Here is a 72089-nt window from a genome sequence, read left to right on the forward strand (position 1 = left end):
AGTATATTGAAAGCAGATTCAGTCAAACAAATCAAATCAAATCAAATATTATTTGTCACATGCGCCAAATACAACAGGTGTTTCACCTTACAGTGAAATGCTTACTTAACCAACAATGCAGTTTATAGAAAGATAAGTGTTAAGTGAAAATAGATAAGTAAAAAATAAAATAGAAATAAAAATAACAAGTAATTAAAGAGCAGCAGTAAAATAACAGTTTCAAGACTATATACAGGGGGTACTGGTACAGAGTCAATATGCACATGTAGGTAGAGGTAAAGTGACTATGCATTTATAATAAACAGAGTAGCAACAGCGTAAAAGAGGGGTGGGGGGTAGCCATTTGATTAGCTGTTCGGGAGTCTTATGGCTTGGGGGTAGAAGCTGTTAAGAAGCCCTTTGGACCTAGACTTGGCGCTCCAGTACCACTTGCCTTGCGGTAGCAGAGAGAACAATCTATGACTAGGGTGGCTGGAGACTTTGACAATTTTTAGGGCCTTCCTCTGACACTGCCTGGTATAGAGGTCCTGGATGGCAGGAAGTGTGGCCCTAGTGATGTACTGGGCCATACGCACTACCCTCTGTAGTGCCTTGCGGTCGGAGGCCGAGCAGTTGCCATACCAGGCAGTGATGCAATCAGTCAGGATGCTCTCAATGGTGCAGCTGTAGAACTTTTTGAGGATCTGAGGACCCATGTCAAATCTTTTCAGTCTCCAGGGGGGGAATAGGCTTTGTCGTGCCCTCTTCTCGACTGTCTTGGTGTGTTTGGACCATGATAGTTTGTTGGTGATGTGGACACCAAGGAACTTGAAGCTCTCAACCTGCTCCACTACAGCCCCGTCAATGAGAATGGGGGCGTGCTCGGTTCTCCTTTTCCTGTAGTCCACAGTCATCTCTTTTGTCTTGATCACATTGAGGGAGAGGTTGTTATCCTGGCACCACATACCCAGGTCTCTGACCTCCTCCCTATAGGCTGTAGGCTCAGGAACAACACAGGTGGGATTCCTGAATCAATTAAGCATTAACATACCAAGTGTGATTAAAATGCTGGGCAGGCCATTATTTTGGCTACCATGGCTATTCCCATGTGTTACAATCCCCATATGATGACAATGCCCCCATCCATAGGGCACGAGTGGCCACTGCATGGTTTAATGAGCATGAAAACTATGTAAACCATATGCCATGGGTGTCTCAGTCACCAGATCTCAACCCAAATTGAACACTTACGGGAAATTCTGGAGCGGTGTCTTATACAGCATTTTCCACCACCGTCAACAAAACACCAAATTATGGAATTTCTCGTGGAAGAATGTTGTCGCATCCATCCAATAGAGTTCCAGACACTTGTAGAATCTATGACAAGGTGCATTGAAGCTGTTCTGAAAGTTTATGTTGGTGTTTCCTTTATTTTGGCAGTTACCTGTAGACGTACTATAATTTGTCCATGGTTGACTGGATCTTTTGAAGTTTAGAAAAAGTTTCCAATAGCCCTATAAATAGGATGCCAAATTTTTGATGTGAACAATAAACTTTTACCTTTGGATATTGTGTTTTATATATGTAATTCATAATATACAGTATATATACTATCCAAGCAGAAGATACATCTCCTTCAAATGTTGATATTTGGTTGTGTTCACAATTCAATATCCAGTATGTCTACAAATTAATGATTAATATGTTGGTATGTTCACATCTCCATCTCAACCAAAAGTGTATGTTAAAGAATAGCACTAAATCAAATCAAACTTTAAATGCACTTCGAATAAAGTTAGATTTGATTTAGTCCAATTTTTCAACTTTGATTTTTACTTTAGATGGAGACTTGAGTCCAACATATTACTAACTTGTAGATTAAATTGGAAATCAAACAAACATCCTTCATATACAAAACAATATCCAAAGGTAGACATGTGTTATTAATATCATGAATTTGGCATCCTATTTGTAGGGCTAATGATAACTACTTCTAAACTTCCGAAGATCCAATCAACCATGAATGAATGATAATATCCTAGCTACATGATGAAATGACGGTGTCCTTTGTTGGGCAAATTAGATGTCAGTGTTGCCTACATAAACCCAAACTCACTCCGAATTTACTTTAACAGACAGTTGTATTAGAAAAGTTAAAGGAATTACTTTCAACTATTCAATGCTATTTAGGTTGTCTACCTGCCAAATATTTTTTACGTTACTATGTGGAATTTTCAATGCAATTTCAATGTATACATAGTTCTGATGATTATCTTGAAATTAGATTGTTAGTCAGGTTAAGTCAATTTATTTAAGTTGAAGTTTTGCCCTGGTTGAAATAAGATTAAAACAGTACTGGTTGATGACTTTTTTTATATCCAAAGTATTTTCTACTTTGATTCCAAAAACAACATTGAATCAACCAGTATGTGCCCAACTGTCACAACTTCCGCCGAAGTTGGTTCCTCTCCTTGTTCAGGCGGCGTTCAGCGGTCGGCGTCGTCGGTCTTCTAGCCATCATCGATCCACTTTTCATTTTCAATTTGTTTTGTCTTGTCTTCCCACACACCTGGTTTCAATTCCATCAGTACATGTTGTGTACTTAACCCTCTGTTACCCCCATGTCCTTGTCCAGAATTGTTTATTGTAAGTGTATGTGCACGTTTATTCTGGTGTTGTCACGACTTCCGCCCAAGTTGGTGCCTCTCCTTGTTCGTTCGGCGGTCATTGTCACCGGCTTTCTAGCTGCCACCGATCCATGTTTCTTTGTCCATTTGTTATGTCTTGATTGTTCACACCTGGTTCCCATTTCGTTATGATTACTTCCCTATTTAAACCCTCTGATATTCATGATGTTTTGTGCGTTATTGTTTTACTGTTGGTCGTGTTCGTTGTATGTATCGTTATTGTTTTATCCCTGCGTGGATTTTGTATGATGAACTTTTCCTAGAGTAAAGACGTATGTTTTACTCAGTTCGGTGTCCTGCGATTGACTCTATTTCTCATCTCATATACACGGACACTGACAGGTGTGCTACGGGTTTTGTACCCATTGATTGTTTGTTCTGATTCCGGTGGTTTTTTATTATTAAACTGCTCCGTTGTAACACAGTTTTTGCTCTCCTGTGCCTCACTTCTCTGCCACCAGCACGCACGCACCCCTTACACCAGCGGGAGCATACTGTATTAAAGATCTCAAACCATAATTTCTCCATTATCTACTCCCCTGTGGATCAGAAGTTTGTTGAGACTAATGTGATGGTGATGAAGGTCTGGTGCAGGAAATAGGTTTGAATGTTCCTCCTTCAAAACCTGCATGTTCTAGCTGACTCAGCTGGCTTCTGTCAACCAATATTTAAGAGTGTCTATTTTGCACTTTCATCAAACCCTTCCACTGAAGGATACAATTAAGTACCGTTGTTCCTTGTTAGGGCAGGATACTGTAACATTTTGATCTAAAGAGAGACTCTGTTGTATTTAGAGGTCAACGTGGCTATTTCAATTTATGGCCAAGCACAAACATCATCACGCACAATTTATCTTTAGGAGAAAGACTCTGTCAGGTTCTGTTCCATTGCTGCTGGGTCCAGAGCTCAGGGGAGTAGAGGGGGAGGAAATGAGAGGAGGAGGAAAGGAGGAGAGGAGAGGTGTGGTGTGGAGCCTAAAAACTGGCAATAGAGAGCTTAACTCAGCAGGAGGAGAGGAGAAAAGAGGAGAGGAGGCATATGGGAGGATGCATAGGGAGTCATTAAGGGCCTGACATTTTAATGCAGTGAATATGAGAGAGAGAGAGAGAGAGAGACAGAGAGAGAGAGGGAGAGAGAGAGAAAGAGAGAAAGAGAGAGAGAAAGCGAGAAAGCGAGGGAGAGAGAGCCTTCCGCTTCCCCAGCCTCCCTGTGGTGACTAGAAAAACACGTTGGTGGATATTACACACTGTTATTCTTTCTCTCTGTTGTCTCTCTCTCTCTCTCTTCTCTCTCTGTCTGTTTCTCTCTCTCTCTCACTCTTTCTCTCTCTCTCTGTGCACCATTAAAACAGAGCCAGGTTCACTGAATGGTACATCGGAAGCAAAGTACCCTCACTGTGACCCCTCCCTCCACCCCTTCCTCCCAAGGAAATAAATGTCTTTATTATTTAGATCAAAAAGCCATGTTCTGTTTTACCCTGCTGCTAAAGCAGGGTTGGGTGAAGAGTTGTAGACACCTCCTACTGTAGTGGGGTTCTGTTAACAGCAGTAGTTAGATAATTATGGCATTTGTTTTCAGTCTTACATGTAGATATTGGCTTTGTCCCAAATGGCACCCTATTCCCTATGTGGTGTACCCTGAATCCAGGAAGCTTTACAATAACATCTAATAGATTTATTGTCCCCTGAGAAGGAAATCATTTTAAGCACAAAGGAACCACTTATCACTGAGACGTGTGGACAGCACTGTGTCTTCTGTGTGTGTGTGTCACCCAGGCAGCACCGGGGGGGCTGTGGGAGCAGGCAGGGAGATGGCACATTAATGAATAGAGCTTTTCGAAAGGGGATCCACTGTAACGGCTGTCGGGAGAGAGAGTAGACCAAGGCGCAGCGGAGTTAGTGTTCATCATGATTTTAATTTACTAAAGAACACTACACAAAACGAGAAAACTGACAGCCAAACAGTCCTGTCAGGTGCAAAACACTCAACAGAAACAATTACCCACAAAACCCCAACGGAAAAACAGGCACTTATGTGTGACTCCCAATCAGCAACAACACTCTACAGCTGTGCCTGATTGGAAGCCACACGGCCAAAATCAATGAAACAAACCAACATAGAAAAATGCCCATAGAACGCCCACCCAATGTAACACCCTGGCCTAACCAAAATAAAGAACAAAAACCCCTCTCTATGGCCAGGGCGTTACATCCACTCAACAGAGGTGATTTAAATCTACATTCTGCGATTCGAAAAACAGCATTCGCAACTTGTGAGGGATGGCACTGACAGTTCATAATAAAAATTATAGTTTTAACTATGTTTTGAAGCTGTAGAGTGTTTGTTTACAAACAATAAAATAAATAAAACAAGCTAGTATTCCTTGAGAATCAATGGCTATACGTCATGAATATATATTGTCCAAAATTGGATTTATCAACCCCGGACTGTGGTTATAACAAGACCTCCTGACATTGATGTATCACCCTGAGCCTCTGTGGGGAGAGCACAATGTTTTCATTGTGAAGCTAGCTACACTACCGTTCAAAAGTTTGGGGTCACTTAGAAATGTCCTTGTTTTTGAAGGAAAAGCACATTTTTTGTCCATTAAAATAACATCAAATTGATCAGAAATACAGTGTAGACATTGTTAATGTTGTAAATGACTTTTGTAGCTGGATTTTTTATGGAATATCTACATAGGCTTACAGAGGCCCATTATCAGCAACCATCACTTCTGTGTTCCAATGGCACATTGTGTTAGCTAATCCAAGTTTATAATTTTAAAAGGCTAATTGATCCTTAGAAAACCCTTTTGCAATTATGTTAGCACAGCTGTAAATTGGAGTCACCTCTTCACTGTTGACGTTGAGACTGATGTTTTGCGGAGGACTTGTGAGGCGTCTGTTTCTCAAACTAGACACTCTAATGTACTTGTCCTCTTGCTCAGTTGTGCACCAGGGCCTCCCACTCCTCGTTCTATTCTGGTTAGAGACAGTGTGCGCTGTTCTGTGAAGGGAGTAGTACACAGCGTTGTACGAGATCTTCAGTTTCTTGGCAATTTCTCACATGGAATAGCCTTCCTTTCTCAGAACAAGAATAGACTGACGAGTTTCAGAAGAAAGTGCTTTGTTTCTTGCCATTTTGAGCCTGTAATCGAACCCACAAATGCTGATGCGCCAGATACTCAACTAGGCTAAATAAGGCCAGTTTTATTTCTTCTTTATTCAGAACAACAGTTTCAGCTGTGCTAACATAATTGCAAAAGGGTTTTCTAAGGATCAATTAGCCTTTTAAAATGATAAACTTGGATTAGCTAACACAACGTGCCATTGGAACACAGGAGTGATGGTTGCTGATAATGGGCCTCGGTACGCATATGTAGATATTCCATAAAGAATCTGCCGTTCCCAGCTACAATAGTCATTTACAACATTAACAGTGTCTACACTGTATTTCTGATCAATTTGATGTTATTTTAATGGACAAAAAATGTGCTTTTCCTTCAAAAACAAGGACATTTCTAAGTGACCCCCAACTTTTGAATGGTAGTGTATGTCTACTGCAGCCAGCCAGGTTTTAGTGAGAAGAGGTAAGACTGGCTAACTACAGAGCAATCACGGTCTTTTCTCTTTACAGTACAGCCTAGCCTACTGCACTTATAGCTGATGACAGCATTTATGAGAATTCACTGTAGCTGCACCAAGACACAACCTATTAGTGCAACATTTGTGCAGGGCCTGTTTGAAAACTGCAAACCAAGGGTGTGTCCCAAATGGCATCCTATTCCCATATAGCTGTGGTCAGAAGTAGTGCACTATACAGGGAAACGGGAGTGATTTAGAACACATCCCAAGTCCTCAGTAAGACAGTGTGGTTGTCCAAGCCAGGAAATACATCTAGACAGTTAAACTGAAGCAGCCACCAACGCCCATGCTTCTAATACACAATCCATTGTGCACAGACGTCAATTCAACATCTACTCCACGTTGGTTCCACGTCATTTTGAAATGACGTGGAAACAATGTTGATTCAACCGGTGTGTGCCCAGTGAGAACCCTGTTTCCCTTCGTGATGAGATTAAGAATGGCAGAGGGAGAGAGGGAGAGAGGGAGGGAGGGAGAGAGAGAGAGAGAGAGAGAGAGAGAGAGAGAGAGAGAGAGAGAGAGAGAGAGAGAGAGAGAGAGAGAGAGAGAGAGAGAGAGAGAGAGAGAGAGAGAGAGAGAGAGAGAGAGAGAGAGAGAGAGAGAGAGAGAGAGAGAGAGAGAGAGAGATTTATAGTAGGTCAGCCCTTAGGTGACCCTGGCCCCAGCAGCCCTCCTGGACGAGAGCTGTGATGAAGAGGTCAATGGGCCCTGGTTAAAAGTAGTGCACTAAATAAGGAATAGAGTGCTGTTTGTGCCGCAGACCATTTCCTCTGCTGACTTGTGTTCTGGAACAGGAGGCAGAACGCAGGTGTGACAGAAAGCTGAGTGGGGAGCGATTGTTAATGAAATAAAGATGGGTGGGGGTGTAGCACCACACTAAAACATACAGTGCTAAGAGGCTGTAAGGGTTCACTATTCTCTGGACCAGAGCTGCTGTCTGTCTTCTACTGTATCAAATCAAATCAAAGTTTATTTCAAAACAGTATGCCCTCATGGACCATACTGCTGCAGTCTGTCTGTCTGTCCACATTATCAGTTTTATACAAACCATGCTCTCTCCTCTCTGACTACCTCCCTCTGGAACTGCGCTTCTCTGTTGCACTCACAGCAAGCCCATCACCCCTACTTTAACACTGAGCACAGAGCCAGACAATGACATTACATTTACTTACTTTATTCATCCTTTATTTTATTTTTCTATCTCAAGATGGAAGGAGTTGGTGTTGGTTAGTGTGATGGAATAAGGAGTCGGGGTTGGTTGAGGCCTGTGTGATGGAAGGAGTTGGGGTTGGTTGAGGCCTGTGTGATGAAGGGAGTTGTGGTTGGTTGAGACCTGTGTGATGGAATAAGGAGTTGGGGCTGGTTGGGGGCTGTAGTGTGCTGTGTGTTTTTACAACTTGTGTTTTACAGCTGCTGTTAAACAGCATTTGGTCCACGGTTCCTGCAGTCGGAGTTATTAGATAAGAAACCTAATATAAATCAGAGTGGAGGGGTCTGGCAGGCTGGGGGAAGCAGGGGAGATGGAGAGCCATGGCGCTGGGCGACAATACTAATTATTTCAGTGTGTCGGGGTTGCCGGGACGTTGCTGGGGGGTTGCCGGGAGGATAAGGTGATATCTGGAGTCCAGCCTCTGGTTCTGTCGCCTAACCTCGAGTTTCCTATGTTTCCCCTCTCTCCTCTTCTTGCACGTTCACTATGTTGCTCTGTCTTCTATCCTCCTCCACATTCCCTGTTCATCTTTTCCCTTTTCTTTTCCTTCTCTGTTTCTCCCTCTCCTCTCTTCTCCACCTCTAACTTCAGTCTGTTTCTTCCTTCTCCTCTTTCACTCAAACTTCCCCCTCTCACAGACATCCCAGAAAGAGGAACAATCCTTGCTGGACAAACCATACACTAACACTATGCATGTGCACTCACAATACTGTATATTGCAACCACCAAGCTGAGTGAGGTCACGATGTCCTGTCAGTGGTGTTTATTATAGACAACACTGACATCTGCTGGCCATTAGCTTGAATTTTAACTGATCAGGATTAAAAGTGGACTGTAACTAAAAAAACAGCTGACTTTATCCACATCTGTACTTTCTGTTTTTCAAATCAGCACACTTCAGAATGCAAATAGAGAAATGGTAGGTTGAATGTCCATTTCGTTGGCAAGCCTGGTGTCTGCAGTAGTAGCAACTTGCTTGAAAGAATAACTGAGCCAAGCAAACTCGTCTTAGACTGCTGTTTTTTAGACTGCTGCTTTAAATATAACGTCAAACCACAGATATGTTCAATTGACCTCAGCAGCAAAACATAATGCTTCAAAAGACAAAGGATGTTTCCCAAATGGCACCGTTTTACTAATATAGTGCACTACTTTAGGGTGTCATTGTAGTGCACTTTATGGGGAATAAGGTGCCATTTGCAACACACATAGGAGCTTCCAAAATATCTTGTGTGTGGTTTTGTGGCTTTGTATCCTGTCTCTAGAAATAAGGACTTCTGGTACTAATCTGTATTTTAGTCACTAAAGGAAAAATATGGGCCACGGTTATGAACAAATATGGTTCTGTGGTGAGTCAGCTATCTATCTCAGAAATGTGAAAGTGGGTGATATATGCAGTACAGGCAGTATACTGTACCCTTGCAATACAAAACAATACACATAAATAAATAAATAACAATTTAGAAATTAAAGAAATATCAGAACGAGCAATGTCAGTGTCCGGGATATAAATATACAGTATGTATATAATGGTGTGTATAGACAGTATGTACAGGATCTTTTTGTTGTTGTTGATTTTTATTTTTTTATTTAACCTTTTTTAACTAGGCAAGTCAGTTAAGAACAAATTATTATTTACAATGACGGCCTACGCCAGCCAAACCCGTACGATGCTGGGCCAGTTGTGTGCCGCCCTATGGGACTCCCAATCACCGCCGGATGTGATGCAGCCTAGACAGTATATGAATGTGAAAGGTTTGTACAGCAGTAGTTGTATGTACAGCAGTAGTTGTATGAGGTCCTTGGTGATCTTCTTGGCCTTCCTGTGACATTGGGTGCTGTAGATGTCCTGGAGGGCAGGCAGTATGCCCCCGGTGATGCATTGGGCTGGTGTGTTAGATACCACCTACATACGTTTGTTGACACCCCCTTATTATCGATTGGAGGAAAAAATACATTAATAATATAAATTAATAAAATGAATGAAAGTGGGAATAATGATTTATCTATACGTATGCATTCATTCACACAATTATATGTTAATTTATTTATTTATAATTATGGCAGGTTTGGTCCTCCGTGAAAAAAACCTGGGTTTAGCATGATCATTTATATGGTAATAATAACCCTTTTGTAATGTACACAACTATCCATTGGTTGTGCATATTTTGCTAGCACATGGGAGACCCCAGCAAATGCTCTGTGGTGATTGGCTACTGTCACGTGTCATTTTGCGTGACGCAAAAATTTTATCCCATCTGATTGGTTTGTGGGACTTCTCTTCCACGGCGGGAACTTCTAGCTCGTTAGTCAGGTATGTTTCCAGTCAGCTAACGAGCCGTGTACATCTCCTCCTTTTTAGCTAGAAACGTAAATTAACCCCATTCAAACAGGAAGTGTATTGATATTGTAAATAGCTAGTTCGTTTATGCTTGCTAAAAGGTGTGTTAGTTGGAGAATATACAAGCTAGCTACATAGTTAGCTAGTAGCAAGGATACCTGGTACTTGGCAACTCAAACAGATAAAAGTGGAATGGGTTAGTTAGCTAAGTGTTTGCTTCTTTAGCGAAGTCTCGTTCCTGTTGCAAACGTCACATTTTAGCGCTTGATGTTAGTTTTGATGTAGTTAGCTCTACTCAGAGGGTGGATATAGTTTGTGGAACGTTCCAACGGGAATCTGTTCCAAAAACTGCGTAAAGTACAAGGTTGCCAACAAACAACGTATACAAAGTAGCATGATCAATTCAACTAGTTGACGAATAGGCATCAACTCAACACGTAGCTTATTCTTAATGTTTGTCCATAGGCTACCAGAGTGAGGACAGATATTTTTTGGAATGAACGTGATGAGTGTAAAACTGAATGAAATAGTCAACCACAGAGGAGTACAAGCCCAAGTCTCTAGCCTCTCGTCTGTCTGACCAGTTCCAGACCTCCCTCACCCTGTATCTTATTTTGCCACTACAACTTTGTATGCGTTGTTTGTTGGCAACCTAGTTATCTATGACGTTTTTGGAACAGATTCCTGTTGGAACGTTCCACAAATTATACCCACCCCTACTCAGAGCCACATGTGAGGGGGATGTGACCAACCGATGTGAATTACATTGTCATTTGCGGCAACATTTCTTTCCAGTGTGTATACCAGTTGGTCAAGGCAGTCGCAGTGGCTGCTCACCCTGTGGAGTACACCATAGCAGGGGTGAAGATGCAGTTCCCTTGGGCTAGAACAAAGATGTCCACCCCGTCAGGATCCTCTGAGGAATGGATTGAGAAAAACTATCTGTACTGTAGCTGCACTTACTGCAGTTTAAGTCACACTCCCAATCCCCTAGCTCAGCTCAGGTTTGACATTTTTCAATTCCATACAAATGTTGATACATGTCTCTGTCTATTCAGTGCTCCCTCCACCAGAGGAGTACAAGCCCAAGTCTCTAGCCTCTCGTCTGTCTGACCAGTTCCAGACCTCCCTCACCTCCGACCAGGAGAAGGATGATGACTTCCAGCCTGATAGGAAATGCATCCACACCCCAACCATGGAACAGAAGTTAGGTAGCCTTATAGAATTCAATAGAATTTCATGTATTTTTATGGGTAGCCGTATTAACAATGCTTTCACAGACGGACCAATAAGTCTAACCATTCTGATTTGTCCCTGTTTCAAGTTGCGTAGCCTTGTTCCAGTGTATACAAAATATGCTTGTCTGTGCAGATTATCAGCTCTTTACTGCCTTCACTGTCTAAAGAAGTATTTGACATCTAAGGAACTGCATAAACAAGATATTATGATCTACGCAGTCCTTTGAGACCCTTATTTTTTTATAAAAATTTTGTATTCATTTTTTTTGTAGGACAATGTACAAAATTCACTCAATAACAAAATCCTTACTCTCTGTTCCCCTCGGGGTTGTAAGAGGAGGTGCTTGGAGCAGGGAGTGGTGTTTATAGATGAGCCAGAAGGAGAGGCCAGTGCCTGGAGCATAGACCTGGACCGTGGTGCTGAATACCCAGGCACAGACTATAGACCTGCCCCCTGAGACACACTGCTGTGTGAGTACATCTATCTAAACTAAGGATATGTTGCCACTTGCCGGGAAGTGCTGATCTAGGATCAGAGGGTGGACCTTCCCCCCCCTGAGGCTCACTACTGTGTGAGAATTTCTAGTCTAAACTTAGGATATGTTTCTTTTTAGTGCTGATCTAGGATCAGCTCAACTGATGGTAGGGCGGGGAAATATTTTGTGTACAGTATACCGGTACGGATACTCATACCGGTAGGGGATTTTACCATCTACAAAGATATTTTGATACAGTGCTAAATTTAATGAAACGTTCTACAAATTGGACTACTTTCAAAGGCAGTTGTATCCTCGTTCTGACATTCTTGAATTTTGTTTAGTATTTTTTTATTTGTGTATTATTGTGTACTCTTTGACATTTTGCTGCATTGTTAGGAGCTAGTAACATAAGCATTTCGCTGCACCCGCTACAACATCTGCTAAACTTTGATTTGATTTAGTTTGGTTGAGCATAAAACCATCAGAATGTAGAAAGCCCATTCATATCACTTATAATTAATTTGCTGCCATCCTAGGGTCATGCACTACTCATAAAACATATTTAGAACTTGTGTTATTCAGAAACAAAATACAGTCAAATACTGTTATATAGTCAAACATTTGAAAAATATTCTGATATGATTTTTTGGCAATATCGGCCAGCCCTGACCGATGAACCTGCCCTCTGAGGCACAGTACTGTGTGAGTACATCTATTCTAAACTAAGGATATGTTGCTTTTTAATGCTGATCTAGGAACAGCTCAACTGACTACCACCTTAATGCCAATCATTAGAATCCATGAAGATAAATATTTGTGTGTTGTACAGCCAACCAAATACCACTTTGTGTCCACTTGGTGGCAGTATAGCCCACTTAATCTGTGGCTCTGCTCCATACATTTGAGTCATTTAGCAGACGCTCTTATCCACATACCTTTGGCATTGTTCTCACATTTCTTGTGTGCCAAGTGAATGTGTCATGTGATATAGGTTGTGTTTATGCTGCATACGGCAGGAAGAGGAGGGGAAAAAGGAATAGTTAGGAGGAGAAAGTCCCCTCCCGCTGTTTGTCTTGTGTTTCCCTGTCTGATACCTGACCGGCTGCACTCTGCTGTGAGCTGCTGACTGACGTCCTGAATGGGGCTCTTTGAACGGACAGAGCTCCACTTTTTAATTAAGAGGGTTTGCCTCGCCGCTGATCTGTGAAAGCCAGGCATAAATATTGAATGGGGTTCACCCGCTGGTTACTGAGCCCCGGGACCTAGAGGGATAAACCGGTGCTTTCTGAGGGAGGGCTGGGTGGCCATTCAGGGGGAGGGGGAGGCCCAGCCTCACACCTGTGCCAGTTGCAGAGCAGTGTGCATCCCAAATGGCGCCCTATTTCCAACATAGTCCACTACTTTTGACTACAGCCCTATGGGCCCTGTTCAAAAAGTAATGCGTTATATAGGGAATAGGGTGCCATTTGGGGGACATACCAGAGCAGAGGGGTGATGCCTAGTTTGTGTCATGTCTCCTAAGGTATTTGATCAGGACGGCACTGCAGTCATCTATTTGTGACTCAGCCAGCCCACCCCTTGTGTGTGTGCGCACATTTTCATGTGCATTCTGAACCTTGAAGGCTGAGGACTGAGGAGCGAATTGGCATCCAGCGAGCCAGCCTGTCCCCGCCAACCCCCCACCACCATCACCTGGCCCCCCCGGAGTGTAAGACTCCTCTCAAGTGTCAGCTCTGCAATACTGAAACTCAAGGCACACAGGGGTGGAATCAGCTAGGTCTACGTGGCCAAGCGTGTACTGAGTGACTGAGAACCACACCACCACCACATCCAGGGCATGGTTCTGACTGTCACTCTGCCCTGACATAAGGATGAGACTAGTACTGTTTGGAACACACCGGGTGATATCTTTAAAGAGGGGTTTTCTTATGAACACTTTAGGCAGAAGCAACGTAATAGGGTACCATTTAGGAGGCAGCTCCTGTGAGTTAAGGGTATAAAGAGCCCTGAGCTGACATGATGAATAAACAGAGGGGCATCTAGTAGGATCAGGTTACAGAAGGGCCACATCGTTGGAACAGACCTGTTATACTGCTCAGCTCTGTGGATCCGCTCCTCGCCTGTGCAACAGAGCCCGATCACTTTAACTGCTGCTACCACGTTAAATAGACCCCTCCACATATCCCTCCTACTGCGAAATCATGTCAAATAATTACTTATTCATAGACAGGTGGGGGGTGGAGTCACTGCTGAATAGAGGCCCTTGTCAAGAGGCAGGAGCAGGAAACCGCTGACAAGAGTATCCCTTTACGTGCCCGTCCCCGTCTGAGATGCAGACCGACACGGTTTGTGGCTCTGCTGGGCTCATAGCAGCGAGCAGACACCCCCCTGGAATGGAATGTAGATAACTAACAGGGGGCCTGATGGTGTTGGCTGCCCTCTGCAACAGACACATACCGGCTCATTCAACACTGGACAATTCCACCCACTGCCGCTGAGAGCTAGGAAATCGGTCTACCACCCAGAGTGAATACCTGTTCAATCAAGGGAAAAGTGGCTGAGCTCCTTTAGGGCCCCCTAACACACATTGTAATATTTAATGGCAAACACTTTTGGAAAAAGAGCGGAAAGGAGGGTAACCTGAAACGCCTGGCCCTTCTAGTCTCCACTGAAGCACCACAGGCTCAGCTTGCTTGAGGTGTAACCCACACCATGAGCTTTCCTTTATATGGTGAGGCATATCAACCGGTTGGTGCCAGATTGCAAAAGATGGAAGAGGTGAAGAGTGAGGGATTTCTGATCATTTAAGACTTGTGCAGTCACTAAGCTCAAGGTTTAGATTCAGGGTTACTTCAACAGTGTCATAAGACAACATTTGACTTCCTCTGATGGAAACAGCTGAAGGACACTATGTGGTTAGCTTAGAAGTTTGCGGTGAACAGAACTATTTGAGGTTGGCTTGTTTAGTCTTCATGGTTTGGTACCCCTTTCACTAACACTAATGCCAATTATTTGCGTTAGTGAAAGGGGTGGAAAGTGTCCTACTTAAAAGAGCTCACCACCTGACTGGTATTGGTTTCAGCAGCGCTGTTGGCTACGCTTCACCTGTGTGTCAAGAGAAGGTGACGCCACACATCCCCTGTGGTCACTAACAGCCAATTAAAAAGCAGCTACACTTTCACATCCCCAACAATGGCAACCTATCAGCTTTCAGCAGTCAGGTAATGTAATCTAACCATGACTGACAGGCAGTATTGTGTGCATATACACATTCTTGCTATACTTTAATATATGTTCACTAATGGAGCATATAAAGTTCACCAGTTGTCTGGTATTGGTGATTTTTGTTTGGTCTCAATATTTTTATAGTGAGCAAAGTAAAACAGAAAAATGTTTTTCACAATTTTCTGAAGAGATAGCACTCTTGATATCTTGTTATTTTATCTTCCTTCTCCCTCCATGTGTCCACCAGTTCTCCGTGGTGTCCTGCTCTCTCTGTCCCTGTGCCTCGTCCAAAGGTGGCCAGAAAGTAGCCGAGGGAAAGTCTTCTAAGGAGAAGGACAAAGAGAGCAAGAAGAAACAAGTTCCCAAGATAATCTTCGGCACTCGCTCCCACAAACAGATCACTCAGATGGCCCACGAGATGAAGCGTACGCTCTCTACTCTTCCACCCCCATCACCATCGTCTCCAGTAGGGACCACACCTGTGTCCACTCAGAGGTGGTGCCTCACTCCAACTGGGTTTCAGCATGAAATACTTTTTTACACACATATATATTTTACTCTGTCAGTATGTATTTGTTGTCGATGTTTCGGGGTCAAACTGATGGCAGTTGTGAAAAAAGTGAATAGTTTGAGGAGTTGCAGAGTTAATAGAAAAATAATGCCATTGTTGATTAGATGCTTTTTTTCATTAATTAGGCTATTTTCTCTTGAACCATATCTACTAGAAACTCACGGACAATATAGACACAGATATAAAAAATGAATTCTATATATGAATCATTTTTTTAAAGTGATTCAGAATTACGATAGATTGCCATAGTTTTTCTCTTAACTACCTAAATTATTTTGGTAAACTACCGCTAGCTTTGCAACCCTATACACACAAACCTGGGATTTTAACTGACGACTCTCCAGTTGCTTGCCCGGTTCTTTAACCTCTAGTTTCACCAATATAAGGGTCTTGTTGTGTAGAGCCGAGGTCAAGGCCTCTCGGGCCTGCTCCACTCCAGGGCTTAGTTAGATCAGCTCAGCTCCTAGCTAGGCTACATTAGTGTTGCCCTCTTACCTCTCAATGGAGGTCGTTGACTATTACTGGGCCTGAATTTAATTATTTTGAACTGAGATTCACCCCCATCCAGCTGTGAAAACCATGACCTATTCAGTCATGGAAACACACACACCTCCGATCATGAGTTTGAGTAGTGTTTCTAATCCCAGTGACAGACACTTAAAGGGAGTGAATATGAGCTGCCTCTGAGCTCTAGAAAGAAAGGCTTTGTAACCCAACCCCACAGTTAAAGGACAGGCAGACAACCCCCATCACTGTCGCCCCAGGTGGCAATCACACCCCATAATATCCCCAATTGGTCAGTCTCTCTAGCACGATGATGTGTCACGAGACTTCAGACAGGTTTTGTGTCGAATGGAAGACTATAGCCAGTGTTACTGTTACAGTCCTAACTTCTGTTCTCCTCAAGGTGAGGGGGCTAGTGTAATGAGCATACACACACACACACACACACACACACACACACACACACACACACACACACACACACACATGGGTCAGCCTGATCGTATAATAAGCCCCTATTTCGCTGTCACCAGAGGTGTCTATCTGTCCTGTCCACCTCAGCCTACAGTCGCCACGGTGACAGTGTTACATCCTGATCCGTTACAGAGAATAGATGTCCCCGCGATAACCCCAGAGGATAGAATGTCCACAGCTCCATCACACTCATCCTTCTATCAGCCCTGTTTATCCCTCTACTCTCCAGTCCTCTAGGCCCTGTCTAAAGCCAGTCTCTTGTTACATACACCTGGCTCTGACTGAGCTTAGTTGGGTTAAGACTCCCCTGTTGTGTTTTCTCTTTTTGTGGAGTCATGAAGTCAAATCACACCCCTAAGCTGCCATTGACCCAATATAAGAATTACTTGAGTGGACGCTAATCCTTTAACCTTCGCCACACGCGCGCTTGCCCACACACACTGAACCGTTTGAAACAAAACCGTTTTAAGTGCAGAAGTTTATCCATGATGTGTTGCAGAAAGTGAGCACCCATCCAACCCTTTGATAGCTGCCTTTCTTTCCATGCCTTTGGCGGTAACGGAGTATAGTCGTCACGTGTGTGTGTGTGTGTCACCGGGGAGCCGGCTGGTTGTGACATGGTGGTAGATGAGGCGCCTCTGATGACCGGGTAATGGGCCTTAGTACATGGGACTGGAGATTGCCGCTTGGGAATTACCCCGAGCTATTTGCAATGCCAGAAGAGTTGTTGGTACCGGCCTATATTGAGTGTGTGTCTGTACATGTCCTATGTGTATAAACCATGATGAAGGTATTGATCAGTGTTGGTTCTGAGAGGTCCTCAAGGTCACCAGTGAGCTGAACTTAATTAGTTTTCATGTGTGTATTGTCAAGGATGAAAACAACACCTCCTCTCTCTCTTATGTACCACACGCAAGGCGTGTCGTGCCACTTCAAAAACGGCGTGCACAAGATGCAAGACCAGAACACTGCACTGGGTCCATGGTCTCCACCAGTCCTGGGACATAGAGGACCTGGTTCGGCTGGGGGGAGGCTCAGGGCCTGCTCCTACTATGCTGCCAGGGACCTCGTGCCTGTATCGTATTCTGTCCTTACAACTATCTACTGGACCCCATCATCAGGGAGAGCTTGGGTCTGGTGGGAGGGGCAGGCATGGTGAGGGGAGCAGAGAGACTGGGATAAGGAGGAGTGAGAGATGGGTGTAGTCTTCTATCCCTAAAACGACCTACTGGACCCCATCATCAGGGAAAGCGTGAGTCTGGTGGAACGAGGGACGCAAGCAATTGTTGTTGGAGTTAGAGGAGTGAGTGATGAGGATGTAGGCCTGAAGAAAAGGTGGTTTCACACATTAAAGAATAGATGTGTCCTTTTACTTTTAGCTGAACATATTCCTTGACCACCACCTGGTCAAACCCACTGCATGTTTACTAGGGTGGAGAGGAGTGAGGAGAGGCTATCTCCTTCACCCTCCTCTCTTACCCCTCTCCTCCCCTGCAGATTCACATCAACCTGAAGGGTCAGATTGGGGTTCTGGATGAGGCCCACAACATAGAGGACTGTGCCAGCTACACCCTGAACAAACCCCAGCTGCTGTCTGCCAGGAAGAAGCTGGATGGGATGGTGACCCATAACATCAGACGCTCCAACCACGAACTGCTGCGGGCCTTCTGCTGCTCCCTGCTCAACTAAATAGACCCTAAACTCCTGGAGTGAGTTAGACCTTAACCCATCTAGGTAGACCCTAACCCCTCCGGGCCTTCTGCTGCAGCCTGCTCAAGTAAGAGCTCCCTCTCATCATCACCTCCTCCCCTACTGAAACAGTAGTGTTTCTCTACCTGTCTATTCCTGGTGCATTCTTTCTAGGCCATCACTAGGACAACTGGTCTACAAATCAACCCATCTTGGTTAAAAATGTAATTAAATTTAATCAATACTTGTAAAGAATGTCTTCACTAGACTTGCTTTCCTCAATATCAAACAGTAGTTCTAAGATGGCCGCCTCTCGCGCTCTTTCTGTCTCTGTCTGTCTGTCTGTCTGTCTGTCCCTCCTGTGGTGTAGTTGGATGCAGGAGAGCTGCAGTGTTCTGGCTGAGAGGGAGTATGAGATGTCCTGTAAGGTGTGGAATGGCAAGGAGGTTCTGGGATTCTTCCATACCAAGGGCATCACCACTGACACCTTTGTCATGCTGCAGGTCAGATAATGTTGTTGACCACCTAGGTCTCCTCTCACCTGTGTCTCAATCCCTGTCTTTTGATCTCTCACTTTGATCTCTCACTTTTTTTTTGTTGCAAGACTTGTGTGTTTAGAAAGGAGGCCTACAGCATCTCTCTTTTCTCTCCAAATCTCTCCTGCCTCTTCTCTCCCCCTGTATAGAAGCACCTAGCAGCGGTATTGGAGGAGGAGGGGTTGGGCTGGTGAATGGGAGAGAGGACACATTGGCAGTCCCCACCATCAGCTCAGCCAGCTCCTCTGTCCTCGAGTCTCTTCATTGTGCTGGACTTCCTCTACAGGGAGAAGAGCAGGTCGGAAGCAGTCTGTGAACCAGTCTTTAACAATCAATCAGTATTTGTATTGTCCTAATTGGGAAATGTGCATTGTAGTCAGGGTGAAAAACAAGATCAACATAACGACATACTACAAAATACATTATACTAACACTTTTGATTACTGACGAAGACTTCTGTCCTGTTCATGTTCCCGTGGTCAGGTTTGCAGAGGACTACCGCATGGTGCTGCAGCAGTCCTACACCTGGACCACTGCTCCAGATGCACAGGGCTTCTTCGCCAGGCCCAACTGCTGAAGCCACAGTGCCAAGACCCTCGTACACACACTCAGCTTCTGGTGCCTCAACCCAGCCGTGGTGAGTAGCAGGGGAGGATGTACTGGAGAGTAAATGCTGTGTATACAACTTTACATGTTTACATGTACATGTTACTCATAGCGTATTATTACATTACGTGGAGCGCTGCCTGTCCTAAGGGGTGTGGTGGTATGTGTGCCGTGGCAGGCGTTCTCAGACATCTCGGACAGTGTCACAGCATCGTGCTGACCTCAGGCACATTGTCTCCTATGGGATCCTTCTCCTCAGAGCTGGGGGTCAAGTTCTCTCACCACTTTCTCCACTTTCTCCTAAATCTTCAGTTCCTACGATTTACCACCAGGAGGGGCTAGAGACCACATATTGAGGTCAAGTGTTTTAATGTACTCGTGATATCCTTGCTGTGTGTAAGCAAGTTTGGCGCAACTGGTATGAGGTTGAGATAATAATTAGAGAGTAAAGACGTTTTGTTTGATTTCAACACAATGCCAAAGGAAGAGGTCTTAAGAGTCCATAGCAGCTGTAATGTAAACTACCGTTCAAAAGTTTGGGGTCACTTAGTCCTTGTTTTTGAAAGAAAAGCACAATTTTTTTTGTCCATTAAAATATCAAATTGATCAGAAATACATTGTTAATGTTGTAAATGACTATTGTAGCTGGAAACGGCAGATTTTTAATGGAATATCTACATAGGCGTACAGACGCACTATGTAGATATTCCATTAAAAAAATCTGTTTCCAGCTACAATAGTCATTTAAAACATTAACAATGTCTACACTGTATTTCTCATCAATTTGTTATTTTAATGGACATAAAATGTGCTTTTCTTTCAAAAACGAGGACATTTCTAAGTGACCCCAAACTTTTGAACGGTAGTGTAGGCCTATGTAGACCTAATAGGTGTCTCTTAAACAGCTGTAGGCTGACAAATGCCTTACATAAAACCCGGTATTCTCTTTCAGTTAACCAGACACTTCTAAGGGCCCATTGATAAATACTTTGTCCTCCTTTGTTTGTTATGCTTTCCTCCATGAATAATAGATTTCCATTCAGGGTCTGTGTCTCTGTCACATCACCACGACCAGTCCACTTAGGGACCAGCTGGCTCTCTCATGTCACTGTGGCTGTGTGTTGGTGCTCGCACGTGCACAGATACGTGAGTGTTACATGTGAAGATTTGTTTGTGTTTTTGCATAGTGCTGCATACCTTTTTTGTGTATCTTCTTGTGTGCCTGTTAAGTGTCTTACAATGCACACATTCTTTATGCTTATTTACAATATGCCTATGGTTTGTATTTGACCCTTTGATGTTGTCAAAGCTCAAGGTTTTCCCTCTAGTTGACTATCCAGTTGAGACTACATCAGTGCTATCAGAATATGAATGTTTAAAGTCTCCTATTAGGATCCACTTTTGTCTCTTTCCCCCCAGCCATGACGCCAGGCAGGCAGAGACAGCCACAGAACAACTCTAGGTGGGTATTGTGTATTATTGATGACTAGTGTAGGAGCTCTATGCCCTCTGTGCATTAATATTTAATGTGCAGACAGACGGCTCTTAAAGATGAAGAGATGAGGGGTATTAATTGTAGAGTCTGTTGAGGTCCTCTGGAGCCGGTGAGCCGTGTGTGTGAGTGAGACAGAGGATGGTTCGTCTCCAGGCACCCCTCTTCAGTGTGTCTGGGTGATGCCTATCAGAGAGGCAGCGGTATGAAAGACAGAGGCCACAGTCACACAGGCCTAAGATCACACAGCAGGGCCACAGAGGCGTCCTGCTTCCCTCTCTGCTCTGTCAGTCGCCCTCTGACAGATACACACACACACACACACACACACACACACACTTCTGGCAGACACAGTGAGGGTGCATACGCACACTGAACATACAGTACAACTCAAGAACACACAGTTAAAGGTACTCTCTCACGCATGTACGCACACAGGTGTGTGTGTGTGTGTGGCCATGCACACACACGGGTTGCAGACATTACACACTCAGACATCTCCCAGAGCCCTCCTGGAGCTGTGGTTTTGTAGCACTTGAGCCTCAACAGCCCCCCAGTTAATGCCCATTAAAACCACGGTACCCCTCTGCCCGCGCCTCGCAGTCTGGCCGCACCGCAAGAGGAAAGGGACAAAACACAGCGTGGGGGGTTGGAGAGGAGAGGTGGGCTTATTAAAAAGTGTTTTCCAGAGGTGAAAAGATCAAAAGGAAACGCAAGATGCTTTTAAAGCATATTGAGATAAGGGCCATTAGGGGTGATGTCACCTAGCTGTATGTGTGAAAAGGCATCCGCGCTGGCGCCTGAAGGAGGCTGGGGACACACGTCTGCCCTGCTGTCTTCCAGCCACACTCCAACATTATTACTCAGTGTAAGGTGTGCTGTCATCTCTACAGGGTGTGTCTCTCCTCTATCTCTGGGTTCATGGGTCACCTTGCTCAGACGGGGTTGTATCCATCTTTACTGTTCCAGCTGAGATGTTTTATATGGCCTTTTACAGTGGAAACCTGAGGTGCGCTGCTGTTGTAGGCTAAATATTTCGCTAAGCTACAGCTTTGAGGAGGCAAAGCTTTAAAGGGGAATTCCACTCAAACTATATTTTGGTAGGGTTTTTTTCATTATTGATACAATCCCAAAATGTTTTAAATGTCAGCAGTCAGGTTTTTAAGATATTGGACTTTCAAGAAGCAAAGTGTCACCGACCACATCATCATGATGACCCCAGTCTGTGCTCACTAACAGCTAACCCTTCTGGAGAGAGAGACTCCAAGTAGATACCAAGAAGATCTTCAATGCTTAACTTTGACAGCCCAAGCTTCACTCTCGAGGTGTGGACACCAGGGGAGGGGTTGGGATGGCAGGTGGTGCGGAAGCCACTTGGTTGGCACCGCTCTTGGCGTGATGATTGCTGGCTGCAACACATCTCCCGCTCTCTCACCCACCAAGCAGCGTAGGAGCAGGCAGGCCTGCATGTTTCATTAATGCTACAGTCGCCCAAGATCCCTTCCATAATTTAACGGGCGCTACCAGAACAGTGACGTGTCGCAACACAGCCTACCGACACCAGGGACGGGGGGAAGGGCAGAAAGAGGGAGTGGAGAGGAAAGAGGTGAAATATGGAGATTGTGGGTCCATGGAGGGAGGGAAGATGTGCAAAAGAGAGAGGTGTAGAGTTCAGTGCCTAAGAGTGGCATTCGTCCCTGCAGACTAGACAAAGCAAAGATCTGGCCCACTCTACCAAGTTGTTTGCTGCCAGAACCTGAGCGTTGCACACACGCACGCACACCATACCCAGAAATCACCATGAATTATTCACTGTTAGGTGTGCCTGTTGGTTACTCTGAGACTGGCTAAATGCTGTAGTCCGCCTCATGCCATGTTGCCTGGACCCTTATTGTGTGCCTTGTAGAATGAGGGGCCATGCTAGCACTGGCCTGCTGCAGATCCAGTGGTTGTGGACTACACATTGCCACTAGGGGCAGGGGTTTGATTCACACGTTTGCCACCTTCAGTTTGTTTCCTCTTCACCTATTTCCTTCATATTTGTTTAAATGAAGTACACAACCGGTAAATTCAAAAGGAGCCATTTTACTTTAAAATGTCTGTTTGTGCGTGTGGTGGTTTGCCCCTCTGTGGGTCGTTCCTGTTGTGTTTGTGCACCTGGGTGCCAGCCGAGTGTGCAGATTGACATTTACTGTAGCGCTTCAGCAGACCCTGTGGATACGCCACCTACCCGTCAGATAATGCCCTTAAATTAGTCATGAAGGCCAAGTTACACACACACACACACACACCATGGCACACAACGGCATCCTTCCAGTCATACTCTGTGTACTACGTGTGGACTCGGCCACATAAACTCTACACAGGTCCTCACTTTGGTGTTCACCGATTGCTTGTGCATAGTTCTTGGAAAATGATATTAGCTGTCATTAGTTTGGTCAGATCAGTTAGAGGTCAAGGTGAGCTGTCTGGCAGAGGAGACAAGCCTTGATGAATAGCTAGGTGACTGTCATTTGTCTGCCTGCCTCTCCATAGAGTAGTGTAGCACCGTCTCCTAGACCTAGCCAGCCGTCCTCCTTGTCTCCTCGTCTCCCTGCCAGGCCCCAAGTGTCCAGTCTGGAGCGTGAAGTCACAAGCGCTGCTGGTCGGCTACTGCATAGCAACCTAGCGGCGCCAAAAGCCCTGGTCTGCCCTAGAAACCCTATGTAAGTTATTTTCACCAGAACGGCCAAAATGTTTTTTTTTTATTGCGGTCGTTTTAGGCTTTAAAATTAGTTTATTATGATCAAGTTCGAACCCCACGGTGAATTCTTTAAATTTCACCACAAATCGAGATATTTAATAAAAATTGTATTAGGCAGAAATCGCTACTCCCATTTCCTGACTGCTAAAATTGGAATAGTTCGCCTAATTTCAGTTTGTGATAAAACTAGCAAGTATAGTGTAGAGAATCATTCTACCATTTAAACCGATGTGAAATATGTTTTCAACAACCCAAAATATAGTATTTTCAGCTGTTTGAACCTGGTGTACAAAACTTAAAGTAAAAGATACAAAACTTAATAACGGGAAGCTTAGAAATAACGCAGATAGAACAAATCTGTCGCTTCTTAGACTTGCTTTCAATGAGAGTGACGGATCTATAACTCACATTTCTATGTGAATTTTGTCAGAATGCCCCAAAAGCTTTAATGAAATAGTGACTACTAGATTTGTTGTCACACAGGACCACGTGCTGGCTACGAGGAGGCTCCCGGTAGACTCTCAGGCAGGATGAAAACAACCTGATCGACTATGATCCTTTGCTAGTTGTGGCCACTTTCACCATGATCCTTAACAATTGTTTGGTGCCATTCAACCCACTGAGGTATAAGATTCAGCAATACGGCACATTTCAAATTCAAATTCTTCATGAGCAATCGGGAGTTTGCATAGGAATACTTGGATGACGTCAGCACTATCACCATCTACTGATTTTGTTTATGCTCCCTGCCTATTCTCTGCTCTGCCTTGCCTCGTCGCCTTTGAACTAGAGGTCGACCGATTATGATTTTTCGATACCGATAATTGGAGGACCAAAAATCCGCTACCGATTAATCGGCTGATTTTTATTATTATTATTTTTTACATTTATTTATTTGTAATAATGACAATTACAACAATACTGAATGAACACTTATTTTAACTTAATATAATACATAAATACTATCAATTTAGCCTCAAATAAATAATGAAACATGTTCAATTTGGTTTAAATAATGCAAAAACAAAGTGTTGGAGAAGAAAGTAAAAGTGCAATATGTGCCATGTAAAAAAGCTCATGTTTAAGTTCCTTGCTCAGAACATGAGAACATATGAAAGCTGGTGGTTCCTTTTAACATGAGCCTTCAATATTCCCAGGTAAGAAGTTTTAGGTTGTAGGAATTATAGGACTATTTCTGTCTATACGATTTGTATTTCATATACCTTTGACTATTGGATGTTCTTATAGGCACTTTAGTATTCCCAGTGTAACAGTATAGCTTCCGTCTCTCTCCTCGCTCCAACCTGGGCTCGAACCAGGAACACATCGACAACAGCCACCCTCGAAGCAGCGTTACCCATGTAGAGCAAGGGGAACAACCACTCCCAAGTCTCAGAGCGAGTGACGTTTGAAACGCTATTAGCGCGCACCCGCTAACTAGCTAGCCATTTCCCATCGGTTACACCAGCCTAATCTCGGGGGTTGATAGGCTTGAAGTCATAAACAGTGCAATACTTGAAGAATTGCGAAGAGCTGCTGGCAAAACGCACAAAGGTGCTGTTTGAATGAATGCTTATGAGCCTGCTGCTACCTACCATCGCTCAGTCAGACTGCTCTATCAAATATCAAATCATAGACTTAATTATAACATAATAACACACAGAAATACGAGCCTTTGGTCATTAATATGGTCGAATCCGGAAACTATCACTTTGAAAACAAAACGTTTATTATTTCAGTGAAATACGGAACCGCTCCGTATTTTATCTAACGGGTGGCATCCCTAAGTCTAAATATTCCTGTTACATTGCACAACCTTCAATGTTATGTCATAATTATGTACAATTCTGGCAAATTAATTACGGCCGTTGTTAGGAATAAATGGACTTCACACAGTTCGCAATGAGCCAGGCAGCCCAAACTGCTGTATATACCCTGACTGCTTGCACGGAACGCAAGAGAAGTGACACAAATTCATGTTAGCAGGCAATATTAACAAAATATGCAGGTTTAAAAATATATACTTGTGTATTGATTTTAAAGAAAGGCATTGATGTTTATGGTTAGGTACATTGGTGCAACGACAGTGCTTTTTTCACAAATGCGCTTGTTAAATCATCACCCGTTTGTCGAAGTAGGCTGTGATTCGATGAGAAATGAACAGGCACATCATCGATTATATGCAACGCAGGACATGTTAGATAAACTAGTAATATCATCAACCATGTGTAGTTAACTAGTGATTATGTTAAGATTGATAGTTTTTTATAAGATAAGTTTAATGCTAGCTAGCAACTTACCTTGGCTTCTTGCTGCCCTCGCGTAACAGGTAGTCAGCCTGCCATGCAGGCTCCTCGTGGAGTGCAATGAAAGGCAGGTGGTTAGAGCGTTGGACTAGTAACCGGAAGGTTGCAAAACGAATCCTCGAATCCCACCTGAACAAGGCAGTTAACCCCCGTTCCTAGGCCGTCATTGAAAATAAGAATGTGTTCTTAATCTGACTTGCCTAGGTAACTTCTCTAGGGTCGGTGGCACGAAATCGTCCCACCTACGTAACAGCCAGTGGAATCCTGTGGCGCGTTATTCAAATACCTTAGAAATGCTATTACTTCAATTTCTCAAACATATGACTATTTTACACCATTTTAAAGACAAGACTCTCGTTAATCTAACCACACTGTCCGATTTCAAAAAGGCTTTACAACGAAAGCAAAACATTAGATTGTCAGCAGAGTACCCAGCCAGAAATAATCAGACACCCATTTTTCAAGCTAGCATATAATGTCACATAAACCCAAACCACAGCTAAATGCAGCACTAACCTTTGATGATCTTCATCAGATGACACACCTAAGACATTATGTTATACAATACATGCATGTTTTGTTCAATCAAGTTCATATTTATATCAAAAAACAGCTTTTTACATTAGCATGTGACGTTCAGAACTAGCATACCCCCCGCAAACTTCCGGTGAATTTACTAAATTACTCACGATAAACGTTCACAAAAAACATAACAATTATTTTAAGAATTATAGATACAGAACTCTTCTATGCACTCGCTATGTCCGATTTTAAAATAGCTTTTCGGTGAAAGCACATTTTGCAATATTCTAAGTAGATAGCCCGGCATCACAGGGCTAGCTATTTAGACACCCACCAAGTTTAGCCCTCACCAAAGTCAGATTTACTATAAGAAAAATGTTATTACCTTTGCTGTTCTTCGTCAGAATGCACTCCCAGGACTACTACTTCAATAACAAATGTTGGTTTGGTTCAAAATAATCCATAGTTATATCCAAATAGCGGCGTTTTGTTTGTGCGTTCAAGACACTATCCGAAGTGTAAAGAAGGGTGACGCGCACGACGTGTTTCGTGACAAAAAAAAATTCTAAATATTCCATTACCGTACTTCGAAGCATGTCAACCGCTGTTTAAAATCAATTTTTATGCCATTTTTCTCGTAAAAAAGCTATAATATTCTGACCGGGAATCTGTGTTTTAGTACAAAGAGAGAGAAAATAAAAACATGGGGTCGCCTCGTGCACGCGCCTCAGTCTCATAGTACTCTGACCGACCACTAGCCAAACGCGCTAATGTTTTTCAGCCAGGGGCTGCCTCGACATCATTCAGCTTTTTCCCGGGTTCTGAGAGCCTATGGGAGCCGTAGGAAGTGTCACGTTACAGCAAAGTTTTCAATAAAAAGAGTCAAGAAGCTCAAGGAATGGTCAGAGAGGGCACTTCCTGTACAGAATCTTCTCAGGTTTTTGCCTGCCATATGAGTTCTGTTATACTCACAGACACCATTCAAACAGTTTTAGAAACTTTAGGGTGTTTTCTATCCAAAGCCAATAATTATATGCATATTCTAGTTTCTGGGCAGTAGTAATAACCAGATTAAATCGGGTATGTTTTTTATCCGGACGTGTAAATACTGCCCCCTAGCCCCAACAGGTTAAATCGGCAAATCAGTTGTCAAAAATACCGATTGTTATGAACTTGAAATCGGCCCTAATTAATCGGCCATTCCGATTAATCGGTCGACCTCTACTTTGAACCCAGCTCTACTCAGTCAAGATTAAGGAAAATGTGCTCGTAATTAAATGGCAGCATCAGTTGGAGCAACGAGACAGAAGGTTCATCCTAAATGGCACCCTATTCCCTTTTAAAGTACACTACTTTTTTGGCCATGGTCAAAAGCACTGGGATGCAGCCAGAGTAATGTTTACTCTTAGTGTCTCAAAGATAAAAGCATTAGGGACCATTACCCTGGGCACTGCTGCAAGCCAAGTGGCTCCTGCTGGAGTGGCACTGACTGGATTGTATTTCGCCCCCCATTTTTATAAGGGCTTTACAAATTACAACTCGGGGAATATAAACGACAAGCTCTGCACAAAGACTGTTTGTGCTGCTCAAGTGCATGTGTCTCTTCCTGTGTCTCAAATGGCACCCTACTCCCTTTAGTCCACTACTTTTGACCATGTCCCATAGGGGGGCCTAAAGAGCTCTGGTCAAAAGTAGTGCACTATATAGGGAATGGGGTGTTATTTGTGACTTACCCTCTGTGTTTTAAGAGCCCTGGCTGGCGTTTTATTATCGGGTTACTCTTCCCTTGTTATCAGGTTACTCGCTGTTCCCTGGCAGAAGTTTTACGTCGGCTGCATAAAGGACAATCTCGACAATCTAAGATGCTGACTACAGTGACCCAGACCATCAATTAGATCAGTGAGAGAGTGAGCTTCCTCTTCCCTTCCTTCTTGAATCGGCCTCTCCTCTGGTCTTCCTCAAGTGCAGTGTGGCAGATAATGGCTGTTTTTGTTTCCCATCCTAAAGTACATAACATGAATAATTCACCCATTGTCAGTCAGGATTGGATCGGAAAGCAATTGTTGGGACAACCAGTTTTGTGGAGGAGTCGTGGTAGGGGTTGACGAATGAAGCGGGGGGGCCTTGTCAATGTAACGCTGCGGCTTTTGTGAAAGTGTCGTGTTTTATTGATGCAAACTTTCCTGTTTCCCGGCCCTCCCGGTTGTTTTGTGGCGCTGAGCGAGGCTACCTGATGAAATACGCCTCTGCTTCATTTCACAATTACAGGCAGGCTGTAGCTAGTCAGTCATCTTGGTGTGCCAGGAACTAGAGGAACTATCCACCACGCGCTCGTAATGTTTCATTTCCCGATCTTTCACTGTGTTAGAGTAACCGACTAACTGCAATTTTTTTTTAAATACTACTACTTCTTTGTCCTAAACTATGTACTGCCTGGATGCTTTTTGGGTGTCGTCTCTGGGTACGCCGCTGTTCTCTGACAATAAATGGCACGTTTACACTTAACAGGACAGTTGGATAACGGCCTGTACAAACACCCCCTCTTCCCTTTCAGCTCTGTTGAGCTATCTCTCTTTGAATTTCTCTCCCTCTCTTTCGGTCAATCTCTATTTGTCCTGGTCTCGCTCTCTGTATCTCACTTAATCACATGGGCCAACGAGGCCTGTATGAAAACCCCTTCCTCTATTTTAACCTTCCCACAGCTTCACTGCTCCTGGCTGAGCCTACTACTCCCAAACCCAGCCCCGTTGCTCTGTTGTGAGAAGTTTTTCTGCTGACTACAAGACAAGAAGAACTTCTACTTGACCCTTCGAACACATTTCCAAACCAGTGAAGATGCTCTTTGATTGTGAAGCCATGCAAATAATCCGCTATGGTGGAGACATGACTAGATCTCTGCTAGGAGCTGACGAGGAGAGGGCTTTTAGATCAATGTTCCTCCCTGGAGAGACTGTGACTTTTTGCACTAACAACAACAGTGATTTTATTATGGAAGGGGGGGGGGGGGTTTAAACGCATCAACTTTGTGGAGGAAGGGGAGGGGGAAACTGAGCCACAGGATGGAGAACGACAGGCTGGGGTGCAGAGGAGCTTCCAGTGCCATCATGATGTGAACTTTGTTTCAGACTTTAAGACACACACACACCTGCAGTGTCTGGATGCCAAGCTGTTAGGACAATGTACTGGACTGTTTAGCCTTGAAAGGATTCAAGGTGCCCCCACTAACTCTGAAAACAGTTTAGAGTTCTAGAAAGGAAACCTGGAAACCTGTTTCTCTGTATGTCTTGTGAGAGGAGAGGTTGCTGCTTTTGGCAGGCAGACAAACCTCAGTATTTATGCTGCTATGTGAAAGGTTTTCTCAGGGGGCTCTAATGTGGACCACATTTCTTGGTATAATATGGCCATAGTTTTTCTCCTGTTTACTGTAGTCTCAACTCCTGCTCTGTTGCTTCATTAGGTCGTTAAGACCCATGTGAAGAATAGCTTCCATCCCATAGTGGTGCCAAACCTGATTCATGTTAGGACCAATTGATAGCCTTCCAATAAATAACTATGTCATGTAGTCTTCAGGAATCTGCTGATAGCTGAGTTTTGAAAATGATGGAATTTCTACCAGCCAAAGAGCAAACAAATGAAGAAATGTTAAGAAAAAGATGAATTGAAAAAGATATGAACAAATCACACTGTTTATTATTTTTGTTGATGCATCCATGAAGCCCTGCTCTGTTTGCTGGTGTTCTGTTTTCTTAGATGCTTGACCAACGCAGGGCTGTGGGAGAAGCTGGAGGAGAGGAAGACGGTGATCACAGAGCCTAGAGGAGGAGGGAAGAGAGACTTTGATGAGCTGCTGCAGATGTACTATGATGCCATCAGAATCAGTGGAGAGTTTGCATGGGACAGAGGTGGGACTGGGCTGTCTCTGTCTCTCACTCTCTCTTTCTTCTCTCTCTGTGTCTCTATCTTTGTTAGTCTGTCTCTCTGTCTGTATCTCTCTTGTGCAAGGGATTGAGCAACAATTGGTTTGGTGTTGGGTACCCTTTTAATTGTGGAAGAATTCTAGTTATATCTGTTTAGGACAGATGACTGGGTTGATTTTGGGGTTGTTTCTGTGTCCGTCCCCCCCCCCCGTCCCCCCAAATGGAGCTCTGCTGATGGCTGTGTGTAGAGGGAAGGTGAGTGAAGGACTGGACTTAACAGACGACAACGCCAGAGCAGTGGTCACCCTCGGCATCTCCTTCCCCAACATCAAGGACCTGCAGGTAAGAACCAGAGACAAGTTCTTGGTGGTGAGCCCATCAGGTTTGTTTCACAGCAGAGGACCCAAAGAGAAAGACCCCTGTTTACCGTTGTGTCCAGTCAGTCACATACAGGTGGAAGCGCTTCACAGAATCTGCTGGCTACCAATGTGTTTTCCTACAGACCTCCAGAGCAACACTGAAAAAGTTCTGGACACACACATACATACACACACTGGGACACATACACACACTGGGACACATACACACACTGGGACACATACACACACTGGGACACACTGGGAAACACACTGGGACACACACATACACACACACACACTGGGACACACACATACACACACACACACAGGGGGACACACATACACACACACACACACACTGGGACACACACATACAGACACACACACTGGGACACACACACACACTGGGGGGGACACACACTGGGACACACACTGTGGGACACACACACACACTGGGACACACACACACACACACACACACACACACACTGGGACACACACACACTGGGACACACACACACACACACTGGGACGCACACACACACACACACACACACACTGGGACACACACTGACACACACACACACACTGGGAGACACACACACACACACACACACTGGGAGACACACACACACACACACTGGGAGACACACACACACTGGGAGACACACACTGGGACACACACACACATACACACTGGGACACACACACACACACTGGGACACACACACACACTGGGACACACACACACACACACTGGGACACTGGGACACACACTGGGACACACACACACACTGGGACGGACACACACACACTGGGACGGACACACACACACTGGGACGGACACACACACACACACACACTGGGACACACACACACACACTGGGACACACACACATACAGTGGGACACATACACACTGGGACACACATACACACTGGGACACACACACACACACACTGGGACACACACACACTGGGACACTGGGACACACACACAAAGTGCATCCTCCATCCTCTTCTTTTTCTGGTGCTCTGTAATATAATCCCAAAGTGATTGTTCTGTCTGTCCTGAGCAGATAGTTTCTACCTTTGTTTTCCTCTCATCCTCCCTCCATCTATCCCTCCTCCCTCCCTGTCTTCCTTACATTTTTGCCATGGCCCAGTGTTGCCTAATAAATCTGACTGTGATGCCAGCTTTCTGTGTACACAGTCTGAATTAAAGCACTGCAAACACTTGGAAAGTTTCCTTACAAGCCAGAATGTTGAATAATGTAACGTTTGAACTTGCTCTACCGGTTGTCTGTGCGGTTGGTCCTTCGGGTCTAAAAAATATCCACAGGAATGTATTATTAAACCGACAAAACACTGGTACTGCCGTGGAGATTTCTATCACCTTGTACATGCACAAAACCATGTAAACCCCTGTAAGACTGGTTAGGGTTAGGGTTGGGCATGCATCGCTCATACTTTCTTTATTGTGAGTGTGCCTTAGGTGATGATGAGCAAATCTTGATAGTCACACACAGAGGCAGGTTGGTTAATAACACTTTTCTGTGGATATTTTGTCTCATATTTACACCCAAATAAGGACGAAATCAGAAGACAATAGGTAGAGTAAGTTCAAATTATGGTCAGGGTCGCGAGGCCCAGCATCAGTATTTAGCCTTATTGTGTAGCCTGATGGCAGGCTCCCTTTTTGCAGGCTACATTTTGTTTAGCCTTGGAGGGATGGGAGATGAGTAGGTTAGATGTGGCCGAAGGAAGGAGGGGGAGAGAGAGAGCGCGAGCTATGGGCCCCTGGGGATACTCATGCTGAGAAACAGGTTCACCCAACAGCACTGCAGATATTTTCTGAAAAGTTCTCTTTCCTCTCATCTATGGTGTAAATGGCAGTCCGCATGTCCACTCTCTTGCTCTCTCCTTTTTATTTTTTTCTTCTCCTGGTGTGTCAGCTGCCTGCCCTAGCCCCAGAGGAGCCCTGGGGGGGGGGGGTGGTAAGGTCTGCTAGCTGACCCCCATTACCAGAAGAGGGGACAGGACATGACACTAATGACTGTCAGGTCCAGGTCACTGTGACTGTTTGTCCCAACGGCCCCTCTGACAGCTACGCTAAAACAACCCAGCAGGCGCCGGGCAGGCAGGAAGCCACAGGTACACAGCAACACAACGCTGCCTCGGCTATGACGGGGATCTTAGAGGGGTCAGATACACACTCACATGCACGCATGCTCATATCACACATGTAGTGCACACTTTCTCTCACAACTACACTTATACTACGCTCAAATGGTCTCGTTCACATGCCCACAGCCACAAAAGTACATATATTCTTACTCTCCCAGCTGTTTAACATTTATGCCTTTTATGGAAGCACATATAGACATTCCCTTCTCAGCACACGTTAACTTGGACTCACTGACCCTGTCCCACATTTCAAACATGCACCCCCTATAGCTTATGTACACCCCTCATGTAGTGTGGACGCCTACCTTCGTGCCTAGTCTGCTTTTCCCAGACCCAATTCTCAGCAAAACTTTAAGGTTTTAACTGAAGCACAGAGCAGCCCTGCGTTTACTAGCCTGTTATATTGCCTGAGATCAAAGGTGAACTGTAAACAGTCCTCCACACCGAAAGCTCTGCTAAGCTACTATTACATTTTAAATTGCATCCCAAATATTACCCTATTCCCTATTTAGTGCACTACTTTTGACCAGAGCCCTGCACTATATTAGGAATAGGGTGCCATTTGGGACGAACACAATGTTACATTATACACATGTAGAGTTGTTTTTTCCACAACAGGCATGTCTTACAATACACAGTCGTGTGTGAGGGAGAGAAACAATCCTCTGTTTCAACAGGCAATGAAAGGCCACTGATACGGCATCTCTGTTTGCTTAATGAGGAGCACAGCAGACATTTTAAGACACAAACATAGTTTTATAGAGACCTAGTGTCTCTGCTTTGATACTTTATGGAGGAGGAGGACCAGACAGTGTGTGGGGGGGGGGGGGGGTGTAAGAATGCGTGTGCGTGCTGGTTAGGTGCCTGTGAGTGTGTGTTCACGTCTTACAGGGACACACTGAGGACGAGGCACCCAGCTGTCAGCTCTGTCACATTAGGCAGATGGAGCACTCCACAATCTCACTGACAGGCACAAGATGGTTAGGACTGCCAGGGGGGCACATGCAAACCGGTCCGCTCAGCTGCAAACCATGCTTGCTGGTCAAATGTATGTTTTTAAGCATGAACAGGTAGCGGTGGGAGGACTGGGCCAAAGTGAGCGAGCGACTAACGATCTCCTGACATTTTAACTAATCTCTTCTATCTGGCGGTTTCTTTCACATTTAGGAGGCGATTCGCTAGAAGCTAGAATTGGCTTTTTCACATATGCATCCTGTCATGTCAGATATGGTTTTCACTTGGGGTGGGACGCTGAAATGGACTCCCATTGGATTTCGATGACATTGGCGGCTCGGGGATACTGGCCATTTCCGTTCGTGGTCTCAGAAGCAGATGCGTCAAGCCCTCTGGTGTTTAACAGACAGGAGGAGACATCTCATCTCACCATACAGCCGCTAGCCTGCGCCTCTTGAGCCCCCATGACATGAGTAGTAAACATCTGGCCGGGAAGAAAATGGCGTGGCTTCTGCAGGTCCATTTTGACATGGTCTAGTGAGGCGTTTCTTCTTTTTAAATGAATCTAATTCCTGTTGTTTATTTGGCTCAGACTCATCCAGACCATGATGACGTCCAGTAATGACACACCTCTCTGCCCAGGACAGAAAGCAGAGAGGGGAACAGTGTGTGCATGCCCGTGTTGTTAGGGGTCATGGTGCTCTGGGCTGTGAACACACGGCACCTGCCTGTCAGTCCCTGTTGTTCGCTGTCATGTCCCATATGTCCCGCCCGTCAGATGCCACATGAACTTTTCACTTGTCAATCCCAAAAGGTTAGCACTGAAAATCCAGGAGAGGTTAATTGATGGATGGATGCAAATTGATGGAGATGGATGCTTTCATGGCCTTTTTGTGGCATGGCTCGTTGCTCGTCTTGTGTTGACTGGACCACCTTTTCTGCCCCCCTACCTCCTGTCTCACCATCTCTTTGCCTTTTGCTCTATCCTCCCATCTTTCACAGCAGATCTGTCTTCCAGATCAACTTCATCACTTGTGTTGTCTAGACCCCTCCTACCTCCCGTCTCTGCTCTTCATCTCTGCTGTATGCCTCCTTTATTCCCCCTTTCACAACAGATCTGTCTGAGGGGGCATTCTGGGCAGGCAATAACAAATCTCTTCCGGCTCTGTTTTTAACAGGGGGTTGGCGTCTCCCCCTCACCTTCCCACTCCACAGCCCACATGAATCACATTAGTTCTCAATGGATGTGCCCTGCCTGATGCCTGAAAGGTGCTGGATGGCAGGTCAGAGCACAGGTGATGGCACACAGCTATGGCTAGCCTATCAGCCACTAGAGCACATTCGGTGGTTTTGGGGTGTCTGACAAGTAGCGATTTTTCTTTCTCACTTGATGTCAAAGTGCTCAGTTGGTAGAGCATGGTGTTGTGGGTTCGATTCCCACGGGGGGCCAGCACAGAAAAAAAAATGTATGAAATGTATGCATTCACTACTGTAAGTCGCTCTGGATAAGAGCGTCTGCTAAATGACTAAAATAAAAAAAATAAAAAATAATGCTCTGGGCTACACAAGATTCAGTCAAATGTTATGATTTTGTGTAGATTGCTGAGGATTTTTTTTATTTAATCCATTATAGATGAAGGTTGTAACGTAAAAAATGTGGATAAAGTCAAGAGGTCTAAATACTTTCCGAAGGCACTTTTTCCACATTTTGTTACTTTACAGCCTTATTTTAAAATTGATTAAATTACAAAAAATCCTCTGCAATCTACACACAATACCCCATGATGACCACCATGCTTCACCATAGGGATGGTGCCAGGTTTCCTCCAGACTTGACGCTTGGCATTAAGGCCAAAGAGTTCAATCTTGGTTTCATGAGACCATAAAATCTTGTTTCTCATGTTCTGAGAGTGCTTTAGGTGCCTTTTGACAAACTCCAAGCGGGCTGTCATGTGTCTTTTACTGAGGAGTGGCTTCCGTCTGGCCACTCTCCCACGAAGGCCTGATTGGTGGAGTGCTGCAGAGATGGTTGTTCTTCTGGAAGTTTCTCCCATCTCCACAGAGGAACTCTGGAGCTCTGTTAGCGTGATCATCAGGTTCTTGGTCACCTCCCTGACCAAGGCCCTTCTCCCCTGATTGCTCAGTTTGGCCGGGCGGCCAGCTCTAGGAAGAGTCTTGGTGGTTCCAAACTTCTTCCGTTTAAGAATGATGGAGGCCACTGTGTTCTTGGGGACCTTTAATGCTGCAGAAATGTTTTGGTACCCTTCCCCAGATCTGTGCCTCTACACAATCCGGTCTCGAAGCTCTACAGACAATTCCTTCGACCCCATGGCTTGGTTTTTGCTCAATATATGGACAGGTGTGTGCCTTTCCAAATCATGTCCAATCATTAGAATTTACCACAGGTGTCTCCAAGTTCTAGAAACATCAAGGATGATCAATGGAAACAGGATGCACCTGAACTCAATTTTGAGTCTCATAGCAAAGGGTCTGAATACTTATGTAAATAAGGTATCTGTTTTTAATAAATTATCCAAAATGTCTAAACCTGTTTTTTGCTTTGTCATTATGCGGTATTGTGTGTAGATTGATGAGTAAAACATTTTACATTCATTTTAGAATAAGGCTGTAATGTAACAAAAAGTGAAACGTCAAGGGGCCTGAATACTTTCTGAATCCACTGTAAGTCTATTCACCACACTATCGTTCTTAGAATTAAGATTTTACAAATTGAGTTTGTGTTATAAGAAATTTTAGGAGGACATGTCATTTGGCTGTAACGTAACAAAATGGGTGAAAAGTCAAGAGGTCTGAATACTTTCCAAAGACACTGTATATGTGATCATATCCAAATGTAAGCTAGGTTTGAAATGTTTTAGTCAAATATTTTATCTGTTTGGGTTGCTTGCGGTCAATTTGCAGTCTACAAATTATTTTGAGTTATGTTTTGCCCACTGACCATCCTCTCCAGAAAATGTTTTTGCCCGCGGTTAAATCTGATTCCTGACCTAATGACAATTTCAATGGGGGAACCGGAGTCCCGACATTTTGACCTTGCTAGTGCACGCACCATTTTTGACCGGCGTGCTAAAAGTAGAAAATACAGTGCAACGGAGGGAGATGAAGATGGGCGAAGTGAGCACATTTAATGTTGACAATGTTTGCTAAAGTTAAAACCAGTTTGCTTATTTGTTGCATTGTGGTTTAAATTATGAATGTAAATCATACTCGTAATGAATTAATCAGATGCATTTCGTGAGCTTGTCATTTTCCCAACGCACCTATAACGTTCGTAGTTCATCAAAACTGTCAAGTATAAGCATATTGAGACTATAATATCGTTCAGATGAATGATTGGATTTGATTATAAGGACATAGGGTAAAGAAAACAGTTTTCACATATCACCCTCTTGAACTGACCCATATTTTTCCTGCATTCTAGAACACTTAGTGGACTTGTATTTGTCTGTTTGTTTAATTAGAATGTAGGTGAACCCTATTAAATCTATTTTTAAATGCTGACATTTTAAAGCTAACGGGAAAGGTCTGTAAGAAATGTGCCTTACGTGTAGACAGTGAACTACAACTGGAAAACAAACCGAGCTGAAACAGATGGCCAAAAGTCTGGGGTGTATCGATCGACTAAATATCGATGTAAAATACACAAATAAATGTTTTGCCGGTATTCACACTAGCGATTAGTGTTTTGTATCTATGCGCTCTCTTACGAAACTTTCGGTACGGTGTTGAACAACTACATTTTCTTTAAATCAATTAGTAATCATGTTTGAGAAGAATTGTGGGGATAGATATGTTTATACATTGTTCACATTCAATTGAATTTACCACAGGTGGACTCCAATGAAGTTGTAGAAACATCCCAAGGATCATCAATTCAAACAGGATGCACCTGAGCTCAATTTCCAGTCTCATAGCAAAGGGTCTGAACATATATATATATATTGATTGATTGATTGATTGATGAGGAAAACATGTAATTTTAGAATAAGGCTGTAACATAACAAAAGTACATTATTTTTAAATGTTCATTTTTACAAGCTGACTGATAACAGCAAACAATACAACAATAACACCCCCACCCCCTGAAAGAAGACAGGAAAAACTAAAACAGTGCCTTGACAGAGTAGAAAATAATCGGCACCATTTCTTTTATTGAAATTTGACACAAAAGTAATAAATAAGTATGCTACTATGGATCAGGGTGGATCCAGACTCGGTGTCTTGTTGCCCATCACATGATAGATAAGACAGAAAGGGTTGCCATATCTTATCATATGTGATGGATCTGCCAGAGATATCATGCTAAATCCTTGCCATATGTAACAGACTAGTGACTTCAGCTAACCAGATTTTAAAACGGGACAAATGTTTTCTATTATTAATCTTTCAATGTCTTTGTAAGCATACCAGTCAGTCTCCCGTTGTCTGTTCTGCTCTTTTTCAGCTTTGATTTGGTCTGTGGTGGCAGTATGGCAGTGTCCTGATGACCCGTCCTGTGACGTGTCTCCATCTAACATTCCTGCTGTGTTTTCAGGTGGAGCTGAAGATGAAGTATAATGACCAGCACTGTAAAGCCAGGGGTCTGCTGTCAGGCTCCTGCTGGTATGAGATCCAGGCCTACAGAGCCCTCAACCAGGCCCTGGTCAGGTACAGGTTTCTTTGTATGTGTTCTTGTTTGATTCTCTGTCCTTGACTCAGCCTATCACAGGAGGCTTCTTCCTAGCTCACAAATCAGGCTCATGATCAGTAAGCATAAAAATGTTTGATCATTTTGAAAACCAGGAGGTTACTACCTGAACTTACACATGTTTTTACTACCACAGGTGTATTAGACACAAGAATGACTGGGGAGCCCTCATTCTGGTAGATGACCGGTTTGGGAACAACCCCAACAAATACATTTCAGGTACTGAAATGAATGATCGCAGGTTGCAGCCACTCAAGAGCTTGAATTACTCAAACATACCCTCTAATGTCTCTGTTGCATGACACAATGTGTAGTTTCTTATCTTGGGCACTTGGTGGTGATGCTTGTCCACAAGATAGAGGTGTGTTCTGGTTTTAACCTAGAGGAATGATAAAATAAGTGTTATTAGAAAAGTGGGTATAATTTTGTTTTTATATTTTATATTCCACTAACAACATTGGTCTCTGTTTACACCAGGTCTGCACAAGTGGGTGCATAACTTTTTCAGGCACCACAACTCCTTCATCTGTGCTATGCAGTCGCTGATGGCCTTCTCCGGGTGCCAACAGGGGGCAGGAGAGACCCATGGAGCAGGGAGCCAAACGTTCAACAGCACCACCATCATGTCTCCAGCCAGTCAATCTCTAGTGACTGTGGAAGATCTGTCGCCCCAGCTCAGACAGCCTTCTCTGGGCCACGATGCACCACACTACCATACTACCACCTCTCAGGTCCCAGAGCACCACACCCAGCTACAGGGGGTCAGGTCCTGGGTTCCCCCTATGGTCTCTCTCCCACCTGCTCTGTGGCCTCTGTCTACCATCAGCCATGGAAACACAGGTGAGATGTATTACTTTAGATAAATAAGTTATGTCAGGGAAGTTGGTAGATTATCAGTCAGAGGTTTGATTGGTGCATAAAAACATAATATGAAAGCTTAATCCAGAGCTCTTTCCGTTAACTCCTTGTATAAGTGGTTCCTAATGAGTCCAATGCATCAGTCAGTCTTCCACAAAGGTCTCCCACTACCTCGACTACATGATCTCACTGCAGACCAACATCTGTTGTGTTCATCTATCTTGTTATTCATGATGGGATGATATTATTTGAACAGTCCTGTCCCAGTAAAGTGGATGAGAACAGGGGAACAATGTGTGAGGCTTTTTGGATCTACTTCTCTGAAGATAAATAAATGTAATGGAACAAAGATGTTAGGGGTGTAGAGGAGCAATGCTGTTGCCGTTTCCGCCCTCCAGGGTTTCATTTGACCAACATTCAGGATTCTTAGCTTCTGTTTTAGTCAAATAATTGTACATTTCTTCCTCTTTAGGAATGTTAAGACATGTTGATGTACAAAACGTTGTGTATATATGTTTTAGGTCCGTTTTGCTTCTGATCCTACCCTCCACTGTTTGTTACAGCAGAACCTTTTTTTATGGGTGTCAAGCTAAGCGAGCGTAAATGCAGCGAGATATCTGGTTTCATATGGTACCTTGGACCTCACTGAGGATGGATCCATAGAAAAACATGGGTCTGAACCTAGCGGAATGATAGTACTATGAGGTCACTGGGTTTATAAATGAGGTGGATACACTCCGTTCTAGAGCTCTAGTCTATAGTCTTTCGCGTTACTCGGGTCGCTGTAAGGCTGAGCTGTTTGCTCAATTGTGTTTTGAGGGGTGGGTGGGGGTGGCAGGAGCTGGATCGGGGGGGGGGGGGGTGTACACCAATCTGTCTCATTACTACGAGTCCTTCTATATGGCTGAGTGGTGCTGGGTTGGGCTGAGGCAAGCAGCTTGGTGAGCAGATGTTAGACTGTTGCTTTTAATTAAATCACATTGACCATTGTTTGTGTTATATTGAGCGTGAGACGGTGGTGGTGATTTCTTCTCCTCTGCACTGTTCTGGATAAGAGTCAGAAAGACATCCTTTGCCCACACCCCTAAACCACTAAACATGTGTAGTGTACACTAACCTAGCTGTTACGGGCCCAGCATATAGGATCCTTGAGGCCAATGTTGGCATCGTCCATGTACTTTCCCCGTTATTTTCTCACCTTTACTGTCAACACCAGATGACTGCTCCAATCAGCTCCTCAGCTCATCTGAATTTCTAAATGTATTATAAGTCTTCATACAACTGTGTTGTCTTTCCTTTCTATGGTTTCCCATAACGTGTGTATTCTCTGGGCACGAGACCAGAAGCAGACACATCAACACCCCTCCGCTCATCTGAAGAGTGATCCTAAGGCCCCGTCTCCACCACCCCACGGCCCCTGCACCACCTCCACCCCTGTGAGCTCCACCCGCTTCAAGACCCCCCCATCTTCCAGGCCCGGGACCCAGGCCGGCGTTGTGGTCCTCTGGTCGACCCGCCTCGAGAATGTAAGTCTGGATCTCCTGCCCAGGAAGGAAGGCCCGTGAGGGGCCGGATGGACCGGCAGCTACCCCTCCCAGCCAGGACCAGGGTCCGGTTCTAGACCTCTCCCCTGTGGAGGTCCCTGCCAGTTCTGAGCCCAGACGATCCCACCCTGCTAGAGGAAGACCAGAGCATCTTCACACCTGAGATGTTTGATGATGAAGAGGATGTGGACCAAGCCTCTCCCCAGGACAGTGCAGGGGACGATGACAGGGGAGGGAACTGTGCTTGCGGCCAGCCTTGTGCTATCTACCGGAACAGCCCAGGCTCTGTCTGAGGACCTGTTTGGCCCAGAGCAGGGTCCTAGGGACGGCACAGGAACAGTCACTACCACTGATACCCAGAGGGGCGGCGCTCTTGCTCCCTCAGCTAGTAGAGACTGTGTCAGTGTGAGATGGGAACAGGACAGGCAGCGAGAGTGGTGACAAGGCCCAACAGCAAGAGACCCAGAGACAGGAGCACCAAGGTCAGGGAGAAGGACAGGAGGTGAACCAGACCCAGACGCAGGGTCAGACCCAGGGGGGACCCAGGGCCAGAACAGGCAGCAGGACACGCAGGATGTCCAGGTCCAGACAGAAAGCATCGTAAAATAACCAGCTAATTCTCTGTTGTCCCTCAGGTTATATCCATAGATGACTAGACACCAGCTTATAACTGTAGATGACTAGGCACCAGGGCCTGTATTCAGAGGCTCAGTAGGAGTGCTGATCTAGAATCAGTGCTTCGTTTTAAATCATTAAAATGATATGGACAGGGGAGACATGATCCTAGATCAGCATTCCAACTGAAACTCTTTGTGAACACGGGCCCAGGTTCCAGGTTATAACCATAGACTATAGACAACTAGGCAGACACCAAAACGCTCAGTAAAGCCAGTTAGTTCTCAGATCATCATGTCTCATTATCTAGCGTGACAGCATGGCTGGGTCGTCTCGTCTGACTGACATTATCTGTTTAAAAGTCTGGAGCTAACGAACGTTGCACAAATTGCGATGTTAACGTGCAGTCTTATATTTTTGTACACATCATTCAAATGCAAGAAGAAATGCGTCTTTATTTTCCTGTAAACGCGATGGAAGCATTGTCCCGTTATGTGTTTTAATGAGATGTGTTATTTGGATTGAGGAGAGGAATGGGGGGTGATGCAGCATGTCTGACTTCACACATATAGAACTCTTCCATTTTTACCCCAAAATTACTGTACAATCCTTTCATAAAGTAATTGTCTGATGTGAACTAGATGGGGGAGGTGTGGTGTGGGATGTGTATCGTGTGTTTAATGACTTGGGGAAACACACAAAGGCCTTTCCAGCAACACAATAAACCTCAGAAACCCCATCATCCATCTTGAGAACAGCTCCAGGGTCACTATATATCAGTAAATATAAATCATTGTGATATGATTTTATTAATCAATTTTCCATGTTTGATGGTTTTGGTTTGTGTTGTCAAGTTGATGTGGAAGAGTGCAGATGGGTAGATTGAACCGTCAATAAAGCACCTTGTATTGGCAAGGTGTACAGTGCTTTGTTTCCCCCCTCATCTATCTACACACAATACCCAATAATGACAAAGCAAAAACAGTTTTTTTAGAAATGTTTGCAAAAGTATTACAAATAAAAAAACGGAAATATAACATTTACATAAGTATTAAGACCATTTACTCAGTACTTTATTGAAGCACCTTTGGCAGTGATTACAGCATCGAGTCTTTTTGGGTATGACGCAACAAGCTTGGCACACCTGTGTTTGGGGAGTTTCTCCCATTCTCTGTAGATCCTCTCATGCTTTTTCAGGTTGTATGCGTAGCGTCGCTGCACAGCTATTTTCAAGTCTCCTCCAGAGATGTTTGATCGGGTTCAAGTATGGACTTTAGCTGGGCCACTCAAGGACATTCAAAAACTGAATTCTAAATTCTAAATGCTTTATTTTTTTAGTCTGTTATGAAACTATAATTGACTGCCTAGTTTAAATATACTTGTAATTTATTTTGTTTATAATTTGTATTGTTTTTTTTTGTGTGTATTTTACCCCCTTTTTCTCTGCAATTTCGATCTTCACTCATCGCTGCAACTCCCTCACAGGCTCAGGAGGCAAAGTTCGAGTAATGCGTCCTCTGAAACATGACCCGCCAAACCGCACTTCTCAACACCCACCCGCTTAACCCGGAAGCCAGCCGCACCAATGTGTCGGAGGAAACCCCATTCAACTGACGACCGAGGTCAGCCTGCGAGACGCTCGGACCGCCACAAGGAGTCGCTAGAGCTCGATGAGCCAAGTAAAGCCCCCCCCCCCGGGCCAAACCCTCCCCTATCCCGGACGATGCTGGGCCAATTGTGTGACGCCCTATGGGACTCCCTATAATGGCCGGTTGTGATACAGCCCGGGATCAAACCCGGGTCTGTAGTGATGCCTCTAGCACTGCGATGCAATGCCTTAGACCGCTGTGCCACTCAGGAGGCCCGCTTACCTGTTTTTATGTTAATATTTTATTAGTTGTTCTACCTGTCTTTGCTATGGTGGCGGTCATTTTCTCAATTTCTTCTGGCTTGCAGCCCTCTTTGCCAAAGCGAGATACTATTGTATTTGATGTGATATTATGGCTTCCATTAAACCTTGGTAAATACACTGCTCAAAAAAATAAAGGGAACACTTAAACACAATGTAACTCCAAGTCAATCACACTTCTGTGAAATCAAACTGTCCACTTAGGAAGCAACACTGATTGACAATACATTTCACATGCTGTTGTGCAAATGGAATAGACAACAGGTGGAAATTATAGGCAATTAGCAAGACACCCCCAATAAAGGAGTGGTTCTGCAGGTGGGGACCACAGACCACTTCTCAGTTCCTATGCTTCCTGGCTGATGTTTTGGTCACTTTTGAATGCTGGCGGTGCTTTCACTCTAGTGGTAGCATGAGACGGAGTCTACAACCCACACAAGTGGCTCAGTTAGTGCAGCTCGTCCAGGGTGGCACATCAATGCGAGCTGTGGCAAGGTTTGCTGTGTCTGTCAGCGGTGTCCAGAGCATGGAGGCGCTACCAGCAGACAGGCCAGTACATCAGGAGACGTGGAGGAGGCCGTAGGAGGGCAACAACCCAGCAGCAGGACCGCTACCTCCGCCTTTGTGCAAGGAGGAGCAGGAGAAGCACTGCCAGAGCCCTGCAAAATGACCTCCAGCAGGCCACAAATGTGCATGTGTCTGCTCAAACGGTCAGACACAGACTCTATGAGGGCCCGACGTCCACAGGTGGGGGTTGTGCTTACAGCCCAACACCGTGCAGGACGTTTGGCATTTGCCAGAGAACACCAAGATTGGCAAATTTGCCACTGTTGCCCTGTGCTCTTCACAGATGAAAGCAGGTTCACACTGAGCACGTGACAGACGTGACAGAGTCTGGAGATGCCGTGGAGAACCTTCTGCTGCCTGCAACATCCTCCAGCATGACCGGTTTGGCGGTGGGTCAGTCATGGTGTGGGGTGGCATTTCTTTGGGGGGCCGCACAGCCCTCCATGTGCTCGCCAGAGGTAGCCTGACTGCCATTAGGTACCGAGATGAGATCCTCAGATCCCTTGTGAGACCATATGCTGGTGCGGTTGGCCCTGGGTTCCTCCTAATGCAAGACAATGCTAGACCTCATGTGGCTGGAGTGTGTCAGCAGTTCCTGCAAGAGGAAGGCATTGATGCTATGGACTGGCCCGCCCGTTCCCCAGATCTGAATCCAATTGAGCACATCTGGGACATTATGTCTCGCTCCATCCACCAACGCCACGTTGCACCACAGACTGTCCAGGAGTTGGCGGATGCTTTAGTCCAGGTCTGGGAGGAGATCCCTCAGGAGACCATCCGCCACCTCATCAGGAGCATGCCCAGGCATTGTAGGGAGGTCATACAGGCACGTGGAGGCCTCACACACTACTGAGCCTCATTTTGACTTGTTTTAAGGACATTACATTAAAGTTGGATCAGCCTGAAGTGTGGTTTTTCACTTTAATTTTGAGTGTGACTCCAAATCCAGACCTCCATGGGTTGATAAATTGGATTTCCATTGATTATTTTTGTGTGATTTTGTTGTCAGCACATTCAACTATGTAAAGAAAAAAGTATTTAATAAGATTATTTCTTTCATTCAAATCTAGGATGTGTTGTTTAAGTGTTCACTTTATTTTTTTGAGCAGTATATTTATTTATTGCCTCACATATACTCCTAATGTAATCTTTGTTTACGAACAGTTAAAGCAAATGGCATATATTGTCACGTACATGCTAACCGTTCCCCTTAATGGGGAAAATGGTTTAATGATGTTGTGAAGAGTAAAAGGTCATTTACAGTGTTAGGAGGATTAGTTGTGATCATGGTTTTAAGGGCCTTGTTTGGATTATTGGGTTTTACCGACAATGAGCAATCATACCATTGGTTAAAGAAGCTAAAATTTAGATGGAGGGAAGTGGGAACAGTGAAGTCTGGCAAATTAAGCCCCATTAGCTTGACAGGATGTTGTCTCGTTAGAACACAAACCTCCCTAACGATCCCTAACCTGTGATTGGTTGACGGAGGAGCCCAAAGTGGTTGACCGAACCATTCAATTAAAGCTCTCCTCTCTGCTCATCAGCCTCACTGTATGACAGTGCCTTAGCATCATTAGTTAATGTATTTGCATGGCTGAATGTGACTGGGCACCTCGTTAACATCAGTATCAACAAGCGTGCCATGGGAGAGGGTAAGCAGATGTCCTAAAAGCATCCTAATAGGCGGTTAGTCTGTTGTTCTGTAGCACTGTAAGGTTATTGGAGTATTTACTGTGGCTTCCCTAAGTCCCTTTAATATCTCCTCATTGATTAGCCTAAGTCAGGCTTTATATATTCTTATGAGTTTGAACAAATTTAATCAATGAGTGTGTTTATTCATGCAGTAGGCTAATTGCATTTGTTTTGGTCCCAGGTTGATGATAATTGGAAAGTACGTTTGTTTCCATTGTTTCGGCTTGTTTGAGATTTTTCCACTTAAAAGACAACACTAAGCAGTATAGGGCGACTGGCATATTGACATAACCTGCCAATTAAAGCAAATGAAGGTGCTGTGTCAAGACAGTCCCAGCCATGGAAAGGGAGAGTTGTTCTTTCCTAGACCCAAGCTAAGAACCAGGCCCAGACCCAAGTCGGGTGCAGTCAGAGGGGCAGAGGCAGGACCAAGGCAGGGGTGCCCTTTGCACCCACCTCCAGTGACCGAGACCAAAGATCAGGGCCTATAGGTCCATGGCAGGACAGCCAGGGTCAGGTCTGCTAGTGTGGCTGGTTCAAGTCCTAAGGCTGAGGAGACTGAGGGAGAGCAAGCCATCACAGGATGGAAGGACCAGGCCTCTACCAAGCCTGGGACTAGTATTAGGGCCAGTGCCCTAAATGTGAGGGCAGAGTGTATCCCCCAGGAAGTCCTGGAGGTGAACCTGAGACTGAGCGTAGCCCCACTGGTCTAACAAAGGAAGGGCCTGGTAGTCAGAAAGGTTACAGACTTCCCGAGTGGCACAGCGGTCTAAGGCACTGCAGGCGTCACTACAGACCTGGGTTCGATCCCGGGCTGTGTTGCAGCCGGCCGCGACCGGGAGACGGCGCACAATTGGCCCAGCGTCGTCCGGGTTAGGGAAGGGTTTGGCCTTCCGGGATGTCCTTGTCCCATCGCACTCTAGCGACTCCTGCGGTGGGCCGGGCGCATGCCTGATGACATGGTTGCCAGTTGTACAGTGTTTCCTCCGACACATTGGTATGGCTGGCTTCCGGGTTTTTTGTCAGTGAATTTATCAGTGCTCATTTGGAAATTAAAACAAAAGCATCCATCCGTTGCTTGCTCCCTCTAGGCATCAAGGTGCAGAGGAGCTGTAAGCAGGATAGAGGGGCCAACGGGGCCTCTCGGAGGAGGACGGCGAGTTAGAGGCCACTGCATTGACCATGGTTGGAGCCTAGGTATCTGAGGTAGTGATGCACATTGTTTGTGTATAGCAGGTGATACGATGCACATCATGCCAACTCAAGTCTTGACTTCCACATGACTAATGACCAGAGACCCTGTTCCAGAGGACTGGACCGTGTATCTTAGGTGAGCTGCAGAGCACTGTGTGTGATCTGGAGAAGATAGCCAGGCTTAAATGCACCAGAGGATGTTGGGCCACAGGCCCACTCCAGTGTCCATCTCCCACCCAGGCCCCCATGTCCCCCCTACCCTACTGGTGGTCCGGGGAATCGTGGCCATACAGGCCCTCCGAAGCAGTCTTCAGCCTTACAGGGACAAAAAAACTACAGGTAGACCTGAAATAAATCATACATCTGACTTTATCTTTAATCTTTACATTGTTGCCTAACCTACAGGAATTAGCTAATTTGTTATTTCACTGTAGGGGTTTGGAATAATACAGCCACATACGAAGAACCTGCTATTACAGACTTGTTCAGGCGTGTTTTAGTACCTCTTTGGGGATGTCGAAAAAGAGAGGGAAGCTGTCATAGGAGCTAAACACTGCAAGATGTTTCCATAGTTTCAAAACCCCTGCTTCATTGATGCCATAAGTCTATGCTGGGGAGCTTCCCTCTCTTTGAAGTGGGGGTGAGCGAAACCAACCTGTCTGAACAACCTGTCTGAACAATGTCCCTACTCTGAAAGGCTCTAACCTGGATCCATCCAAATCACTGACTCAGTAGATTAGTCAGGACAAAAGAAGCCATGGTGCCTGCTAGAATCCCCTAGTCACTTTTCCCTTTGACAGTGTTGCTATCCAAGCCGAAGAATAAGAATGAATCATTCTATTTCTATGATCCAAGCACCTTTGATCCATACATGCAGTACACTTCCCCAACAGCATTCTATAGTTCCATTGGTATATGTATTTACAGTCCCTTCAAAGTAAAGATCCATTTAAACTATCTGTCATTATAAAACAGCAATCAGTGTCACTAGCCAAAGAGAGTTTATACAAATTCACTTTCCCCCGGGATTATGATGTATGCCTTCCTGTGCTGAGGAGTGGGTTAATGAGTGGCTAGCGCCTCAGGCCTTTGATGCTTTCTCCCTACAGGATTTTCTGTGGGTTACTTTACGTGGGTGAAATGGAGCATTTAGTTGTTTTGTACTTTATTTTCATTTTCTCTTTCTCTCTTTCTAAAACACATACAGCCTACAGTGCTATCTGGGACCCAGTGGCGTGCTCTGTAACAAGGCTACTACAGTGTAGAGGCTGTGCCTTCCAGAATCCCTCTTCCTCGTCTGCTGCTGTGGTGGAAGCTGAGATCCAGCACCCACGGGACCCCACCCTGGACCAGGTAAGTCTCAACCTTACAGGGAGGGACATAGCACCTTGTACTAGGTCTGGTTGTCCTCTAGCTGGTGCTCCCCTACACACACACACACACACACGCGCATACAAACAATTGTTGATTCCTTGAAAGCAGTTTATGCATAAGGAGAGACTAATATCCACTATTTGGGTTTGATTGGGGCAATTCCATGGTAACAGAATGATGCTGAGACTCTGAGTTTTCACTTTAAAATGTATGTCAAACAAAAACCAATGACTGCAAAGTTAATCAAATCATACAATTATATGCACAAGGAGTACTTTTAACAATTTCCACAGAAAATTCTACAAAAACACATTTTCTTGAACAGTGCAGATGCCAAGTTTGTGTGTGCCATTATTCTGTTCCCAAAGTTTGCACTAACCATTAATATCAGCATTTTCTAACCAGAAACCAACTGAAGTCAATGTGCCCCAAATGTTTGCATCATGATCAGGACAGTAACGTAAACCTGACCATAACGGTTCTAATCAGTTCTAGGAATGAGAGGTATAATTGACTGTATAACATATGTAATGACATCTCTTTTGTTCTGCACTTAGAAAATAACAGTGTACTATCTTCATATGTTACTGTGGGTTTGAAGTGTGGGTTCAGTAACCAATGTGACAGTTGGAGGTGGCATTGTAACCAATATCTGGCCCTCTCTTTTGTGTTCAGAAATATGCTGTAAATATTGAACTTAATAATGATATAAAATTACCGTTATGGTACCGGTTTGCTTATAAATCAATATGTGGACACCATAGATCGAAATGTCTTGCATTGAGTGGTTGCCCTGATTCTCATGGACACAGGCGTATGTCTCTACTGCAGGATGTGAAATCTGACACCACTTAAAGCTGGGATGTCCAACTACTGGCTGAACCTTACGTCACTTGTAACGCATCAGGAGAGTGTCGTTTTATCGATGTTGATTTATATCCAGTGATTTAATATGATTAATATACTGAACAAAAATATGAACGCAACATTCAACAATTTCATTGATTTTACTGAGTAACAGTTCATATAAGGAAATCAGTCAATTGAAGTACATTTATTAGGTCCTAATCTACAGATTTCACATGACTGGGCAGGGGCGCAGCCATGGGTGGGCCTATGAGGGCATAGGCCCCCCCATTCGGGAGCCATGCCCTTCAATCAGGAGTTTTTCAACACAGAAGGGCTTTATTTAACTAGGCAAGTCAGTTAAGAACAAATTCTTATTTACAATGTTGGCCTACCGGAGAACAGTGGATTAACTGCCTTGTTCAGGGGCAGAACGACAGAATTTTACCTTGTCAGCTCGGGGATTCGAACCAGCCCCTTTATTACAGACAGAAATACTCTTCAGTTTGTCCCCAGCACAAGGTGCACCTGTGTCATTCTGTTTAATAAGCTTCTTGATATGCCATACCTGTCAGATGGGTGGATTATATTGGCAAATAAGAAATGTTCACTAACAGGGATGTAAGCAATTTGCGAACAACATATTTGAGAAATACGCTTTTTGTGCATGTGGAAAAATTCTGGGATCTGTTATTTCACCTCATGAAACATGGGACCAACACTTTACATGTTGTTTATATTTTTGTTCAGTATAGATTTTAAACAAAAAACACTTAGTTTGTCATAGATGGACAAGATTTAATGATGAGTTCCTAACGAGTTCAGGAAGCCAAGCTAGAGCTCTGAGAAGTTCACAGCAATGAGATGGACGTTTTGATCAAGAGAGAACTTTAGAAAATATGCATTTTCTCAAACTCTAAATATACAAATGTTTTCTACAGTTATAAGGAAGGTGAAATCTTATAGTTAGTAATTTTTTTAATGGATTATACTATATTTAGAAAACATATTACTGATTTCAAGCCTTATTCATGCAGTTTTGTTAAAAAATACATCATATAAAAGAAGTAATATTTTCATGTACTTGAGCTTGTGTCCTCAAAAGTAACATTTTACCAGAAAGGTGAGATTTTAACCTTTCTTAGATTATGCAGCATTACTAGTTATTGTTTATGACCCTGTCATGATAAATAATAACTTTGGGGGATTACATTTTGATTACATGCAGTTACATTTAAGAGGTTTAATAACAGGCCATATTTTTGACGTCCTCACACTGCAGTACATGTGCTAGACAAAGGGCTACTGTACTGTTTTTTAAATGTATTTTATATGTTCTTAGGGCAGTCCGTTTCCGTTGGTGTTTGTCACTTGTGCCTCTGTGTACACATCCCAAATGGCTCCCTATACAGCTAACCGATCGCTGCAGCTGTACATAGTCCATCTGTAAATAGCCCAACCAATCTACCTACCTCATCCCCATATTGTTTTTATTTACTTTGCTGCTCTTTTGCACACCAGTATCACTACTTACACACCATCTGCTCATCATCATCTGCTCATCTATCACTCCAGTGTTAATCTGCTAAATTGTAATTACTTTGCTACTATGGCCTATTTATTGCAATACCTCCTCATGCCATTTGCACACACTGTATATAGACTTTCTTTTTTCTATTGTGTTATTGACTGTACGCTTGTTTATTCCATGTAACTCTGTGTTGTTGTTTCTGTCGCCCTGCTTTGCTTTATCTTGGCCAGGTCGCAGTTGTAACTGAGAACTTGTTCTCAACTAGCCTACCTGAATATATTTTAGTGCACTGCTTTAGACCAGGGCCCATTAGGTATATAGGGTGCAATTTGGGACTCAAACTCTGTCTGCTTCCTAGCGTCCATATGCTATGCTACGCTATGCATGGGATAGAGTGGCGAGACATTTGGTCGAATAAATCAATACCAACGACACAACAGTGGCAGGATAATTATTTAATTATATCTCCCATAATCTGTCTGATATTGATGACGGACTGAAAACTTATTCCAAGTTGTCACCTGTGACTGAGTTAACAAGCCGTTATTGACCCGTCGGTAGATGCGGCTGCTGCCAAGTCTTAATCGATTGCAATGGCTTAATCACTCCTAAACTGCTTTTTTAATGGTTCATTTGAGAGATGAGAGATTACAGAGATGCCCCTCTGCAAAAGCTTTGGGGTGACGGTGAGCACATTTGTCATTAACAATACTGTTTTTAGAACAGGATTTTAATGACTTGTTTCGGCGTAAACAGAGGTTATAGCTTATATTATTTGTGGTTTATTACCTGTTATGCTGATTATATAGGCTAGTGCACATGTGTCAAACTCAAGGCCCGCTAGCCGATTCAAATCGGCCCACGGGTGGTTTGAAAAAATAAAATATTTTTTAATTTATTTTTTTACATTGACATTGAAATTACTAAAACAAAATCAAAACTGTGTAGAAATGATAGGCCTACTGGACCTACATTTAGTCTCTTCACTCTGTCCATCTAGATACTCAGGGAGCATCGAAAATTCCAAAAGTGTTAGATAGAGGACTATGATTTGCACATTTTGAACCAAAGGAAATAATCCATTTTAAGTATGGCCCTCCTGACCTTGGTGAAGAGTGAATGCAGCCCATGGGGAAAATGAGTTTGACACCCCTGGGCTAGAGGTAACAAGACCAGGCTGTACTCTCCAGCTTTCCTCTTTCTGATTGTAAGCCTTGGCCTTGATTGACTGGTCAACTCAGGTCAGAACAAATTCGCTGCAGTGTCTAGGAAAGTTCTGTCCTGAGCTGACCAAACAATAACTCTGATTTATAACTGGGATGGTAGGCTAGTTGTAGAAAATTAGAAATGAAAGTTTGATCTTCTCATGTGAACAATGTATAAACATTTCCCACTATGCCCACAATTCTTCTCTAACATGATTACTAATTGATTTAAAGAAAATGTAGTTGTTCAACACCGTACCGAAAGGTTTGTAAGAGAGCGCATAGATACAAAATACTAATCGCTAGTGTGAATACCGGCAAAACGCTACGACCAGGATTTTTTTTTTGTTGTCTATGTTACATCGATATTTAGGCGATCGATACATCCCTGTCAATCGATACACATCTGTGTTTCAGCTCGGTTTGTTCAATGTGTCGACACGTAAGGCACATTTCTTACAGGCTGACTACGCTCGCGTCGCAAAATAAATGTTGTAATTTATATTATTCAATTTGCACCCACACTGCTCGCGTGCGCCTACGAGCGTCTGTGTTGCCAAGGGCTAAAATAGAAGTCAGTTCTATTTCTGACGCAGATCGCACTGCAAGTCCTGCCTCTCCCATCTCGTCATTGGTTTATAGAAGCAGGTACCCACGTGCCATCTCCTCATTGGTTATACCCACGTGGGTGACTGAAAGATGTACGAGGTCGGTGGCGGTAATGCACCTCATTTATGAAAGTTGCCAATCGCAATATGAAGTTAAGAGAAGAAAAAGCGTAGAAGGAGGAAAGAACTAGAAACGATTCGGTTGACCGTTTGATGTGTGGATTAATTGTCGGAGTAGATGACCTTGTGCATATCAGGTAAAATAAATAACAACTCAATGTTTATATCCCAGGACAAATTAGCTAGCAACAGCAAGCTAACTAAATAGGACAAATTAGCTAGCAAGTTGCAAGCTAGCTAGCTAAATTGCCATAAAGGTTTAATGCTTTTCGACCTGTCACCAAATTAATGTAATTGGTTCAGAGTTAGTTTTGATATTTTAACCTGCGTGTCGTGATTGCGTTTGGTGTGGGGGGACAAAATAAATGTATGCACGATGGCGCACACGCGCAGCCGGTTTGGGTTCCGTGTTACAGACCTTTCCCATTAGCTTTAAAGGGTCAGCATTTTTAAAAACAAATCTGCATTTTAATAAATTTCACCTACATTCTAATTAAACAGACAATAAATACAAGTCCACTAAGTGTTCTAGAATGCAGGAAAATATGGGTCAGTTCAAGTGGGTGATATGTGAAAACTGTTTTCTTTACCCTATGTCCTTATAATCAAATCCAATCATTAATCTGAACGATATTATAGTCTCAATATGCTTATACTTGACAGTTTTGATGAATTACGAATGTTATAGGTGCGTTGGAAAAATGACAAGCTCACAAAATGCATCTGATTAATTCATTACGAGTATGATTTACATTCATAATTTTAACCACAATGTAACAAATAAGCAAACTGGTTTTAACTTTAGCAAACAAACTATTGTGAAAACTGCAACATAGCAAACATTGTCAACATTAAATGTGCTCACTTAGCCTATCCTACGTCCTCATCTCCCTCCGTTGCACTGTATTTTCTACTTTTAGCACCCTGGTCAAAAATGGTGCGTCAAAATAGCAAGGTCAAAATGTCAGAACTCCGGTTCCCCCATTGAAATTGTCTTTAGGTCAGGAATTATCAGATTCAACCGTGGGCCCAAAGAAATTCTGGAGTGGATGGTCAGGGGACGTAACATAATTCCAAATAATTTGTAGACTGCAAATTGACCGCAAGAAACTCAAACAGATATATAATATTTGACTAAAACATCATTTCAAACCTAGCTTACATTTGGATATGATCACATATACAGTGCCTTTGGAAAGTATTCAGACCCCTTGACTTTTCCCACATTTTGTTACGTTACAGCCAAATGACATGTCCTCCTAAAATTTCTTATAACACAAACTCAATTTGTGAAATCTTAATTCTAAGAACGACAGTGTGGTGAATAGACTTACAGTGAATTCGAAACATATTCAGAACCCTTGACTTTTCCACATTTTGTTACATTACAGCCTTATTCTAAAATGTATTAAATCTTTTTTACTCATCAATCTACACACAATACCGCATAATGACAAAGCGATAACAGGTTTTTAGACATTTATGCTAATATATTAAAAATAAAAAACAGACACCTTATTTACATAAGTATTCAGACCCTTTGCTATGAGACTCAAAATTGAGCTCAGGTGCATCCTGTTTCCATTGATCATCCTTGATCAGTTATACATTACAATACATTCACAACAAATTTCACAACATATTAGTGTGTGCCCTCAGGCCCCTACTCTACTACCACATATCGATTGCACAAAATCCATGTGTACGTGTGTGTGTATAGTGTTTGTATGCGTGTGTCTATGCCTATGTTTGTTGCTTCAAAGTCCCCACTGTTCCATAAGGTGTATTTTTATCTGTTTTTAAAATCACATTTTACTGCTTGATGTGTTACTTGATGTGAAATAGAGTTCCATGTAGTCATGTCTGTTGTACTGTGCCTCTCCCATAGTCTGTTCTGAACTTGGGGACTGTGAAGAGACCTCTGGTATGTCTTGTGGGGTATGCATGGGTGTCCGAGTTGTGTGCCAGTAGTTCAAACAGATAGCTCTGTGCATTCAACATGTCAATACCTCTCATAAATACAAGTAGTGATGAAGTCAACCTCTCCTCCACTTTGAGCCAGGAGAGATTGACATGGATATTATTAATGTTAGCTCTCTGTGTACATCAAAGGGCCAGCCGTGCTGCCCTGTTCTAAGCCAATTGCAATTTTCCTAAGTCCCTCTTTGTGGCACCTGACCACACTACTGAACAGTAGTCCAGGTGCGACAAAACTAGGGCCTGTAGGACCTGCCTTGTTGATAGTGTTAAGAAGGTAGAGTAGCGCTTTTTTATGGACAGACTTCTCCACATTTTAGCTACTGTTGTATCAATATGTTTTGACCATGACAGTTTATAATCCAGGGTTACTCCAAGCAGTTTAGTCTCAATTTGCTCAATACCACATTATTCAATATAAGATATAGTTGAGGTTTAGGGTTTACTGAATTATTTGTCCCAGATACAATGCTTTTTTAGTTTTTGAAATATTTAGGACTAACTTATTCCTTGCCACCCATTCTAAAACTAACTGCAGCTCTTTAAGTGTTGCAGTCATTTCAGTCACTGTTGTAGCAGACATGTATAGTATTGAATCATCCTCATAGATAGACACACTGAAAAGGCATTGTCGTTAGTAAAGATTGAAAAAGTAAGGGGCCTAGACAGCTGCCCTGAGCCCTCATTTATCAATGTTGTGAACGAACAGAAATGTTGGTAAACCATGTGTGCGATCATTTCTAAGCAAAGTGTGGGATTTATGAATTTGTACTTGAGAATGTGTGTAAACTTAAGCACACCATGCGTATGCAAACTGCTAATGACCATTCACCAAATGGAGAAAAGATTGACATACTGGATCAAATCATAAACCATGAAGAAAAAAGATCATACATGAATAGTTTATTCATGTATTTATTTTATAGACACTTAAGCTACTAGTAGTTTTCTCAGGATGCTATCGAATTCATAAACATGAAACCATTTAAGCCTAATTGAATAATAAAGTCAATTAGAAAGAGAGTGGAATGTAAGGTTTGAGGCAGTTTAGTTAAACCGGTTAAATAATATAAAAGGCAACACTGAGGCATTGTGACTCGTCCAAAATGGCAAGTCACAATGCTGCATTACGCAGGGAGCGTGTTTTCAATGAGCTGCAGATTTTTTTTGCTGAGAGCGACACTTGGCTTAGTAGTAGATTTTGTTTTCCAAGGCATATTTTATTGTATATCTGCAACCAACGAGAGAGAGAGAGAGATCCAGAGCGACTTACAAATTGGTGCATTCACCTTATGATATCCAGTGGAACAACCACTTTACAATAGTACATCTATATCTTTTTGGGGGGGAGGGTTAGAAGTATTACTTTATCCTATCCCAGGTATTCCTTAAAGAGGTGGGGTTTCAGGTGTCTCCGGAAGGTGGTGATTGACTCCGCTGTCATGAGGGAACTTGTTCCACCATTGGGGTGCCAGAGCAGCGAACAGTTTTCTGGGCTGAGCGGGAACTGTGCTTCCGCAGAGGTAGGGAGGCGAGCAGGCCAGAGGTGGATGAACGCAGTGCCCTTCTTTGGGTGTAGGGCCTGATCAGAGCCTGAAGGTACAGAGGTACCGTTCCCCTCACAGCTCCGTAGGCAAGCACCATGTAGCCCACAAAGATCTCCGCCACGGCACAACCCAAGGGGGGGCGCCAACCCAGACAGGAAGACCACGTCAGTGACGCACCCCTCCTAGGGACGGCATGGAAGAGCACCAGTAAGCCATTGACTCGGCCCCTGTAATAGGGATAGAGGCAGAGAATCCCAGTGGAGAGAGGGGAACCGGCTAGGCAGAGACAGCAAGGGCGGTTCGTTGCTCCAGTGTCTTTCCGTTTACCTTCAGACTACACTCAATCATAGGACCTACTGAAGAGATGAGTCTTCAATAAAGACTTGAAGGTTGAGACCGAGTCTGCGTCTCTCACATGGGTAGGCAGACCATTCCATAAAAATGGAGCACTATAGGAGGAAGCCCTGCCTCCAGCTGTTTGCTTAGAAATTCTAGGGACAATTAGGAGGCCTGCGTCTTAGTCACCATAGCGTACGTGTAGGTATGTACGGCAGGACCAAATCGGAAAGATAGATAGGAGCAAGCCCATGTAATGCTTTGTAGGTTAGCAGTAAAACCTTGAAATCAGCCCTTAACAGGAAGCCAGTGTAGGGAGGCTATCACTGGAGTAATATTATCAAATTTGTTGGTTCTAGTCAGGATTCTAGCAGCCATATTTAGCACTAACTGAAGTTTATTTAGTGCTTTATCCGGGTAGCCGGAAAGTAGAGCATTGCAGTAGTCTAACCTAGAAGTAACAAAAGGATGGATTAATTTTTCTGCATCAATTTTGGACAGAAAATGTCTGATCTTTGCAATGTTACGCAGATGTTAGCCTTCCCTGTAGCTCAGTTGGTAGAGCATGGTGTTGGCAATTTTTGGGGCTCCACCATGTTTCATTGAAATGTACAGCTGTGTGTCTTCCTCATAGCAGTGAAACATTATGTTTTCGAATGACATCCCCAAGAAGTGAAATATATAGTGAAAACAATAGTGGTCCTAAAACGGAACCTTGAGGAACACCGACATTTACAGTTGATTTGTCAGAGGACAAACCATTCACAGAGACAAACTGATATCTTTCCGACAGATAAGATCTAAACCAGGCCAGAACTTGTCTGTGTAGACCAATTTGGGTTTCCAATCTCTCCAAAAGAATGTGGTGATCGATGGTATCAAAAGCAGCACTAAGGTCTAGGAGCACGAGGACAGATGCAGAGCCTATGTCTGACGCCATTAAAAGGTAATTTACCACCTTCACAAGTGCAGTCTCAGTGCTGTGATGGGGTCTAAAACCAGACTGAAGCATTTCGTATACATTGTTTGTCTTCAGGAAGGCAGTGAGTTGCTGCACAACAACTTTTAAAACATTTTTTGAGAGGAATGGGAGATTCGATATAGGTTGATAGTTTTTTATATTTTCTGGGTCAAGGTTTGGCTTTTTCAAGAGAGGCTTTATTACTGCCACTTTTAGTGAGTTTGGTACACATCCGGTGGATAGAGAGCCATTTATTATGTTCAACATAGGAGGGCCAAGCACAGGAAGCAGCTCTTTCAGTAGTTTAGTTGGAATAGGGTCCAGTATGCAGCTTGAGGGTTTAGAGGTCATGATTATTTTCATCATTGTGTCAAGAGATATATAGTACTAAAACACTTGAGTGTCTCCCTTGATCCTAGGTCCTGGCAGAGTTGTGCAGACTCAGGACAACTGAGCTTTGGAGGAATACGTAGATTTAAAGAGGAGTCCATAATTTGCTTTCTAATGATCATGATCTTTTCCTCAAAGAAGTTCATGAATATATTACAGCTGAAGTGAAAGCCATCCTCTCTTGGTGAATGCTGCTTTTTAGTTAGCTTTGCGACAGTATCAAAAATAAATTTCGGATTGTTCTTATTTTCCTCAATTAGGTTGGAAAAAATAGGATGATCGAGCAGCAGTGAGGGCTCTTCGATACTGCACGGTACTGTCTTTCCAAGCTAGTCGGAGACTTCCAGTTTGGTGTGGCGCCATTTCCGTTCCAATTTTCTGGAAGCTTGCTTCAGAGCACGGGTATTTTCTGTATACCAGGGAGCTAGTTTCTTATGACAAATGTTTTTAGGGGTGCAACTGCATCTAGGGTATTGCGCAAGGTTAAATTGAGTTCCTCAGTTAGGTGGTTAACTGATTTTTGTCCTCTGACGTCCTTGGGTAGGCAGAGGGAGTCTGGAAGGGCATCAAGGAATCTTTGGGTTGTCTGATAATTTATAGCACGACTTTTGATGCTCCTTGGTTCGGGTCTGAGCAGATTATTTGTTGCGATTGCAAACGTAATAAAATGGGGGTCCGATAGTCCAGTATTATGAGGAAAAATATTAAGATCCACAACATTTATTCCATGGGACAAAACTAGGTCCAGAGTATGACTGTGGCGGTGAGTAGGTCCGGAGACATGTTGGACAAAACCCACTGAGTCGATGATGGCTCTGAAAGCCTTTTGGAGTGAGTCTGTGGAATTTTCCATGTCAATATTAAAGTCACCAAAAATCTGAATATTATCTGCTATGACTACAAGGTCCGATAGGAACTCAGTGAGGAACGCTGTATATGGCCCAGGAGGCCTGTAAACAATAGCTATAAAAAGTGATTGAGTAGGCTGCATAGATTTCATAACTAGAAGCTCAAAAGACGAAAACATATATATTTTTTTTGTACATTTGAAATTTGCTATTGTAAATGTTAGCAACACCTCTGCCTTTGCGGGGTGCGCGGGGGATATGGTCACTAGTGTAACCAGGGGGAGAGGCCTCATTTAACACAGTAAATTCATCAGGCTTAAGCCATGTTTCAGTCAGGCCAATCACATCAGGATTATGATCAGTGATTAGTTCATTGACTATAACTCCCTTGGAAGTGAGGGATCTAACATTAAGTAGCCCTATTTTGAGATGTGAGGTATCACGATCTCTTTCAATAATGGCAGGAATGGAGGAGGTCTTTATACTAGTGAGATTGCTAAGGCGAACACCGCCATGTTTAGTTTTGCCCAACCTAGGTCAAGGGCACAGACAGTCTCAATGGGGATAGCTGAGCTGACTACACTGACTGTGCTAGTGGCAGACTCCATGAAGCTGGCAGGCTGGCTAACAGCCTGCTGCCTGGCCTGCACCCTATTTCATTGTGGAGGTAAGGGAGTTGGAGCCTTGTCTATGTTCGTAGATAAGATGAGAGCACCCCTCCAGCGAGGATGGAGTCCGTCACTCCTCAACAGGCCAGGCTTGGTCGTGTTTGTGGGTGAGTCCCAGAAAGAGGGCCAATTTCCTACAAATTCTATCTTTTGGGAGGGGCAGAAAACAGTTTTCAATCAGCGATTGAGTTGTGAGACTGCTGTAGAGCTCATCACTCCCCCTAACTGGGAGGGGGCCAGAGACAATTACTTGATGCCGACACATCTTTCTAGCTGATTTACACGCTGAAGCTATGTTGCGCTTGGTGACCTCTGACTGTTTTACCCTTCATTGTGCAGAACAGTTCAGTCGGCCTTAATCTCCAGGAAGGAGCTGTTGAGGATGGATGGCTTTATTTGCCATGTTAGACCTCTACTGGGAAACAATATCTGAATGTTGTGTTCATATCTGCAGGAGACCAGGGCTACCCGTTAAGAACATGGCTGATGACTCCCCTCACAAACCCCTCAAACCAACAAAAGGCAAGGTACAACCAAGCCCACGCACCAGAACAACAGTGGAACGCACCATAGGCCTGCTGAAAGGGCATTGGCTGTGCTTGTCTGGGACAGGAAGCACACTTCAAAAACCAGCCTAGCAAGGTTTGCTTCTGAAATGACATTCTTTCAAATGCCATTACGTGAATGTAATACAATGTGCAAATTCCTTTTGAGGTTTGTTACATTGTCAAGGCGTGCAGTGTGCTCAACAACATTGCAATCAAAAATGGCATTCCACTGAATGATCCACCCAGACCTGATGAGCCCATGCCTGACAGGGAGTGTTTCCCACCACCCATAGCCCGGGCACTGAGGACAAGAGTCAATATCATACAACGGTTTTACGTATCTGTTCTTCCAAATATTGTAATCAAATCAACAAAGAAAACACATTTACATTGCACCAGAATTTGTCTCATATGTTTGACACAATCAACAAGTTCTTTCAATTATTGATTTATCTCTCTCAGGCTGTTGCATACATCCTCCGCTGCTGTTTGAGTCCAAGAATTGATGTGTTGCTCTCTTGTTCTTTCAGGACTGCGTCAGTCAAAACATGCGGTGCAGCTGAAGCGCTCACCAAAGAGTATACCCTTCTGGTCGGCCTGGGAATGAGGGGTCAGGCAAATGACCCACGTCTGTCAAGATTTCATGTTTTGTTATTTATTTATTTTATTTTTTACCTTTATTTAACTAGGCAAATCAGTTAAGAACAAATTCTTATTTTCAATGATGGCCTAGGAACAGTGGGTTAACTGCCTTGTTCAGGGGCAGAACAACAGATTTTTACAGAGGAGAGGCCTCGGGATTCGATCTTGCAACTTTTTGGTTACAAGTCCAACGCTCTAACCACGAGGCTACCTGCCGCCCCGTTATATTTATTTTGTTCTATATATATTTGTTATATTTATTGTCAAGAAAAAATATTTAGATGTGGTCCATGTCTGAATATGGTTGCGAAATTAAAGCTTGACTTATCATCAGTTGGTGTGTCTGGTTTTCCTTCAGGGTCTGAGAGAGGGTCCTCAGTATCACCATCAGTTGGTGTGTCTGGTATTCCTTCAGGGTCTGGGAGAGGGTCCTCAGTACCACCATCAGTTGGTGTGTCTGGTATTCCTTCAGGGTCTGGGAGAGGGTCCTCAGACCACCATCAGTTGGTGTGTCTGGTATTCCTTCAGGGTCTGGGAGAGGGTCCTCACTACCACCATCAGTTGGTGTGTCTGGTATTCCTTCAGGGTCTGGGAGAGGGTCCTCAGTACCACCATCAGATGGTGTGTCTGGTATTCCTTCAGGGTCTGGGAGAGGGTCCTCAGTATCACCATCAGTTGGTGTGTCTGGTATTCCTTCAGGGTCTGGGAGAGGGTCCTCAGTACCACCATCGGTTGGTGTGTCTGGTATTCCTTCAGGGTCTGGGAGAGGGTCCTCAGTACCACCATCACAAATGATGCCAGACACTGAGGTCTCTCCAATTATGCTGCCAATGTGCTGGTCCATAGCAGACAGTGAAGAGTCATTCTGCCCTCGTCCTGTTGCACTTATATCCCTTTTGTGGATCATCATGCTTTTGTTGTTGCATATGATTTTAAATCAAACCATTTCTTTTTAATTTCATGAACTGTTCTGCACTCAGATGAGGCAGATTTTACCACAGCTTTAACCTGCTCCCAAGCATTGCTGAGGGCTCCAAAAAGTATGGCTTGTTTTGCTTCCACTTCAGTGATCAAAAGTTATATTTCTGTGTCGGAGAAGTTTTTTTCTCCATGTTGGCTGACAGAAATGTGTGACATTTCTTGCAGCTTCAAAGGGAAAGTTTGTGAGCATAAATGGTAATTTAGGGAGGTTCTTTATGTAAATGAGACTTCACATGCACTAGCAGTGTTTTAGAATGTGTCTGATTTATAAAGGCAAAATACTTACAGTTGTGTGTAAATCAAGCGTACGAGCAATTGATAAATACCAACTTTTTTGTACTTGCGAACATTCTACACTTTCTTTGTATGAGTTCATTTAGAAGCTTTTCTACGCAACATTGATAAATGAGGGGCCCGGGGAAATCCTGATTCTACCTGGATTTTATTTGGAGAGGCTTCCATTTAAAGAACTGTGTTCTGTTAGACATGTAACTCTTTATCCCCAATATAACGGGGTGTAAAGCAATAACACATACAATTTTACAGCAACAGACTATGATTGATAATGTCAAAGCCGCACTGAAGTCTAACAAAACAGCCCCCACAATCTTTTTATCATAAATTTCTCTCAGCCTATCATCAGTCATTTGTGTAAGTCCTGTGCTTGTTGAATGTCCTTCCCTATAAGCGTGCTGAAAGTTAGTTGACAGTTTGTTTACTGTAAAATAGCATTGTATCTGGTCAAACACACATTTTTCCAGAAGTTTACAAAGGGTTGATAACTAGAATTTTTTTAAATTGAACTGTTATTTAACTAGACAAGTCAGTTAAGAACAAATTCTTATTTACAATGACTGCCTACCACGGCCGGATGTGATGCCGCCTGGGACTGTAGTGACGCCTCTTGCACTGAGCTACAGTGCTTTAGATCGCTGCGCCACTCGGGAGCACCACAGGCCGATTGGTAGGCTATTTGAGCCAGTAAAGGGGACTTTACTATCCTTAGGTAGGGGAATGACTTTTACTTCCCTCCAGGCCTGAGGGAACACACTTTCTAGTAGGCTTAAATTGAAGATGTGGCAATATCGTCCGCTATTATCTTCAGTAATTTTCCTTCCAAGTTGTCCGACCCCGGTGGCTTCTCATTGATAGACAATTGTTTTCTCTTCTTCCACACTTACTTCATGGAATTCTAAATTACAATGCTTGTCTTTCAGAATTTGGTCAGATATACTTGAATGTACAGTGTCAGCATTTGTTGCTGGCATGTCATACCTAAGAAAAAAATCATGAAAGAAGTTGGCAATATCATTCTTTGTTTTATAGTGTAGTTTCTTCTTTTTATTCATTTTAGTCACATGATTTCTCAATTTGCAGTACGTTTGCCAATCGCTTGTACAGTCAGATCTATTTACCATTTATTTTGCCTCATCCCTCTCAACCAATCAATTTTTCAATTCCTCATCAATCCACAGGGATTTAACAGTTTTTATAGTCATTTTATTAATGGATGCATGCTTATTAGTAACTGGGTTAAGCAATTTCATAAATGTGTCAAGTGCAGCGTCTGGTTGCTCCTCATTACACACCACAGACCAACAAATATTCTTTACATCAGCAACATAGGAATCACTACAAAACTTCTTCTATGACCTCTTATACACTATATTAGGCCCAGCCTTTGGAACTTTGGTTTTCCTAGATATGGCTACTATATTGTGATTGCTACATCCGATGGATTTTGATACTGCTTTCAAACTCATTTCTGCAGCATTAGTAAAGATGTGATCAATACATGTTAATTATTTAATTCCTGTGTTGTTTGTAACTACCCTGGTAGGTTGCTTGATAACCTGAACCAGGTTGCAGGCACTAGTTGCAGTTTAAAGCTTTCTCTTGAGTGGGCAGCCTGATGAATGCCAGTCAATATTTAAATGACCCAGAAAATATACTTCTCTATTGATATCACATACATTATCAAGCATTTCACACGTTATCCAGGTACTGACTGTTAGCACTTGGTGGTCTATAGCATCTTCCCACCAGAATGAGCTTTAGGTGAGGCAGATGAACATGTAGCCATATTACTTCAACAGTATTTAACATGAGATCCTCTCTAATCTTTACATGAATGTGGTTCTGAATATAAACAGCCACACCCTCCACCTTTGGCATTTGTCTTTTCTGTAGATCTTATAACCAAGTATTGCTACCACTGTATCATCAAAGATATTATCTAAGTGCGTTTCAGAGACTGTCAGAATATGAATGTCATCTGTTACTAGCAAATTATTGATTTAATGAACCTTGTTTCTTAAGCTACGTATGTGACCAACTGCCTCGCTTTGGTCTTGGGTAGCAAAATTTGAAATTGTGTTTTTTACATTGGATAAAAGTAGAGACCCAGAGTTATAAAATGGTATATCGTCCACTGCAGTTGAGGAACAATGGGAAAGTAATTCTGCTTTGAAAGGGTTAGGGTTAACCTTGAATGTTTTGGTACACCTACTGGAGAGCTCTTCTTTATCTACACCCTTTCAGTGTAGTTCAAACCGTCTTAAGACATAGTCCCACACATCCCTTTAAGGATTCAAATGTGAGGCCATGTGGTAAACACATGCTATATCAAATAAAATCGAAGTTTATTTGTCACATGAACAGGATACAGAAGGTGTAAATAGTACAGTGATAGTACTTGCATAGTAGCAATATCAAAGACAGAACGTGTCCAGATAAAAATATTTTGGAGTTTGCCAAAAGGCACCTAAAGGACTCTGACCATGAGAAACAAGATTCACTTGCCTGATGAAACCAAGATTGAACTATTTTGCCTGAAAGCCAAGAGTCACGTCTGGAGGAAACCTGGCACCATCCCTACAGTGAAGCATGATGGTGGCAGCATCATGCTGTGGGGATGTTTTTCAGCGGCAGGGATGGGGAGACTAGTCAGGATCGAGAGAAAGATGAACGGAGCAAAGTACAGAGATCCTTTATGAAAACCTGCTCCAGAGCACTCAGGACCTTAGACTAGGGAGAAGGTTCACTTTCCAACAGGACAACGACCCTAAGCACTCAACCAAGGTGATGCAGGAGTGGCTTCGGGACAAGTCTATATGAATGTCCTTGAGTGGCCCAGCCAGAGCCCGGTCTTGAACCCAATCAAACATATCTTGAGAGACCTGAAAATAGCTGTGCAGCGACGCTCCCCATCCAACCTGACTGAGCTTGAGAGGTTCTGCAGAGAAGAATGGGAGAAACACCCCAAATACAGGTGTGCCAAGCTTGTAGCGTCATACCCAAGAAGACTCTGTAATCGCTGCCAAAGGTACTTCAACAAAGTACTAAGTAAAGGCTCTGAATGCTTTTGTAAATGTGATATTTCCGTTTTTTATTTGTAATACATTTGCAGACCTTTCTAAAAACCTGTTTTTGCATTGTCATTATGAGGTATTGTGTATAGATTGAGAATTATATATATTTTTAAATCCATTTTAGAATACGGCTGTCACGTAACAAAATGAGGAAAAAGTCAAAGGGTCTTAATACTTTCCCGAATGTACTGTATTTAGGGAAAGTCAAAGACGGGGGACATGACTGAAAATGGCAGAGTAATAAAATCTTCTATTCATATGACCTCAACACACTCCAGCCAGCATGTTCATGTTTGCTTGGCATCAGCAACCTCTTGTCATTTTGACATGTTAATCAGTTTTAGCAAGTTGTTAAGGAGGAGTTACTCCATATGGCGACTGAGTGCGTCTGTGTGTTTTATTCCTGTCATTGGTGTGATGCTGATTGGCATCTTTTTGTCCGGTCTGTTGCTTTGTTTTCATCTTCACACCAATGACGCATCCCAGTAGCTGCCCCACCCCATATAACTGGCGTAGCTGCTGTGTGACACACACATTAAATAATTACTCATTACATCCACATAATGAACAGGGCTCGAACACACCAAGTGTGTTTTCTTAATGTGCTTTGTTACAGCAGAGATGAGAGACTGGCAGCTTGCCGCTGGTGATGATTCAGTTACAACGACCAGGCAGGATCATGTCTCAGTCCTAATAAAAGACCATTGCTGGGTCCTAAATGGCACTCTATTTGCTGTCAGGGGAAACCCAATAGGCTTTATTTATATATCATTTTCACTCTTGGACATAGACTGTAAAATCACCAGGAAATGTGCTCAAAGTGATTTTAATTAAGGAAATCTGTTCCCTAGTATTCCTACTCATAAATAGAATGGCATATAAACTCAGAAAAAAAAGAAACATCCACACTGTCAACTGCGTTTATTTTCAGCAAACGTAACATGTATGAACATAAGATTCAACAACTGAGACATAAACTGAACAAGTTCCACAGACATGTGACTAACAAAAATGGAATAATGCGTCCCTGAACAAAAACGGGGTTGAAATCAAAAGTAACAGTCAGTATCTGGTGTGGCCACCAGCTGCATTAAGTACTGCAGTGCATCTCCTCCTCATGGACTGCACCAGATTTGCCAGTTCTAGCTGTGAGATGTTACCCCACTCTTCCACCAAGGCACCTGCAAGTTCCCGGACATTTCTGGGGGGAATGGCCCTAGCCCTCACCCTCCGATCCAGCAGGTCCTAGACGTGCTCAATGGGATTGAGATCCGGGCTCTTCGCTGGCCATGGCAGAACACTGACATTCCTGTCTTGCAGGAAATCACGCATAGAACGAGCAGTATGGCTGGAGGAATTGTCATGCTTGGAGGGTCATGTCAGGATGAGCCTACAGGAAGGGTACCACATGAGGGAGGAGGATGTCTTCCCTGTCACGCACAGCATTGAGATTGCCTGCAATGACAACAAGCTCTGTCCGATGATGCTGTGACACACCGCCCCAGACCATGACGGACCCTCCACCTCCAAATCGTTCCCACTCCAGAGTACAGGCCTCGGTGTAACGCTCATTCCTTCGACGATAAACACGAATCTGACTATCATCCTGGTGAGACAAAACCGCGACTTGTCAGTGAAGAGCACTTTTTGCCAGTCCTGTCTGGTCCAGCGACTGTGGGTTTGTGCCCATAGGCGACGTTGTTGCCGGTGATGTCTGGTGAGGACCTGCCTTACAACAGGCCTATAAGTCCTCAGTTCAGCCTCCCTCAGCCTATTGCAGACAGTCTGAGTACTGATGGAGGGATTGTGCCTTCCTGGTGTAACTCGGGCAGTTGTTGTTGCCGCCATCCTGTACCTGTCCCGCAAGTGTGATGTTCAGATGTACCAATCCTGTGCAGGTGTTGTTACATGTGGTCTGCCACTGCGAGGACGATCAGCTGTCCGTCCTGTCTCCCTGTAGCGCTGTCTTAGGCATCTCACAGTACGGACATTTCAATTTATTGCCCTGGCCACTTCTGCAGTCCTCATGCCTCCTTGTAGCATGCCTAAGGCACATTCACGCAGATGAGCAGGGACCCTGGGTATCTTTCTTTTGGGGTTTTTCAGAGTCAGTAGAAAGGCCTCTTTAGTGTCTTAAGTTTTCAAAACTGCCCTTAATTGCCTACCGTCTGTAAGCTGTTAGTGTCTTAACGACTGTTCCACAGGTGCATGTTCATTAATTGTTTATGGTTCATTGAACAAGCATGGGAAACAGTGTTTAAACCCTTTACAATGAAGATCTGTGAAGTTATTTGGATTTTTTTTTACGAATTATCTTTGTAAGACAGTGTCCTGAAAAAGGGACATTTCTTTTTTTGCTGAGTTCATGATCGTATCCCAATGTAATCAAGGTTGGAAATTATTCTGTTTTTGTCAGATACTATATCTGTTTAGGATTCTTGCAGTCAATGTGCAGTGTGCAAATTATTTATAACTCTGTTCCGGCCTCCCGACCATCCGCTCAAGGAAAAATAGGCCCATGGCTAAATTAAATTGGGGACCCTGCCCTATATAGTACACTGTCGGGACCCTGTGGGCCCTAGGTCAAAAGTAGTGCACTATATAGGGGATACAGTACCATTTGGGACACAGACCACCTTCATGCTCCACTAGGTATTAATCCAACGCGAGCGTTGGATTAAACAATAGAAAACGGCCAGTAGGCTATCGACCCCACGGGCTCTCACCACCATGCCATGAGGTGACAAAGCTTGTGTCTATGGATTGTTTGCTTTTGAGAATGACAAAGTGTCATATTTAGCAGCTGTGGGGAGAGACTTGTGGCTGGAACTGTAGGGACAGGTGTTGTGCACACTATATATGGCCATGGGGTGGTATAAGAAAAAGTGTTTCCAAGAAATCCTACTGTATTGGGGGTTGGTTTAAGAGGGCAGGGTTTGTGTTTTGGGGGGAGATCTGGGGCCTCATTTATCAATCTCACTCAATTGTGTCGCACGTGGATATTCTAGGATTTGCGTACGCAACAAATGATTGGGATTTATCAAACTATCCCACATAGGGTTGGCTGATATTTTCAGAGACCTCTTCTACGATATGCTACTCCAAATATCGCAATATCCGATATTATCGTTTTGGGCCATTATTGACTTGATAAATACAGACTGTGCAATTCTTGTGCTTATTTATGATGATATTATAGTCGCATTCTTATTAAATAATCTTAGTATGGCAAAAAAATAAGGCTTAGTCAATTAATTTAGACTTTATTTTCAACATATTCATACAGCCTAACTGATGAAACTGCTCCATTTTGATTTGTAAAGTTCAAATAGAGTATAGTCTTGCAAATCACGATAAATCGTCTTCACGATATATTGTCAATGTGAACTATCACGATATTCGATGTAATCATATACACACGTTTTCATTGATCAATCTGAATGTTACTATATTTTTGCGCACGTAAAAGAGCATTGCAACCCTAACTTGTATTCACTTTTTATGGTAACAAAAATGCCTTCATTTGCTGTATGATTTGGAAATGTTGGAACTTGGCCATGATGACAGTTTCTAAAAGAAAGCACAATGGTAAATTTGATCTCATTTCTGTGTAGAGGTGTAGGGAGAATGTTTTGATATTGTACAGTGACTTTTTCAAACTAAACATGCATGTGCCAAACACTGGTCATGCATTCTGCAATTAAATGCTACAGCCCACACGTCTATGCAAAGATAAACTATTGTTCAATATTACATTTTTCAATATATGATTGTTTTTCTGTCTCCTGGTTTGGTACAGGCTCTGAGATTAAATAGGCTGATGTCACGTTCCTATCGCACAGCAGTACTGTAGCCTACCTAATGTCAAATATTTTAAATAGGATACTGATCTATTTACTTTTAATCAGGCTTGAATGAGGGATGGATAAATGGTAATATTTGTTGTATAGTAGCGGGAATAAAACAATAATGTTAGAAAAGGAGAGACTTATCCTGCAATATGATTATGATTTATATAATGAAATAAACATATCATCTTAGGCCTACAAGCCCAGTTACGGGATCTCCTTGCCAACGTCAAATGCATTTTTTTTGTAATAAAAATTTTAAAAAATGAATTTCTTTATTACCATTAATTACTTCCATATAGTGTCAACAACGACCTATATTTCCCCAAAATAACAGTATTTACTTGCAATACAATTCTTCAACCACTAGAAGTTGTGTGTACTAATGGTTTGAGGTGTGTGTGGAAATACACACACGTTCCCATCAAGTTCAAATTTGATAAATACCAACCTTTGGAGGAAAACTGGAGCACACAAGGTTTACTTTTTTGTGTGTACACACCTTTGATAAATGAGGCCCCAGGTGTGGAATAATCTGTTATTAAAGGTGGCTAATCCATGTAATCTGTCTGTTTATAGCTACTTGACATGGCGTGGCCTACATCCAGGTTTTTACAGCCAGAAAACAATAAAAAAGCTTATCGGCTGTAGAAAATAAGATTGGGGATTTAGACTGGTAATCTTCTATCAATGGTCTTGTGACCAAAGACAAAAGATAGGATAGGATAAAGAATATGGTTGGTTGGATTCAATGCTCCATTTTTTATTTGTTTGCTTGGTAAAAACAAAAAAAACTACGGTATTGTAGAACTAACCACAGATAGTTTTTCCCGTGTCAGAGAAAATTCAGAGCTTTCCTGTTTTATTTCAATTAAATACAGCAATAGTTAAGTTGTTTATTGGACTATTGTGGACCTTGTCTGTGTGAATGCCCCTGGATAACCTTACCATACAGCAGTGAGGTGGCTGTGGATGGATTAATGCCAGTTCATATTGCTCTCCTGCTGTCTCAGGAAACATAAACTATGCATCAAATGCATCAAGTTTTTTAGATTAAGGATCCTCCTTAGCTGACAAATGGTAGTCGCAATCACACTTATCTTATTAGTGAGCTTACGGAGTAAACACCCTAAGAGGAGCCCAAACAGAGGATGTCTATACCAAGATCAGGCTACTTACGAAATGGCATAGGCAGATTAGGTGTCTAATTCCATGGAATCTCTAATAGAAATCTGGGGATTATTAGGGTTTATTGGCCCGTGGGCTTCAAACCTATGACCCAAGCCAAGATCTGGCGGCTCTGGCAGCTGTGCATGCAGACAGATTGCAAAAGGCCCTTAACAACTTAGAGATGCTGATGATCCGCCCCCACAGACCCAGCTATCCAGATCAGCCACTTATTATAAATTAGACCATTTTCATTGGCAGACCAGAACAATGTGAAACACCAGACATGTTTTGAGAATTTTCCCAATTAGTTAGGGAAAGCAAATGTATGAGTTTTCCACATTAAGGACCAGTAGTTACAATTCAAAGTTAGATTTGTTTGATACAAAGTTAGGCTAAAACAAAAGTTTACTCAACATTTTCTCTAACAGTAGAAAACAGAATTTAGTGATGAACTATAGCATAGTTGCGGATTTGACGATTGATTGAAGATTATCAGTCTAATTCCTTCTAATTCCAGTCTAAATCTTCTTCAGCCAATAAGCGTTTTTATTCTGATCTATGGGGAGTAAAAACCTGGATCCACACCATGTCAATATGTCAGTATAACAGAAAGATTACAGACAACCAGTATTACAGACATATTACAGCCACCTATAATTAGACATATTTGACAACGTGAAACAACTATGTTTTCACAAAAAAATCCAGATCTTCTTTTAATCCAAATTTGAAGCCAAAAACCCTCCAATAACACCTTTGTCAAAATGCAATCGTTTTAGTCTGACACAGCAATTTTAGGTATCAGCAGCCTGCTTTTCTCTACCATTCATTGCTACCCAGATACAGAGGTCCCTGAGACAGAAGTCTGCTGAATAACTCTACTCTACTAGCATGTCCATTTGGCTGGTAATTGATTGGTCTTTATTATGAGCTGAACAGTGAGCTATCATCCCCTACCAGTCAATCAGTACTATTATTCGGCTCTTTGGAGAGAATAGAGACCTGCTTTAAGTCAATTTACTCTACCCTTAATCAATGTTAATAAATCAATACAATTGACCTGTTGAAGTGGCTTAGTTTGTTGGTTCTGTGTACACTTTCTCACTCTTCTGTAGACGCTGTACATACTGTATCTATTTGGAATGACAGCATCAAAAAGGCAAATTCATTACGATTCATTCATATAAATGTGTGGATAAAATTTCCGCTAAATATGATGTATACAGTGCCTGAAGAAAGTATTCACACCCATTAACTTTTTCCACATTTTGTTGTGTTACAGCCTGAATTTAAAATGTATTAAATAGAGATCTTGTGTCACTGGCCTACACATAATACCCCATAGTGTCGAAGAGAAATTATGTTTTTTGACATTTTTACAAATTAATTAAAAATGAAATGCTGAAATGTCATGAGTCAATAAGTATTCAACCCCTTTGTTAAGGCAAGCCTAAATAAGTTCAGGAATATAAATGTGCTTAACAAGACACATAATAAATTGCATGGACTCACTCTGTGTGCAATAATAGTGTTTAACATGATTTTTGAATGACTACCTCATCTCTGTACCCCACACATACAATATGTAAAGTCCCTCAGTCCCTGAGCAGTGAATTTCAAACACAGATTCAACCACAAAGACCAGGGAGGTTTTCCAATGCCTCAAAAAGAAGGGCACCTATTGGTAGATAACATTTTTTTTAAGCAGACATTGAATATCCATTTGAGCATGGTAAAGTTATTCATTACACTTTGGATGGTGTATCAATACACCCAGTCACTACAAAAATCCTGTCATCCTTCCTAACTCAGTTGCCGGAGAGGAAAAAAAAACACTCAGGGATTTCACTATGAGGCCAATGGTGACTTTAAAACAGTAACAGAGTTTAAAGGCTGTAATAGGAGAAAACTGAGGATGGCTCAACAATGTTGTAGTTAATCAACAATACTAACCTAATTGAAAGAGGGAAAAGAAGGAAACCTGTACAGAATAAGAAATATTCCAAAATATGCATCCTGTTTGCAATTAACTTTTTGACCTGAATACAAAGACGTATCGTTGGGGCAAAGTACTGAGTTACCACTCCATATTTTCAAGGATAGTGGAGGCTGTGTCATGTTATAGGTATGCTTGTAATCATTAAGGATGGGAGTTTTTCAGGATAAAAAATAAACAGAATGGATGTCACGACTTCCACTGAAGTCGGTCCCTCTCCTTGTTCGGGCGGCGGTCGACGTCACCGGCCTTCTAGCCATCACCGATCCATTTTTTATTTTCCATTTGTTTTGTCCTTGTCTTACACACCTGGTTTCAATCCCCAATTACTTGTTTATTATTTAACCCTCTGTTCCCCCATGTTTGTTTGT

General features: G+C 43.3%; 1 pseudogene; it reads left to right on the top strand.

Moving 5' to 3' along the window:
- Nucleotides 1-9163: 9163 nt before the first annotated feature.
- On the top strand, nucleotides 9164-42363 carry LOC106612756 (Fanconi anemia group J protein-like; annotated as a pseudogene).
- The last annotated feature ends 29726 nt before the right edge of the window (nucleotides 42364-72089 follow it).

Source organism: Salmo salar, chromosome ssa09 (genome assembly GCF_905237065.1).
Source record: "Salmo salar chromosome ssa09, Ssal_v3.1, whole genome shotgun sequence".
NCBI classification, from domain to species: Eukaryota; Metazoa; Chordata; class Actinopteri; order Salmoniformes; family Salmonidae; genus Salmo; species Salmo salar.